At 39.4% G+C, this 60,948-nt stretch overlaps 1 protein-coding gene, 1 long non-coding RNA gene and 4 pseudogenes across 3 annotated transcripts; 4 read left to right on the top strand and 2 right to left on the bottom strand.

The window, feature by feature from the left end:
• Positions 1-4,128: 4,128 nt before the first annotated feature.
• Positions 4,129-5,459, bottom strand: LOC148916983 (uncharacterized). Its single transcript, XM_089053114.1, has 2 exons — positions 5,134-5,459; positions 4,129-5,043 (listed from the first exon to the last, which is right to left on the bottom strand). Exons 1-2 carry the CDS (start codon positions 5,428-5,430, stop codon positions 4,231-4,233), a joined length of 1,110 nt encoding a protein of 369 aa, XP_088909240.1. The 5' UTR covers positions 5,431-5,459; the 3' UTR covers positions 4,129-4,230.
• An 8,626-nt stretch (positions 5,460-14,085) lies between these two features.
• LOC148916982 (uncharacterized) lies at positions 14,086-14,596 on the top strand (annotated as a pseudogene).
• Positions 14,597-19,646: 5,050 nt separating this feature from the next.
• On the top strand, positions 19,647-41,699 carry LOC148916979 (LEAF RUST 10 DISEASE-RESISTANCE LOCUS RECEPTOR-LIKE PROTEIN KINASE-like 2.1; annotated as a pseudogene). Its single transcript, XR_016126986.1, has 7 exons — positions 19,647-20,086; positions 20,122-20,450; positions 20,713-20,745; positions 21,165-21,169; positions 21,307-21,358; positions 21,640-21,829; positions 40,768-41,699. The product of XR_016126986.1 is annotated as an LEAF RUST 10 DISEASE-RESISTANCE LOCUS RECEPTOR-LIKE PROTEIN KINASE-like 2.1 (transcript).
• Positions 34,848-37,398, top strand: LOC148916981 (uncharacterized; annotated as a pseudogene).
• LOC148916980 (uncharacterized) lies at positions 37,826-38,833 on the top strand (annotated as a pseudogene).
• Positions 41,700-46,362: 4,663 nt separating the features above from the next.
• LOC148916978 (uncharacterized) lies at positions 46,363-49,208 on the bottom strand. Its single transcript, XR_016126597.1, has 2 exons — positions 48,528-49,208; positions 46,363-46,610 (listed from the first exon to the last, which is right to left on the bottom strand). It is a non-coding gene; the product is annotated as an uncharacterized LOC148916978 (long non-coding RNA).
• Between the last annotated feature and the right edge of the window lie 11,740 nt (positions 49,209-60,948).

Below are 60,948 nucleotides of genomic sequence, written 5' to 3'. Positions count from 1 at the left end.
GAGTCTCGGGAGGAAGTTGGGAGGCGGACTCTTGAAGAACCAACTGGCTCCTCTCCACCATCGTCGTCTGCTTAACATTACATAAAATATAAATTCAAAAATGCATATAAATTGAAAGTGTAACATAAGAATTAAAAATACATAATACTTACATGAAGGGACTCGGCCAACTCATTCCCAGGGCGAACATAAACGTCACCAAAGACGTCGATCTCTGGGAATTTCAATTAATTGAACAAGAGAAGAAAAATATTAGTATGAACAAAAGAAATTAATAATAATGACGTATTAAAAATTAAATATAAATTATATTATTCTTACCCGACGCCGTGCATCCATCCTATATGAGAAGGGCCTGGAGCCGGAATGGTGAAGAAGAGTCTTCTTCTTCCTATTGCCCTTATTCACTTGGGCTTTATTCTGTTACACAAAAAATAAAACATAATAATTGAACTATAAATAAATTAAATAATAATGAGATATAAAAAATAAAATAAACATTAAACAAATATTATGAAAAGAATACCACATAATCGGGCGCCTGAAAATGAGCGCAGAGCCACGCCCAACTATCCTCCCGCCCCTCAAGCTCCTTCGGGCAACCCTCCTGAAGAGCGACTTCCGGATCATCAAACGCCTGGAAATGGTGGTGCAAGTCGCTCTTCCACTGCTTGTACCTCTCACCGAAGAGTCTGTTGACGTACGCCAAAGTCTCCTCGTTGATGTCCTCTAAGTCGTAGTTCGTCTGCAATAAATTGATTACATACATTAAGTAATAGAAATATATAAAGTTTGAAAGAAAAATAATTAAAAGATAGGAAAAATACCGACAACTGGCCGCGAACTTGCATCTTGATCTCGTCAGGTATGACCTTCCAAGACTTCCATTGCATCGGGCAATGGGTCCGAACGACGTGCCCAATGTCGTGGGCCAAGGAGCTATGCAAATCCGCCGTCGGTGCAGCCCGATGGCGCTCGTCATATCCGATGTCGATACGATCGTTGGTCACCCGGGTGACCTTCGCCGTCTTCACCGCCGACACGGCCCTCGGGTGTTCCTCTTGGCTGCAAAGGAATATGACAATATTGTTACATATACAATCAAATTGAACCATAAAATTCCCAATTAAAAAAATGTTTAAAAAAATGAAAGGGGAAGGGTATTACAGGTGCCCCGAGGCACCAGATAATCGATGGATGTGGTGTCGGTGGTGGAAGCGGGCGGTGTCGCCGCCTAGCGCTAAGAGGCTGCACCACCGAAGAAGATGATGATGCAGCCGCTGGGATCCCCAGGACCAGCTAGCACGTGGTCTGCTCCATCGATCTTTGGAGCGGTGGCGGTGATACGGCCGAGCCGGGCTCGAACTTCGGTGTAGCCGTCACCGCCCTACGACGTCTAATCAAGTCTGACATCTGCACAATTTCATTAATCCAATGTAGCACATACAATGTCAGTAAAGAATTGAACTAACTAATTAAAATCATAGTTTGACCTAGGGTTTGCGATTTCGGAGTATCCGGGACTCCGATCCACAATCCGTCGATTCCTAAACGATCCTATAAATACATGGTACAACATACGTGAGTTTCAGCTCGATCCAACGGTCCGAACATATCAAACCCTAAAATCGCACAATAGGTTCGAACCGTTCGAGACTCAAACGATAACCAAATTCCAATCCGAGCACACCTACGCGCTCGTGACAACGAAATGTTTGCACTGGGACAAAATGCCCTATGGCACAAGATACCCCACGCGCCACCACACGCGCCGGCAGCGTGGGTGCCCTAAGCGATAACAATCACCGGGAAATCCTAAAAATTAAGGGCCAAGGTTCCTACCCTAAGTTGAAAACATCAATTGGAGGTTCTTTTGTTCTCGGACTTACCCCGAAAAACGGACGGAAGTGGCCGGAATTTCAATTTCAAAACCGGCCAAAACCTAGGGTTTCAAATTGACTACCCTATGCACACAATGAATCAAATCCTACACAACCATCAGCTAGAGCATGAAAAATAGCCCAGAAAGCATACCTCAATTGCCGGATTTGGTGCCCCGAGGAGAGAGAACAACGGCAGCGGAGATTCGGCCTAAACGGAGCAATTCACAACGGCAGGGATGGACGGGCACGGCGGAGAAGCTCCTGGGTTCGACGGTGGCGACCGCAGGTCTGATTTGGGGCGGATTAGGGGCTGAGGTCACGGCGGAGAGATTTGGGAGGTTTTAGGGTTAGGTTTCAGAAATTGGGGACGAAGGAGAAGATCGCGATTTTCAGAATACTTATTCGACTTTGCGCGACGAATAACGATATCCGTCGCACAAACTTCATTAAAATAACCTTTGCGCGACGCAAAAATAAACTTTTCGTCGCGCAATATTATAAAAATTTGACCTTTGCGTGACTAAAAACTTGATTTCGTCGCGCAAAGTTGTCCAATTACCAAAATTTTGGGATTTGATTTTGCGCAGGAAAAATCAACGCAAAGAGATTGCGCGAAATGGACGTATGTTCGCCGCAAAAGGATTTTGATAAAAAATTTCACTAAGTCTTTGGAGCGGGGAGGAAAATTTTTGAATGAGATTGCGCGACGAATGGGCGTGTGTTAAATCGCGCGCAAAGCTTTTGATAAAAAAATTTCACTAAGTCTTTGGAGCGGAGAGGGAGGGAAATTTTTCAATGAGATTGCGCGACGAATGTACGTTGTTAAATCGCCGCAAACCGCTTTTGATAAAAAATGTCACTAAGTCTGGAGCGGAGAGGGAGGGAAATTTTTCAATGAGATTGCGCTACGAATGTACGTTTGTTCGTCGCGCAAAGCGGCTTTGATAAAAAATTTCACTAAGTCTTTGGAGCGGAGAGGGAGGGAAATTTTTCAATGAGATTGCGCGACGAATGTACGTGTGTTAAATCGCGCGCAAACGGCTTTTGATAAAAAATTTCACTAATGGATTATTAATGATTTCGCGCGACGAATGAATTTTTTTTGTCGCATATGGTTTGCGCGACGCGTAAGTGTCTCTTCGTCGCGCAAAACCGTACCCTAGTACCCTAAACCCTAAAACCTGTACCCTAAGCCCTAAACCCGAACTCCTGAACTAGTTTCAATGATCCAACCGGCAATCTTCTTTTTTCATAGTTCAAGATCGTATACGTCAAAAATCATAATGAATGAACATTCAGAGATTGAGGAACGGGACAAAACGTTTCGACGGTTGTAAACAAATTGTCCCGATTCAACGGTGATTTTAGCTCCGATCTTGAAAATTTTTTACAGCTGCGGTTCTTGACCCTATATGAATACAGAGATGTAATTCGATCTTCAATTTCAGATATTTACAGTACAAGACATCACATAATCGTATGTTTGACTGAAGGAATGTATAAAGAAATTATTCAGTTTTTATGAATATTGTGTTTTTATGCAATACGCATTCTAGGAAACTAGTTTCAGTAATCTAGCCGTCAAATATGTTTGTTTATACTTCGAGATCTTATACGTCAAAAATGAGAAAAAAAAAACATTCAGAGCTCAAGTAACGGGATAAAACGTTTCGACGGTTATAAACGAAAAGTCATGATTTAACGGTTATTTTGACTCTAATTTTGATGATTTTTTACAGCTATACTGTTTAACCCTATGTGAATACAGTGAACTACTTCGATCGTCAATTTCAACTATATACGTGTGTATAATTCAGAAATATATATATGTATATGTTTGCGCGACGGAGACTATTTTTCATCGCGCTAAAGATACTTGCGCGACGATATTATTTGTCGCGCAAATTATAGAGTATGCGCGACGTGTACGTTATCCGTCGCGCAAACATTGCGCGACAATTATGCCTTCGTCGCGCAAGATTATTTGTATTCACATATTATTAATCTGAAGTATTATACATTACATATAATTACTTGTATGAAAGTATGATTTATTATATTTTCTTTCGATTTCAGAATGGAAGGATTGTTGATAATCTTATGTTCTTTGTATTCATTTTTTCGGTTATATGGTTTTCATTTTTTAAAAGTTTTTTGTGAAAATAAATTTAAACTTTATGATACAAATTAGTTGGCTATATTTATTTACCAATGGTTTATAACTACAATTATTTTAATAATGTTTCACTTGGTATCATATATAATGTTTGGATATAACAAGTACATATATGAAAACATTTGCATTACACAAAATATGTCCACTAACATAATAAAATTACAATAAAAATTAATCATTCATCATCTGAACTATAATAACTTTCGTTATCGTTGCTATCATCACTTTCGGTCTCCCAATCCTCTTCCTCCTCCTCCTCTCCGCCTCCTCTATAACTACATCATCGTCGTTGCTCGGGCCAACTGCAACATCATATCGCGGAAGATCACCGAGGTCAATTGTAATTGACTGAATCGGTATTTCGATTGAAGACACTCCTTGTATTTGAAATGGCTCTTGTATAACATTAGTATCTCGAAGTGTTTCCGCATCATTTTCCATTGAAGATTCTAAACGTTGGTCAGCTACATTGTTGACGTTGTTGTCAGTTGGGTCTAGTTCTGGTATAGCATACACGTTCCTGTGATCCATCTTTTGAACAACGTTCCAACCGCTTCCGGCTTTAGGGTCATCTAGATACACAATTTGTGTTGCCATGTTTGCCAAAATATAAGGGTCGTCATCATACCAAGTTCTGTTCATGTTCACAGATAGTAAGCCATGATCGATTTTAACACTTCCCGGCCTATTTGGGTTGGTGTCAAACCATCGACACTTAAACATGATCACTTGGTATCGATCTTTGTAAAGCAATTGCACGACAGTTGTGAGTTTGCCATAGAAATCAATGTCCGTACTTTCGCCTCCACCTGGGACATGGACACCGCTGTTTTGCGTACACAACTTGTCATCTCGTGCTTCGGCCAAAAATTTGACACCGTTGACATTACAACCCGAGAACAATTCAGCGCGAATCGGGCCAAACGCCAAGTTATATAACTCATCACTGTAAGTTGGGGAATTCGATGATTTCAACTTATTCACCTAATATTATACAAAACCATTCATATGTTAGTCTGACAAAATCTATTAACAAAATTTATATTTCTCAAATAACAAACACTGATAACTTACAGAATCCAAAAACCATTGTGGAAACAATTCACGGTGTTTCTGAGCAACCAAATGTGATGGATGTTCTCGCTTCATCATCTCTTCATGCTCATATAAGTATCCCATGATCTCATCACAATTGTTCAGTACGAACCAATGCGCTACCTCCATGTCATTTCTAGAAAACGACTCTCCGCGTCCAGGATCTCCGAAGGGTCGTGCGCTTTGGGCAAAAACAGAAAGTTTTTCATTTCTCATACCTCCATCATGATTGCGCTGAGGACGATTGAAAACCGTCTCCACATCTTTTAAATACATTCCGCAGAAAGTAAGCGACTCATATTGAACCCAAGCCTCTACGATTGATCCTTCGGGCCATGCGTACACTTTTTTTCAGCTCTCCGAGAAGCCTGCCAAAATAAAACGATATGATTGAAATTAGCAAGCATGTGATAATGATGCATACACAAATGATAATGATTATATACCTTTCTATTGGATACATCCAGCGATAGTTGATGGACCAGCAAGTAATGCCTCTTCTGGCAAGTGAACCATCACGTGCATCATACTTGTGAAGAAAGCTGGAGGAAATATCATCTCAAACTTGCATAGGACTTGGACAATGTCATGGCGCAACTGAAACATGTCCGTTTTTCGCAAAGTTTTCGCCGTCAGTTGGGAAAAAAATCTGGACAACAAAATGATTGGCTTCACTACATCTTCCGGCAATAGGTGTCGAATACCAACAGGAAGTAGGCGTTGCATAAACACATGGCAGTCATGGCTTTTAAGTCCAGTAAATTTACCCGTCAACATTCACACAACGTGCGATATTAGAAGCATACCCATCGGGAAACTTTACTGACGATACAAACTTTAGAAACTCTTTCTTGTCATTCGGTTTCATAGAAAAGAATGCAAGATCCCTTCTAGCTTTATCATTGTCCCTATTCATCCATAAACCCCTTCGTATGCCCATTCTTTCCAAATCAAGACGAGCTTTGATCGTGTCCTTTGTCTTCCCCTCGATATCTAGAATCGTGCCCACCAATGTGTCGAATACATTTTTCTCAACATGCATCACATCTAGATTGTGCCTCAATTTTAGTTTCGACCAATATGGGAGCTCAAAAAACATAGGTTTGTGCGTCCAGTTCATATGTGTAGAAGGTCCGATACGACTAACTGTTTTCCCGAAGGGAGCAAAATCCAACCGGTTAAGCTGGTCCAATATCTCATCACCGGACCATTCTCTGGGTCTAAGGCGACGCTCAGTGTTCCCGTCGAACTCTTTATCTTTTTCCCTCCACTCATGGTCCCATGGCAACCATCTCCGATGACCAAGGTAACAAACTTTTCCAGCATGCCAACCAGAAGTTACATCTTCCTTGCATACAGGACATGCCATATAACCTTTTGTGCTCCACCCAGAAACCATTGCATATGCTGGGAAATCATTCACACCACATAACTGCTGCCCGTAAAGTGAACATCTTCCCAGCTTGATTTATCGTACGCGAACACCGTTTGTCCACAAATCCTTCACTCATCAACCAGCGGCCTTAAGTAAACATCGATTGACCTCCCAGGATCCTCGTTATCAAAACAGTCATCATCATGTATTCTTTTTTCATGCATTTCCAAGGCGGCAAATTATATGGGAATACGAAAATCGGCCAAGTGCTGTGGTGTTGGTTTAGAACCTCATACGGATTGAATCCGTCAGTGGCAAGTCCCAATCTAACATTTCGGGGATCAGCAGCAAACTCGGGAACGTTCGATCGAACTCTTTCCATGCCTCCCCATCTGCAGGATGCCGCATCACATCATCGTCTACCCGTTTTTCCTGATGCCATCTCATGTCTGTGGCGTATGCGTCGACATATACAATCGCTGCAACCTAGGTTTCAGGGGCAAATAACGCATGACTTTTTGTGGGATCTTAGTCGTCCTATTCTGAGATGTCATCTTGAACCTCGACTCATTGCATATAGGACATGTATCCAACGATTCATGCTCTTTGTAGAATAACATGCAATTGTTTTTGCAAGCATGGATTTTTTCATAACCCAATCCAAGACCATTCAACACCTTCTGCGCCTGTTTATGATCTTTCGGCAAACAATTGTCCGTCGGAAGCATTCTCTTGAAAACCCAGAAAAAGTAATCGAAACACAGGTTTGACATACGATACTTTATTTTTCCGTGCATTAGCTCCACAATGGCCGTGAGAACGGAAAAGCTCTCGCACCCCGGGTATAACTCTTGGTTGGCATTTTTTAACAATTTCTCATATTGTTCAAACTCCGCACTGTCTATTGGTGTAGGCACATCATCTTGCTCTTCTTGATTCATGTTGGTCGATGCAAATGGAAAAACATCCTGTATAACATCCATGACTTCATCATTACCATCCACAATAGGTTGAACATTGTCCACTCTTGTGGCATTTGAAGACGAAGCATGCTCTAATTGTTCCCCGTGAAGGTTCCAAATGCTATATGTCTCAATCATTCCATTCCTTACTAAATGAAATCCAACATTTTCAATTGTCTCCCATAACGTGTTGTTGCACCTCCTACAAGGACAACGGATTCTAGTTGCACCCGGGTTGTGTCTACGTGCAAACTCAATAAAATCCTCGATTCCATCCAAGTATTCGTCTGCGCATCTGTTCGGGTTTTGTATCCACCTTCTGTCCATAATTCCTGAAACCAGAATCACAACACAACAATCACAACAACTTCATACGAAGTTATAATGTCACCTTATGCCTCCGGTAAGGGTCCTATCCCATTCGGGAATGCATACTCCTGCCACGTAACCTACGACTACATGAGATTAGATTTCGACGTGGATGAATTTCGCCACATCTCGCTCATTCTTGAGGTGGCCATAGGTATAAATACCTATGTACCACCCGAAGAACGTACCGAGATGACAACGAAATATCCACAATCGAAACCTAATCCTGTAGCCATAGATTACGTGACAACACTATGCATTACCAAACTGTCCAAATAATGGGACAATTCAAGAATTAATTGGACCGCAGTCATGCATTACGCATCCATGCACGAAATCCAACTAATCTCGAACGGGAAACTAAGTGTTACTAAACATAAAAATAAAAGCACGAAGTTAATTTCAATTAACTTCGTACATCACAACAGATTGTACTACGTTACGCACAACATAATATAAATATAACTTCACAAGAACATTTTAAACATATATAAAACAAATAAAATACCTTCTCAATCGTTCTCCACCAATCGCTAATTCGAATATCCCTAACGAAAACAAATTAAAAAACCTTAGTACGAACTTAAATTAATACTTTTAAACTGATGACGAAAAATACTTACCCAATCAATGTATTGAAATCCCAACAGCAGCAGAGAGGTTGAGAGAGAGGCAGAGGCAGAATGCTTTGTTTTTGCATTCTGCCTCTGCAATGGCAGAATTCTAATATGAAGAAGAAGGACTTTGCGCGACGAACATACTTATTCGTCGCGCAAACTTCCCGTCAAAATTATTCGTCGCGCAAACACATTTTTTCGTCGCGCAAACACCTGCCGACATCTAACTTTTTGCGCGACGCTGGTACTTTCCGTCGCGCAAAATTTCGTCGCGCAACATTGTCGCGCAAAAACAAAATTCCGTCGCGCAAAAAAAAAAATCCCACCTAGGTCATTTTTGGCGCCAAAAATAAAATATCTCTTGTTCTCTTACGCGACGAAACGTCTTTCCGTCGCTAAATCGTGGATCGTCCTATTTGCGCGACGGAGTATGTGTTCGTCGCGCATTGTTCCTTCAGCGACAATATTTCTCGTCGCGCAAATGTTTCGCGCTAAAAATTTCCCCGCTTTTTAACTCTGTTTGCGCGAAAAATTTGTTTTGTCGCGCATATACATTTTGCGACGAAAAAGTTTGGTGGCGCAAATTTTCAGTGGATTGAGCGACGAATATATATTTTCGTCGCGCAAGTATTGTTTGCGCGACGAGTTGTTCTTCGTCGCGCAATATTTCGTCGCGCAAATAATGAAACGTAGTAGTGTTTGTAATTAGCGATTGGTGGAGAACGCTTGAGAATGTATTTTATTCGCTTTATATTTTATGAATATAAAATTAATTATACTATGTTAAACTTAGTTTGTTATGTTTATGTTTTTTTTGTGAAATTATATTTATATTATGTTGTTAGATTGTGCGTAACGTAGCACAATGTGTTGTAATGTACGAAGTTAATTGAAACTAAAGTAAAAGGTCAAGAAACTAAAGTCTGTAAACTTGTTAAGTCTTTATATGGACTTAAACAAGCTCCAAAACAATGGCATCAAAAGTTTGATCATACAATGATGTCACACAGATTTAAGATCAATGAATGTGACAAGTGTATTTACATAAAAAACAACAAGAATTCTTGTGTTCTTGTATGTTTATATGTTGATGACATGCTCATAATGGGAATGACTAAGGATGCGATAAATTCTACAAAGAAGATGTTGAATTCAAGTTTTGACATGAAAGACTTAGGTCAAGCTGATGTCATATTGGGAATTCAAATCAAAAGAAATAATGATGGGTATATTCTTACTCAATCCCATTATGCAGAAATTTTTTTAAGAAAGTTTGGTCAATTTAACTGCAAACCTGTTGTGACTCCTTTTGATGTAAATTGCAAGTTAAAAAAGAATAGTGGAGATGCAATTTCCCAATTGGAGTATTCCCAAGTAATTGGGAGCCTAATGTATTTAATGAATTCTACTAGGCCAGACTTAGCTTATTCAGTAAGCAGGCTTAGTAGATACACAAGCAATCCTGGACATGATCATTGGGAGGCACTAATCAAGGTGCTAAGATATTTGAAATACACCCAAGATTATGGATTGCACTACACTAGATATCCACTAGTTCTAGAAGGCTATAGTGATGCAAATTGGATTTCTAACAGTACAGAAACCAAATCAACTAGTGGATATGTATTTACATTAGGTGGAGCTGCAGTATCTTGGAAATCCTCTAAATAGACGTGTATAGCACGCTCTACAATGGAATCAAAGTTTGTAACCTTAGATAAAGCTGCTGAAGAAGCAGAATGGCTGAGAAACTTCCTAGAGGACATTCCAATGTGGCCTAAGCCTGTGACAACAATTTGTATACATTGTGATAGTATGGCAGCACAAGCAAGAGCCAAGAGTGGTGTATACAATGGAAAGTCAAGACATATCAGGCGTAGGCATAATACAATTAGACAATTGCTCTCAAATGGAATTATATCCATTGACCATGTGAAGTCAAAGGAAAATATTGCAGATCCTTTGACAAAAGGCCTACCAAGAGAGCAAATCAAATTTACATCGAGGGGAATGGGATTGAAGCCAATCCAATGAATCAAACCTGACGGAAACCTAACCTAGTTGATTGGAGATCCCATGGTCTAGGTTCAATAGGCAAACTGGTTGGGTAAGATTCAAAATTTGAACACAGAATTTAACTCATTCCTATGATGATTAGTGTGTTGTCTGTTGATGTGAAGGTTATGCTTTGCATTTAATGACACTAATATCTTATTAAGAGGAGTTTAGGCAGAAAACTCTTAATTGGTGTCACCTATATGGGAGTAAATGTGGGGTCGCATTTATGAGAACGGAAAATAAAAGGTTAAGTTCTCTAAAGCTCTCATGAAACCTGGGATATGTTCAGGACCAAAATGAACAAAAACGTATGAACTAACGTTTGTTAAGATGTTATATGTGTGAGACATATTGTCTAGGTTTACTATAACGGTGAACAGTTCAAGATCAACTATATCCATTGCGTCATCAAGTAAATCCGATATGTTTTCACTAGGGTAAGTTCAAGTCCAAAAGACACTTTTCCTGATGTATATAACATCTGTTTCCTCTCAAATGCATTACATACATTTAGCAGTAAAAGTATAACATTTCAAATGTGGGGTCTAGAATTTCGATTCAAATGTGGGGTATTGTTGGAAGTTTGAATGAAATTCAAGAACCTTTGTCCCACATTGGTAGAAAGTAGAAAGAGTGAGGTCCTCATAAGTGTGGCCACACTTAGTAAATGGAAGTAGGCCAAGTGGAAGCAATTTGGGCTTCAAAATCGATTTGGGCTTTAATGATAAAAAAGATGGGCCTTGGGCCTTGGGGCACTTGGGCACTTTCAGATTTAAAATTACTTTTTGGTTTCGAATTAATAATTTTTTATTAATTCGGATTAGTTTGATTAACTATTTTTTAACAGTTGTGACTTTTCTAATAAGGTTTCAGAAGTTTATTTAAATCAAATAAGGCCTCATACATTCAACACAGAAAAAAGCATTCACAAGCATCTCATCTTGTCTGAGAGGAAAACAAACAACGTTCGCCAGATTCTAAGTCCGAGTGCTAGGGCTTAGAATACAGATAGTTGAATCCTGGGAGGCAGTCATCTGTAGAACTTCAAGCACCGAGAAGGGGTGAAATTACTGTCTTTAGGACATTGCATCAAATCTGCAAGCCTCTATCTCGAATTCAAGTCAGTTTCATTTATTGTTATATACTGTATTCTGTATTACAGTTTATTGTAAATTCTATTTATATAATTGTTTTAATTAGTCACTGATTGTTGTTTTTCCAACAGAAACAAAGCAAAAGAAAAGACCAGTCTTAGATAACTCACCCATTGCCACGAATTCCATTGTTTTGCCTATAAAACAAAAACATAATTTCAAAATCATATTGTCATGTTTGTGAAAATGACCTTGAACCAGCAGGTGGTAGATTATCATATTGGTCATCAAGTTTGCAAATATAATTTACTGAAACTCTACAAAATTGAGGAGAATATATGTGAAACAAATCCTTACTTGCTATCCTCAAGTGAATACATTCAACTTCACTTTTGATGTCATTCTTGTTCTATCTACACCTCTTGCCCTCTGCTTCACTTTCGGTACAATTTGGTTCAGACCATTTGAAGCGAAGAATATAGCTGTCACCTCCAACCCAAGTCCCAAATGGAACTGATAAAACATCATACATCCTTGTACAAGACTGTAGGGCAGTGAAGTGCTGAAATAATTGATAAAAACATCATACATCCTTGTACAAGACTGTAAGGCGAGAGGAAAACGAGAGAGGAGAGATAACTAAGTTAACGGCGTCAGTTGGAAAAAAATTAGGAAATAAGCTGGTGTAATCAGGTTTCAGAAATAGTGTGCTGAAATGATCAGGCTACAAATTGTGTTCTAATATAATCACTTGGGGACGTGAAATGACCAAAGTGCCCTCCATACAAAAGCAGATCTATTATGGAGCTATTGGCCATTGATTGCTGACCAAAAACTTCTGACCTCGCTCTCTGCGTTCTCTCTTCCTCTCTCAGCATTTTATCTCTCCACCGTCGCTCCATGACCACCACCACTCTGTTTCTCCCACTCTCGCGAAACCCATCCCTGTGTCAATTTCTCAACAAAAAACTCAATCTTTATCCCCTATCTAGGGGTATCTGGTCTTACAAGTCCAACCCAGAAAAATAAAAGCTTAGCCAAAGCCTTACATGTCCTTTAAGTTTTAATCCTTTATATTTTCTTTCCTGAGAAGAAATAATGGACACAATGGACAAATCATAGTCGATTTGCTGCCTTCTGATAGCATTTACTTCATTGTGGGAATCATTAACAAGAAGCTCGATGTGAATAAGTTCCAAAATGTCCATTCTTGCCGCAATGGGCTATCAGATTCTTGTCTCGGATCGTTGAAACGGGGCATCCAGGTATTTATTTATAACCTTTCTGTTCTGATTACATTTGGACCTTTGCGTTTCTATTTTTATTGAAATCTTTTTGTGAGCTTTTCAATATGTGTGTTTCTTTTGGGATTCTTTCAATTATCTGTTTCTGGGTTGTTGTTCTATTGGTCCTGCTCTCACGTAGATGAGCAATTGCATATGGATTTATAGTGCTGGAGCTAAATAAGATATATTAAGGTATATTTTAAATCTTGGAGTGGTCTTCTTTACTAAAAATAGGATCAGTTTTCTTTGTAAAGATTCCCCCTTGTTTATGTGTATGTATGTGCATACATACAGCTCTTGATATTTATCAGAGGTTTATTTCATAGGTGATTTACTTAGACAGACTCTGCTTTTGAATACTTATGTAATATAGTAGTAGAGTGCTCATTTGTGTGGTGATTGCAGGACTAATTCCCTGTGCAGTGACCATTTGTGTGGTGATTGTAGGACTAGTTCCCTATGCAGCACAAGAGATTGAAACGTTTTCTGAAGATACGAGAAACAAGGTTTTTATGCCAAAGATTGGGGCACAAAGTTCGGATCTTGGCCGAGTTTCAGCTAGATTTTTGGTTGCTATTTCTCCTATTTGGTCAAAGACACTACTTGTGCAGAGACTCTTGCATTTATACGGAAGGGCTTATTTTATTTGGGCTTGATATATTATGCTTGAGGATTAAAAGAAGGAAATTTTTGGATATGCTTCAAAATCCCGCGTTTAGAACATTAATGAATCATCAAAAGGCTTCAGCTTTAGATGTTAATAAGGGATTGAATATGTATTAAGCAGAGTCTAGTGTATGGATCCCTGGTGGTGCTTTCCTCTTAGTCATTTACCTGTCAAATTCTGTGACTCATCTTTGATGTTCCTTGGAAAAAATCTTTCTTCTTTCATTGTTCTTTTGAGTTATTCCCATCTGTAACTTATCCTTGATGGATGCTTCTTCTTGCAGTTAACTTCATAGCTATAATAACATACCACATTTTGCCTGACAGTAGGATTTTCGGGTTGCTTATTGCCTAAGTTTTGTGCAAAAGAGCTATTTTCTTTTTCTTTTTTAATTCAAAAAGGGCTTTAATTTCTTTTCTTGGTTACTCAAAAAGAGTGTTTGTTTCTTCGTCCTTCTCATTCATCTTACTCCTTTTAAATTTTGGAATGCAGTGATCTCAACACCCTGATAGTGAAATGGCGAAATCACAAGGCATCACATTTTCTCCTCCTGCGCAGCAGCAAGGAAGCAAAAATGTTCAGACTGGATGTCCCCAGAATATACTCACCTTAAGCTTGACTAAAGGAAATACAACATATGATGAATTTAAACATGGATTCCCAACTGATGGCTTATCCACTGCATCCAATAAATGGCGGGGAAGCAATAGCCCTGATGGTTATGAGAGCATCCATGGAAAAGGAGCTGAGACTGATGAAGACAAGAAACATTAGTCAGAAAAATTGGCAGGTGATGGTGCAAGTTCAACTGTAGTGGACAAAGAGAAATGTGAAAGTGGGAAAGAAGAGAACATTAGTTCCCAAGGAACAGATTTACTGATGGATGTGAGAAAAAGAAGTATGGAAGAAGGGCAAAAAGCACTTAAGCTTGGTGTTTTACGGGGTTATGGTGCAAAGAAGCTAGGCAGAAGGGAGAGGGCATTGCTTCTCCGAATATTCTCTCTTCAATCATAGTTTGACTACTCTGGACATTATAGATTATATATAATTCATGTTAGGTTACATAGTTTTTTCTTTCGACATGATTGACAATCATATTGAATTCTCAATCTGAATGACATTTTCTTTTTTTATTTGGCCTCAGTCTGAATGGTATTGTTTTGTTTTTATTTATGATGACCATGAGTTTCATAGACCCCATTGGTTGATGGAATCTTGAGAGAGGTTTCCAAACCACAAAAATATTGTACTGCTACTGTTTACCCCACAAAATCATTGTCCCTACTTCCTTTTCATTTGTTGCAATGGCTGTTTAGCATTGATTGGTTTATTTATTTTGCTTTTGTTTTTGCCTCTGGTACTGTATTCATGTCTTTGCTTGCCAGTTCCCTTTTTGGGGTTTTCAAAGGTGTAGCTTTGGTGGTTTTCAATGTCACTGCTAGTGCATCTTCTTCTTATTTCTTGTCAAAGTTGATAGGGAGGCACATCACATTGTCTTCTCTATTAGGCCTGACAAGCTGCAGTTTTTCCCAAACCAGGTAAATTCAAATGTCTCAATATCTCTCATTGATAAGGGTCTCTCTCTCTCACAAACGAGCTACTTAAGTAGCTATCAAACGGTCAACAGCGAACGTTAAATACTGCACCATCATCACCCTCTTCACCAACCCACCTTGCTCACTGCATTTTTTGTACAAGAGCTCCACGGTTCGTGTAAGTTCTCATTGCTTCTTTGATCAATTTGGTTCGAGTTAGCTCAAAAAATTTAAACTGCAATGCTTCTAATTCTACTTTGAAAGATTGGAATGAAATGAGCAAGTTTCTTGGCGGTTGGCCCCCAATTCTGGAACTAATTATCTGGGATTAGTTCACTGCTCAAAACAATAAACATGCAATACAAAAACAATACGGTAGCAATAAACGAGCAATAAAGTGACAATAGACGAGCAATAAACATGCAATACAAAAACAATACGATAGCAATAAATGAGCAATAAAGTGACAATAGACGAGCAATAAAAATACAATAAACAAATTGTGGGCTTTTCTTTTTCTTGTGCAATTTGAAAAGAAAAGGGGAAAGAAACAGAAATTGTCAAGATAAAACTGCAAAAAGAAACAGAAAGTGATTATATCAGACATTTTCCCTTACAAAATTCTATACTGATAATGATAGCCACCCCAAGCTAAGGACGACTCGGCATAAATTAATACAACTTCAGTTAGACTATGACATTATACATATCCTTCGAAATACAATATATAAATTGCTGGCTCAAAGAAGAGTAACAAAATTTTGATTCCAAATCCAGCATTTCAGTACAAATTGATGACTATAATGTCTGCGTCCATCTTGAAGATGAAATTCTTTCCACCATCTTGGAGGCCTGACATAATGCTCTTTGATAGTCACCCACCCTTCTTTAAAAAAGTTCGTCTTTCCTCTGCAGGAAAAAAAGAAAACAGAAAAACCAAGATCAAGATCAATTGTCCTCCAAAAATATAGCTTAATTCTGCAGAAGATACTAGAGATGATTTAAGGCCATTATTACTCGAGGGCTATCCTTCAAGCTTAAGTAATTCATCATGCATCTGATCCATAATGAAGCTAAGGGAACTCCTGGGCATCTTCTTGTTTTAAAAAACAAAAATAGTTTCAATAGGCAAAAATAGTATCAAATTTTGGACAAGCTAGGTAAATACATCTCAGATATTAAAGATTGTAAGAATAAAAGAATCATGTACACATACACCCATACCTTGAATTACCAATGCTGGACTTCCATCCCTTGGATTTGAGGTTTTATCTACAATGACAAAAGTGGCCCCATTTTGGATCTATCCAAATTAACAATGAAGAGTGAAATGCAAAACATGATATGATTCGTCAAACTCTCAAAACTAGGTCAAAACATAATCAGGGTAAATGCCATAAGAAAGGCCATGACTGAAAACGCACTGACCCAATATCCTTTTTCTTTTTTCTTGATGTACCAATAGTACTTTTAGAAGGAAATAAATAAAACATATTCTTCCACTAACATATATAGACATGCCCACTCATTTTTATTTGGCCAAGGAATCCAGGTTCTTACACCCTAAAAATAGCTTAGGTAAAGATCAACCTATTTATTAAATGTCCACAGCCTCAAATTCACTGAGCTTCACATGGATATACAGTGCCTCTTCTATAGATTACTATTTTCCAATGACTTGACAACTTTTGCTCATCTTGGATCTTCTTTAATTACGAGGAAACTAAACCAAAAAAAGGTGAGAAAATATCATGAAAAGAAAGTTATTAGATACTGAGAAACCATTAAAGATTATACTCAAATATAAAATCTCTATAACACGTTTATCCAAAAGTCTCTATGACTCTTGTTTAATTCAATTGCAAGATCAAGCAGATTGTTATTACTCTTCACCACCACAGGAAAAAAAAAAGGAAAGGTAAAATATAAACATTCACAAATTACCTCATCAACTGCATTGTCAAGTAGATCTGCTATGGCTGAAAACAAGAATAAAAAAAGGAATGTACTGTCCTTGTCAAAAAGGAAAAAAGCACAACATACATAAAGTTGAATTCATTAACATATACATAAAGAAGAATGAAGTAAGATTGAATTTACCACAAAATGCCCATTTATGTGAAGTGGCATTTGAATGAAGGAACATTGGGTGGACATGTAGATAGTTTTTGCCATCTGTGATCCAGAAAGAGGAATGTCGTAGAACATACCATGCATAAACAATATTAGATGCAGAAGATTGCAAATATTGCATTGTATATGAAAAACCGAATCATCGAAACAAAAGTCATCACCAGAAAAATCATGAAAACTCGTGAAAGAGCCTCAACAGAATTAGTTGGCCTACTAATCAGACAATATATGCTTTAACCACCAATATTAGTAAAATTCCAGATGCACTACACTCAAGTACAAAATATAACAGTAGATAGTAGAATACTTTGAATTGTGACTTTAGAACCAATGCCATCATTGTAGTTCCCAGCTTTCCAAAATTGCCGACAAAGTGGTGCTGGAGAGCAAGGCGATGTATAAGAAAGGCCAGTATCATCCACTGGTGACTGCCCTTGGTCTAATATACTAGAGCTACTGTGACCAGTACTTAGAGCATTTGAGCTCCTATTTTCTTCAGATACTCGTATTGCACATGGGGTTTTTGACTTTTGATGCTTCACAAGTAGAGCCTTATTGTTCTCATTCTGTTGCAATTTTCTTGCAACGAGACTGGCTCCAACTTAACAGGTTTCACATCAACCTCTCCAAGTTCATCATCGCTGGATAAATCTACAATGTCTGTTAAGGTCATCCTGCACACTAAAACAGAAATTAAACATGCATGCAACCAGGTAAGCATTTTAAATAAACAATGGGCATAACTCCTACAACACCATAACATCAAAAAGCAAGCAGGACATGAAAATTCAAATTCAAAAACCCAAGACATTGACAGATCAACAAAGATTAAATAAAGTCTTTTTCATAAGGTGTTTTACTCAATGGAGAAGCAACAAGTCAAAATTACACCAAACTCAATCATGTAACCTGATCTTCTTTTGGTAAGAAAATGAAAATTTATTAAAGAAAGAAAAAAACGATTACAAAAACAAATGGACAATAGATCCTTCGGAAACAAATTTAAGCTAATAACATCCCAAGAGAAACAAGAAAACAGGCACAAGAAGCCTACAAGGCCAAACATAACCACACCCTTAAATACCACTTTATACAATGTGAATTTGCTATTAAGCAATTCAAGCGAATAAAAGGTTAGGGAATTTTTGTTGAAAAGCAAAAGACTGTTTCATGAAATCAGCTACACAAAGGTCCTACGAAAATAATCAGAGAAATTCATAGGTCTCACCAGTTAGGTTTTCGCAACAGAGGGAGAAAGAGAGTGGTGGTGGTCGATGGAGAGAAAGCGTTGAGAGAGGAAGAGAGAACCGTGAAAGAGAGAGAGAGAGAGAGAGAGAGAGAGAGAGAGAGAAAAGTCAGAATCGTGAGAGAGAGAAGTCAGAAGTGTTAGGGTTGATACATCTGCTTTTATATGGAGGGCACTTTGGTCATTTCACGTCCCTAAGTGATTATATTAGAACACAATTTGTAGCCTGATCATTTCAGCACACTATTTCTAAAACCTGATTACACCAGCTTATTTCCCAAAAAAATATTACAAACTTATTATTGCTGAGGTGGCCTATCCATAATCATTGGATATTTAAATGCTTTGGATTTTACGAAATGCACGAAAATGCACACTTCTTAAATGCAGAGGCGTACATTCCATTATTTGTTGAATACATTAATATAACACGGGAAATATGATTGAATTGTGCCCAATTAATATATTGGGTAGCAGGTTTGTAGATATGATTGAATTAATATATTGGATAGCAGGTTTTGAGAGAATGAAAAGGAAATCAATTGGAATAAATGTTTTTAAGGCACAGATGGAGTGTGAGTTACAAACATATAATAAAACAATAAAATAATATACAGGCACTGACATGCGTGCCTAGGCAATGCATTAGTCACGGATGTATTTGGAATTGATGTACGCGTATTGGGTGCTAGGAATGTGGGACTCATCGCAAAAATTAGGCACGGAGGTTTATAATCAGTTACATAATATCAATAAAGAATTCCTTTTAAAGACACTGATATACATCAGTCTTCATACTACAATAGACACTGTTTTTAGTCGCTAAAAAAGGTAAAAGAGAATGATAGCACTCAGTGTCTTTTAAGCCTTTTCAATAGTGAAACCATTAATAAATAGAAACGATTCTGTGGGTAGGAGACCAAAAAGGAGCAGCGGGTTAAAGTCTTCGCTCGGTATTGGCCAAAAAGTCTTGCCGAAAAATGGACTAAAAAATAAGTGGAGGATATAGTGAAATGGTAAGACGTAGACTGAAAATGGACAAGTTGACTGACTTTCTCACATCAATGATCCAATTGAATTTGAGTGGAAGGTGCTGCTTTATGTGTTCCACAAACTGATAAATATCTGCACGACTTGTAAAGCTGTTTTCTGAGCAACCCTCTCTCTCTCTCTCTCTGTCTTTATCTCTCTGTCTCTATGGGAAGTGGAACAAGGCCGTTTACCTTACGTACATGGGTTATAATTGTAGCCTTTCTTGTTCTTGGTTTATTATCAGCTTCTCTTGGAGATTACGCTGGAATTCCTCTAGCTAATAAAGATAACAAGTGTTCTCCTTCTTCTTGCGGCAACATCCACAACATAAGCTACCGTTTTCGACTAAACCGCGATTCCAAGTACTGTGGCAACTCGAGGTTCACGTTGTACTGCGAAAACAACGTTACGGTATTGCACCCTACTTTCTGGAAAATTCTTGGTGGTGGCCATCAACTACGATGACCAGATGATCGGAGAGGTAGATCCTGGCCTTCAAAAGAACAATTGCTCCTCCATTCCTGATTACCCTTTTGCCGATTTTAGATTCAGTCATCAGTACCGCGGCTTCTATATCATATTGCTATGTCAAGTCAGCCTGTAACTCATATCAAGTGTGCAAATCCAGTGAGTTCATCTCTCTACGTGGTGACTGCTCCATGCATTAATAATATGAGTAGGACTGGTTACGTTAAGATTGGCAGTACAACGAAGTCAGATTTGGAGGACGGATGCAGTATAGAGTGGATGACTATGAGTGGATCCTTGAACGAGGGAAATTACCGAAACTTTTCTTATCAATACATACACAACGCCCTGATATACGGCTTTGAGCTTCAATATGGGTTATATGTCTTTGTTAAATGTCGCCGACCGCCATTGACCATTGTTGATTTTTTCTGTTATGGGTGCATCGTCTCGGGTAAGTCTTGTTATATATATTATACATATGTATATATCAGTTCCCTTTTATTGAAGAATCTTCAAATAATTTTATTTGAGAGACACCTTTTAATATTCACTACAAATTTTTGTTTCAACTATCTGAACGCTATTTTTTTCATCTTATTTTTATAGATCATCCTTACAAAAAATTAAACAAATTAAACATCATTTTAGTTGTTATTCCGCAAAGTTATGAGAAGTACTCGTTCACTGTGGTAATTTGTTCTTTGTTATTGTAGGTTTCTTTGCATTTCCGTGGAAGGTGATTTACGGTAAATGATCTTTCTCAAAGTGTTTGTTTTTGTTTGGCTCCAGTGAGTGAGGGAGCTATTGTTTTTATTTTCCTTGGCCCCCAAGGAGGGAGAAATTTTTATATGTTCCAGGTGCATCACGTGGCTGGCCCTCCCCTTCCTTCCTCAATATTGTTTTCATATTTTAAAAAAGGGGTCAAAATTCTTATGACCATTATTTTTATTTAAAAAAAGGATATGTTATTTTAATTTAATTTAAATTACGGGGCGGGAGATTCTAAATCGGGTGTAGAGTGGAGAGCACTTCCGCTCTAGCAAACTTGCCTAAATCCATGCCTACTATTATCATTAATTTAAAATTGAAAACCTGATTTTTTATTTTATATATTTTTTTAATACCTGACTAATTTTGATGTTAACTTTTGTTGTATCTTTTGCAGATTGTGTGACTCTACTCGAAAAAAGTAACAGCTTCTGTTTCGTTAATTATTTAACACTACTCTTTATTTTACTTCATTCTTGATTCAAACATATAGCCAAGTCTTTCATTGATTTTGTTGACTTTTGTCATATTTCTTGCAGATCTTATATGGCTACTACTATTCCCCATTATCATCAGAAAGCATGCATATTTGTTAGTGTGGATTTAAGGGAAATAATTTTGGCACTTCAAACTCATTTCTCTTACAAATGAGGCATGCACGAAGTAATTTAAGAGTGATTATAGAGTGCCAAAATTATCACATTAAATTGATTTCAAAAACTGAAAATAATGAATTGCACACTAAGTTATGTAGTAAGTTTCTGTTCTCTCATGATTCTTTTGATTAGTGTAAGTTTCTGTTCTCTCATGATTCTTTTGATTAGAGTAAGTCTCTGTTCTCTCATGATTCTTTTGATGATGCTCTTGTGAAGTTCCACATATCATGATAAAATTTATATTTGGCGCTCCATTTGTGATTGCCCTATTGATCTATAAATGGCGAAAAAGACATTTGTCAATGTATAGCACAATCGAAGATTTCCTGCACAGTGATAACAACTTTGTGTCAGTAAGATACTCTTACTCAGATATCAAAAAGATATCTAACAAATTCAAGAATAAGTTAGCACTACTACAAAAAGTGAAAAAGACGACTAGAAAAAAAACAACGGTTTAACGGAAAACCGTCGTTGTGTTTGAAAACACAACGGTTTTATAAAATCGCCGTGTAAGATTAACTTGAACACCTAAAAAATGTAGATTCCAAAGGTTGTTTTTAAAAAACGACACACCCAATTAAAAAAGCCACGTCTTATTGAAAAAGGTTTTCCTAAGAGTAAACTATGAGCCAACAAACAACGGCAGAAGGTATGAATCCACCGACGTAAAAAGTAACGACGAATGTGTAAAGAAACAGCCGCCGTTTTTATTCCGTAATAAACACGACCAAGTTTTCGTATCCGGCGACGTATAATCACAAAAGAATCCACGGCTATATTACAAAATACCACCGTATTAAATAAATGTACTACGACGGCAAAGATAAATTTAATTATCGACTTATTTCTTGTAGTGTACTACGACGGTATCTTTAACTAACCACGTTGGTTTGTTCAATTAACGTCGTATAATAAAATTTACCATGTTGTGAAGTTAAAATTAACGTCGCATTTCTTCACTTTATACGTCTACCCTTATATCTAAACCGTTGTTTTAATAAAATTATTTTTTACTATTCATTTATTGGATTTTGGTATCCTACAATGGTAGAACAACTTAATGACAAGAATTGAGAATAACCATGACAGTTCATATAGAAAACCACTGACAGAATCAGATTTCTTTGAGATCCGAAGGGATATGTTGTAAAGTTAAAATTACCGTCGTATTTATTCACTGTATACATCCTACCTTATATCTAAACTGTCGTCTTAATAGTATTTTTTAAAACTATTTATTTCTTGGATTTTGTTATTCTACGTCTGTAGATCAACTTAATGACAAGAATTGAGAAGAACCACGACGGTTTATATAGAAAACCGCCGACAGAATCAGATTTTTCTGAGATCTCAAGAGTTACGAAATCTTACCAGATGGAACTCTGTTCCTCATCATAATCGGACCACAGAAAGACAATATTTTAGATGTTGATGATGTATGTGTCTTTGTGTCTTTGTGTCTTTGAGATACACAAAGGCACATACACATCAACCTCCAAAAATTTTCCTCTAAAATTTGATGGCGACAGCCTCATATTTACATTCAGAGAGACAATTTTTTGGAAGTTGATGATGTGTGTGCATTTGTGTATCTACACAAACACACACACACACATCAACATCCAAACAATTGCCTCCTAAAAGTTGACGACGGCAGCCACAGATTTGCATTCAGAGAGACAATTTTTTGAACGTTGGTGATGTGTGTATGTTTGTGAATCAGATAACATACACACACACCAACATCCAAACAATTGCCTCCTAAGAGGTAAGACAGAGCGAAGGGCAAGAAGAAGTTGGAACCCTAATTGAAAACTGAAACTAAAAGAACTCGTGGAAAAAAAATCAATTTATAAAAAAATATTCATATCCACGTCGGTTATATTAAACCTAACGTCGTTTAACAAAAGGAATCAACATTGGTTCTTGAAACACGGATGACGTATTAAACATATGACGTTAAGACAAACAACGTCGGTCATTAAACTAAAGGCAACGAGGTTAAGACAAACCACGTTAGTTTCATATAACAAAACGACGTGGTAACTTGTAATATCACTTCTTCAAAAGTATAGTTTTGACGTGTAGCGCCCAACTAACCATGTCGTTTTCGGAATACAAAAAGTCAAAAGGCTTTTTAACTAACCACGTCGGTTGATGTTATTTTAATATCGTGGTAAATACATATTAGGGCGGTTTTTATAATTACCGTCGTTGTATTTATCTTTGGGACACTATATAAACTTTTTGGTCACTTGACCTAAACTTTTACGTTCTCTCTAAAATTTTCAGTCTTCTCTTAGTTTCCCTCTCATTTCCAAAAAGTGACGTTTCTGATTCTCAGTTTCCCTCTCAACTTCTACGTTCTTCCTCGCCTTCGTCTCAAAAATTTGATTCCAGAGAAAACTTTCTTTGCAAGCCAAAGGTATGAAAACTTTCTCACTCCTTTTTTGTTTTCTTCACTTTCCCTATCATTTGAAGTTTTTTTTATTTAAAGAACGAGTCCCACTAATGTTTGAAACAAGACACAGGCTTGAAAATGCCAAATCTTTCACTGTTTGCACTCACAGGTCATGTAAGGATGACGAGTTTTTCTCGAATTTGACGTTTTTGTTGACACACCACGACGGTAATTAAATTCGTGCTATTTTAATAGCATGGCTGTTCATAATAACCGACGTGGTATGTTAATAAATACGACGTTTGAAAGAGAAAACCGTCATTTGATTTGAAACGAACGTGGGCGGTTTTTTATTTTTTTTATTTTTATTAACTTATAATACGATGACGGTTTTATTTAATTACCGTCGTTTTAAGTTAATGACCACATCATATTAGCACATCCACATTTCTATAGATTAGCATGACGGTTCTGTTTGTTTGACGTCGTCTGAACTTCCATTTTGCGTCTGTATTTTACCTAACTATCGTTGTTTTTCTTGCAGTTTGTATTTCTTTGTAAACATGGTTTCGAAATCTCAAAGTAAGGAGGCTCAGGCATCAAAAGGTCAAGGCAAGGACATTGCAGTTTCAAAGGCACAATCTGTTCCAAGCAATCCCGCAAAGAAGATGAAATCTTCCAAGAAAGACCCAAGCTCTGCGACATTTGATGAAGTGACGAAATCTACTAGCGGTATCAACACAATGAGCCGTGTTGTGAAAAGGAAAATCCAGAAGATTAAGCCTGTGGTTGAGTGCAATAAAAGTGGCAGACCACATGGCAAGACTGCTATTGAGATGCAGAGTTACATTGGTGTTTTGGCACGCACCAAAGTCCCTCTTGTGGACAAGAAATGGACTCAATTGCCCAAGGACCTGAAAGAGCAAATTTGGGAAGCTGTTCAAATGGCTTATGTTGTTGGGGAAGGGGGCAAGAAGATGGTGCTATCGTCTGCCCCCAAAAAATGGAAGGATTTTAAGTCTACCTTAACTAAGCAGTTTATCCTTCCATTCGCAAATGAGAAGGAGAAGTTAAAAGAGCCCCCTCAACTTTATAACTTCATAGAGAAATCTCAATAGGATGCCTTTGTAGCTACAAGGTTATCCCCAGATCTTGAGGCTGTGCATTCTGAGTAGTCACAGAGAAGGGAGAAATGCAAGTACAACCATAGGTTGTCTCGAAAAGGGTACGTTGGTTTGGAGGATCAATTGGAAGAAACCATGCCCGGTGAAGAAATCGATTGATCTCTGCTATGGAAGAAGGCAAAAGAAGATAAACAGGGAAACATCCCTGATCCAAAAGTTGTAGAGAAGGCAAAATTAATCGTAAGTTTCACTGACTCTGTTCTAAACTTGTAAAACAGATCTTTTATTTTTCATTCAGACGTCAATCTTTTTATTAACCGTCGTTAGACATGAAACCCCATGACAGTTTTTATTCACCGCCTTTTAAAAAAGATATAACGTCAGTATTTTTATAAAACGGACGTCATGTACGGAATTACAAGGACGGTTTTGTGCTTCTGTGTTAGGTTTTTTAAATTAAATTTTGAACTTTTTTCATATTCACACACTGTTTGTGCCTAATAAATCACGGTCATAAACTGACTAACGGGACTTCCTCTCCGCCCAAGCACCTACTCATGAACTGAAGCGGCCACGTTTCGTTAGGCATTCGCCTTCTGAAAAAAAAGCCGCAAAGGTAGAATCTTCTCGGCCTCGCCACCGCGGTATTGTAGGCCGAAGTCGAAGGCCGTAAAAGACACGGCCGAAGATACTTTGGTTAAATCACCACGTGGCCTCAGGGTCCCACGCCCCATTTAATGAAGTAATGCCTCTGACTATCGCAGCAAACCCACTAGTCGCAAGAAGCATTTAATGCACGAGGGAAGAAGGGAAGTGACTGAAGTCAAGATTTGGTGATGGAAATCAGAGTGGTTAGGCGCAAACATTCTCACAAGTGTTCTTACAACTTGAGGTCAGATCACCAACCACGACCAAGGTATTAAATGCGTTCCCACGGCCAAGGGCGAACCCACGATCGGGCGGTGGCGAGATTCTTGGGATTTATGGGGTCACACTACCATGCTTCATGATCCTAAATGCTGATTTGACTACCTGCTTGCCCCGATCAGGCTCCACCACGCAGTCTTTTCACCTCGATTGTCCTACCAGGCAGCCCGCGTCGTCTGGCATGTCCGCGGCGACCTCCTCGGTGGCTAGCACCACTGCGATCGCTGCCTAGGCATCCATCATTTCGCCACCTCGGCGTGGCCACCCCTAAACCGCCACCTCGGCGGCCACCTCCTCGGCCAACTCTTGCCACCGCCTTTGCCTGCATACGAGAAAGGACCAGATTATCGAATGGATAAAGAGGGGAGGCGTGGCCTAAAAAAAAAAGGGTAAAAAGAAATCAAGGATAAGTACTTACAGTCACGAGAGGGGCTTCACTCACGTTCACAGGAGGGACTTCTTCCTCGTCCTCGCCCTCCGAAAGAGCAAGGAGGAACCTTTTTCTCAGCTCTAACACCGCCGTCTCAACCGCAACACTTTCTGGCCTCAGCGCTGCGGCCTCGGTGAGGCCTCTCGATCCCTCTTGTAACCCGGGGCTACGTGTACAGAGAGAGAAGCAAAAGAGGTAAGAAGCAAAATAAACAAGTACAAAGGTGGCTTAGAGGCCGACCAAAAACATAAAGAATAGGGGCTTACCAGCGGCGTGATCGGTCGAGCCAGGGCGGATGGCACGGTCCTCTGCGCCAAAGTTTTTCGCTCCCCACCACACCGGCGCTCTGGAGGTTGGGGCGCGGTTGAAGTCACGATCGCTGCTCTGGCCAAAGGAAGGGCCACCACCGAGGTCTTCTTCCCTTGCTAGCCTTGAAAGAAGGGGGTCCCAATCTGCATTCTTCAAAGCCCCCTCACGGCCTCTTCAACAGCCGAATGAATCTGGCCGAGATGCACTCCTCGTGCACTCTTCCATCCTCGTCATCGCATTCGGTGCAACCAAGGCGTTAGAGTGAGGAAGGTCATCCTCCAAGACGAGGCCGGTTGGTTGACAGCGGGAAGCGGTGCCTTACGATCGAGGCGGTGCGGCGCCACAAAGTTCGACAAATAAACCTCGGCCCGACCTTGGACAGGCCGTAGTGAAGGCGCGTCGACCAAGAAGGAGCCCTAGATCTCCCTTATATCGTTCTCCGTTTCGCCGTCGGGAATCATGGAAGGTCGTGCGCCAGGAACAAAGGGTGCGATCGAGCAAGGCACACCTGTAATCGCAACTGGTCCTCTCGACCAAGCCATAGAAAAATTTGTAGCAGAAAGTTGAGGTTTTATGTTTCGGGCTCGGGCTAATCGTTAAAGCGGCTTGGTGTCAACAATATTGACCGCCCCCTCGGCTCTGGGAAGTAAGCTTGCAGCCGGAAGGCCCATAGTGGACCACCGTGCTTGGCTTCATCCCATCCGTGACGACGTCGCGGCGTCTGATAGATATGACCAAGGAGGAATGGGCGGCGCCACCTTCCGCCTGCGCGAGATAATCGGCGGATGGGCGAACTCCAAGGTGACTTTGTTCGCAGGTGCAAAACACGAACTTGCATAGACGATCAGAAGAACGCGGTATGCTCGACCTCGCCCAAGGGAGCGATGGAATCATCATCGTGTCCTCTACGCCGAGTTCTTTGTAGAAGCTGGAGTAGTTGAGTATGTTCTTCGCCTCACTACCAGCAAGCTTGGCGACCGTAGGCCATGTGGCCTTAAAACTCGTTCACCTCGGGGTGACGAGCGGCGTTACTTCCACGCCAAGAGGAGAGGCCGAATAAGGCGGCCATGTCTAGAACGGTCGGCGTCGTTATGCCAAACCGGAGGTTCATAGTATTTGTGGCCGACGACCAGAAGCATAGGGCTGCGGCCAAGAGTGATCGGTCCATGACGAGCGGCCAATCGAACAGCTTGATCAAGTGGTAGATGCCTTAATCCTTCCATTGCTCGCCGAAGAAGTGCTCCATCCTCGGCAACCATTTTTCCCAGTCCGGGGTCAAGGTTGGCCATTGGGGTTGCAGCCTGGCGACATTCCAATCTTGAAAGTCCCCCCGTCAAAGGCCGAAAGGAACACCAGATTGTTCTTCAAATGAGCCACCAGCCTCTCGGCATCCCGCCATCTGAGAGGGCCGAGGACGCGAGGAATCGGTGGCAGCGCCGTCATCATCGATCCAGGCGTGACGATGTTGGGCGGACCGAGCCTCGATTTCTAGGCAAATGTCTTCAAACTCAGTTTGGAAGACTTGGGGCCAAGCTTCAACAGATGTAGAGGTGCTTTGGAGGACATTGAAACAGATTGAAGTAGGGTATGTAAAGGAAAAAGTCGAAGAAAGGGTGATGAACACGAAGCACCCAGGGAGCCGAGCTCTCATAAAAGGGACGAAGAGTTCGTGAGTTTTAGAAATGCGAAAAGCGATGAAGTCGTTGGTTACTAACAAAGGGATAACTTGGCAGAAAGAGGTGGAGTGCTGAAATGTGAAGTTCAAAAGGGTTGAAGAATTGAGAGAAGAGTTTGGCAGAGTTTGGGCGTCTGAAAATTCTGCAAGCGTAAGGAAGGAATGAAGAAGGATAGGCTTTTATATTGGCGCTCGAATTCAAAACGAAAGGGCATGGTCCTCTCGAGAGACGTAACGGTCGACAGCGTGCTCAAGGAGTGCGATGGCGTGTCGAGCCCATAGGCCGTCACTTCATTTGACGAGGCGAAGCGATGGCTCGCGCAAGTCCAGGCAATGATGGCTGCAAGGCGTGCTTGCACATTTAATGCGCCGATGATCTACGCATTTAAAGCGCAAATGTCAATCACTTGGGAGGAATGAAAATGGTCCGTCCCTTGGAATCCATTTGGCCTCTGCCTAGGCCGCGACCGAAGAATCCAAGGATGTGGGGGCAATGTTTGTGCCTAATAAATCATGGTCATAAACCGACTAACGGGACTTCCTCTCGGCCCTACCGCCTACTCATGAACTGAAGCGGCCACGTTTCGTTAGGCATTCGCCTTCCTAAAAACAAAAGAAAAGCTGCAAAGGCGAGAATCCTCTCGGCCTCGCGACCCTGTATTATGCGCCGAAGGCCGTAAAAGACACGGCCAAGGCCATAAAAGACACAGCCGAAGATACTTTAGTTAAATCACCACATGGCCTCAGGGTCCCACGCCCCATTTAATGAAGTAATGCCTCTGACTATCGCAGCAAACCCACTAGTCACAAGAAGCATTTAATGCATGAGGGAAGAAGGGAAGTGACTGAAGTCAGGATTTGGTAATGGAAATCAGAGTGGTTAGGCACAAACATTCTCACAAGTGTTCTTACAACTTGAGGTCAGATCACCAACCACCAGACCAGGGTATTAAATGCGTTCCCACAGCCAAGGGGGTAGAACCCACGATCAGGGCGATGGCCGAGATTTGTCGGGATTTATGGGGGTCACACCACCATGCTTCACGATCCCAAATGCTGATTTGACTACCCACTTGCCCCGATTAGGCTCCACTACGCGGGTCTTTTCAGCCTCGATTGTCCCTCCAGGACTCCCCCTATAGATACTTAACTCAAGACTACATTCAAAAGGTTCAAACACCAAACCAAAAGCCTCCCACAGAGCAAATTATATTTTCCTGTAATGCACTTTCAATACCTTTATTTGCTTTCCTAGGAGTAGTGGTAGATTGTAAGGAAAATCCATTCATCAATATATCATACGACCCTTGATTTTCAAGGTGCCGGAGCACTATCTCTGTTATCATCTCATTCACCCCATATATCATACGACCGTCGCTCTCCGAGCAACGCGCCGGAGCATCGCCTAAAACCCGCCACCAACACCACCACTAAACGGCCTTGTAGCTCAGGCCGTGAACCTGACGGCTGAGATCAATTCCTCTCTCGGCCACAATCGTTTGATTAGGAGTCGAACTCAAAACAGGCGCATCATTTAACCATCTTCTACCCAAACCTCATCACCATCTCGACGCACGGTAGACCGTGCTGGCACACTCGCGTACAACCGCACTGCATGCAAGAGAAGGACGCGTCACGTGTCAACGCACATTCCCTTGGCCTGGAGCACCAGGCCGTGAGATTTGCGCAGCCAACACACACACACACACTCTCTCTCTCCCTCTATATTTCTTTGCAATTGGTTTGTACACTATTTCTAGATTAATGAATATTTTGGTTAAGTGTTTTTATCTCTGATGTCAAATAAACTACGGTTGTTTCATTGACTGACGTTTTAATCGACGGTAGTTTTGGGACGACGTATTAAATAATTTTCTGCGTCTGTTTTTTAAATAAACCGTCGTCATAACAACTTTACCACGTTGGTTAATATTTTTATTAATTAATTTATTTAACAATTTTACTATCTGTTCACTCGCTAATATTCTCTCTCTCTCACTTTTAGGATGATTTGAAAAAACAAGTCTCCAAGGGCACTCTGACTGTCTCTAGGAGCAACGATGTTTTGACCTTGGCTTTGGGAACCCGTGAGCATGGTGGGAGGGTCAGAGGTGTTGGAGCTGGGGTTTCCCCAACTCAATTCTTCAATTTGTCGAGACAGCAGAGAGTAAAATTTGCTGACAAATTGAAGGAAAGTGTTATGGAAGCAGTGAGAGCGAAAACCAAAAAGATTGAGGCCAGGGCAAAGGAAAGTGTTATGGAGGTAGTCAAAGCAGAGAAGGAAATTTTCTTTAAACAATTCAGTTAACTAATTCCCAACTTTGATCCCAACTTGCTCCGTAAAATTCCAACTACACCAATTACTCCAATTCCTCAAAAGCAAAGCCCAAAAAATCCAATGTCTGACAAAGCAAGCTACTCTAATGTGAGAGCCCTTGAATTGGATGAAGACAGTCCCTAAAATGATGCTAATGATGATGCTGCTGAAAACTGTCAAGATGAAATAATAAAATCTCTGACATTTGATTTTTTTTTTGAATTTTAAATAGATGTGAGGTTTTATTTTTCAACCCGTCGTCTAGTTTAACCTAGACGACCTTTCTATTGTGTAGCGACATTTTAACATTTACACAATGACTGATATGTATTTACTGTCGTCTATAACCTTTACCCTGTCAGTATGTTCTAGAAACCGTCATTGATATTATATACCACATCGGTTTTATTGATTTGTTGTAGTTGTTTATTTTACTTCATGTACAAACCATCTTTTATTTCTTTATTTATTTCTTGTTACAGGATCTCTCAAAGCTTGACATGCCAGCTCCTCTGTTAGCCCTATGCCAATATGTCTAGACCAAGTTGAAGCCTACTAACAAGACAATTAGAATTCACATGCCAGAGGAAATATTTGGCACTGATCATGATACCTGGCTCTTGAGTGAAGACATATTACAGTTTGCTTCCATGGTTGAGATTGGATCCACAGTGATCTCAGTATACATGAGGTAATTCTAGAAATCCAATTTTGTTTTTTTTACATTTCCTTTCTTTTAAATTAAAATCTCATTTAATTGAATTTCATATATTTAATTAGGTACCTATTTGACTATTTAAAAATGGCAAATATGGTAAACCTTGTTGGCCTCATAGACCCTGGACAAGTAAGCTCTCAATCTGGAACATTATCTCATCGTTCAAAACATCTCTCAGAACGCCTGAAAAAGGCGAATAGGGAACAATTTTACTTGGTGCCTTATAATCCAGGGTTAGTCCCCTTTTATACTTGGTCCCTTGTAATATATATATATTTTTGTAGTATATTTAATATATATATATATGGATCATTTTGTGTAGGGTATAATTATGAGACCAGCTAAGGAGACTGTCTATTACATGGATTCATTGCCAAACCGCTCTGTTGACGAGGACATGAGAAATATAGTGAATACGTAAGTTTATTAATGAAAACCTAAGATTTTTTATTTATGCATTTGAATGATTCGACGACATTTTCAAATACCGATGTTGTAGTAAAAACACAACGACGGTATATTATAACCGATGTTTGAAATCATTTACAACATCAGTATTTTCTTGAAGCCGTCTTCTTCATTTAAATACCACGTCGTTTGTGTTTTTCATTTTAGGACGTTTTAATTTTTTCTGTTCAACTTTCATTTAAAAACAACTTTGGTTATAAGTTGGTTTTCTTTGTCACCGACGTTAGAATGATACACAATGACAGTTCTTATTTTCCGACGTTTGAAATAAAATACGACGTCATTTGTTTTACAAAACCGTCGTCTTCACTTATTTATCACAACGGTTAATGGTTTTGATGCTGATTTTTAGTTTTATCATTAACACTTTTTGTTTTCTTGGAACAGTTCAATCAAAATGTATAACTCCCACACAGGCAAACAATCATCACGTAAATCACCCATATGGAAAAATCTACAAGGCACTCCTAGATAACCAACAAATGTAGAGTCTGGCTATTACGTGATGCGTTTCACGAGATATATAATTCATGATCCAGGCCTTGCATTTGAGAATAAGGTAAAATTTAAGATATTATTTCTTTATTTTAATACCACGACGTGTTCTTTCATAATTGTCGTTTTATTACTTGTAACATGTCGGTTTTTGTTCTTTATTTGTAGTTTGACAAGAAAAATGATCTAGTTGTGTATACTCAAGAACATATTGACGAAGTCAAACTGGAATGGGCAGAATTAGTGAACAAGTAATTTCAGAACAATAAGTGATATAATTTATTTTAAAAACGTTTAGGTTTATTTTAATTTTTTTGATAATGTATATAAACATATTTTTGGTAATTAATTGAACATTCATCAAAAAAATCAAATGAAATATATTTTTTGTTTCTAGTTTTTTTTTTTGTATAAAATATTTATGTCGTTGAATGAAATAAAATTAAAATAAATCATAAAAATTTAAATTAATTTCCAAAAACCGATTTCCCATTCATACATATAAACAACCGCCGTCTTATTTGAGCGGGAAAGAAAACATCGATGACATTTATCAAAAATGTCATTTAAGGTTGATATACATGTCGGTTAATTTATAAAGCTGAAATCTACGAATTTTTTTGTAGAGATATACAACGTCTGTTACAAGTTAAAATATGACGTTGTATTTATAAACAATGTCGTCATCAACAAAATAATCGACGATGTAAATTATACCCACGTCGGTTATTCAAAAAAGGTTGACGTTGTAACTCATAACCACATCGGTGAGTAAATTGCGACGTCTAATGTCCTATACGACGATGTCATGTGTTATTTAACGTCGTTGTAAACTGATACAACGTTGGTTATGTACATTTGTCATTTAATTTTTGTATGACTTTTATATTTTATTCATAATAATTTCAAAACAAATTCCATAAAATAAACGGACAACTACTATGCACTCATTGAAAGATTTTATTTCCCCTTAATCTTTAAAAAATTTAATGTTCAAAATATTTTTATTTGTATTTAATTACTAATATTCATAATATATTTAAAAAATCCGAAAAATAAACCGACAAATTCTATGCGCTCATTGAGACAATATCTACCCCCTACATGCCTGAAAACTTTAATTTTAGATTTCAAAATTAGAAGTGATAATAAAAGTAAAAAAGATTTAGAGACAAAGCAAAATAGTCATTATACTTTTCATAACATAACCCTAAGCTTTATGTGATCCATTGGTGGTCATAAAATTAAAAATTCTTTAATATAGATTTTAGCCTACTAATATAGAAGCCATTGTTGTAAGGAGTCTGTAGCAATTTTCGGTTCATTTTTCTCATACTTGTGTATTTTTTTTAATAATTATTGTAAAATTTAGGGTTTAGGGTTTAGGGTTTAGGTTTTATTGAAACGACACCGGTTTGCTTTCGCTTTTTTTGGTCAATAAGCGTGTTCGAATCCCAGGAAACGCATACCAAAGCTAATTATTTAATATTTTAGACGTTGGTTTTTGTATGGGTGACGTCAAAACACTTTATCACGTCGTAAATGTAACATAACGATTGTTGTAAATCTGAAATTAAACGACTACTGGGTTGTATTTACCGTCGTCTTTAATAAACATGGTCCTTTGAAACTTTTGACTGGGATCTAAATTTTCTAGAATTTTCATTTAACCCTAAAGTATTTCCTTCTCTCTCTTCAACGTAAATTTGTCTTAAAGTTTTCTCTGTCTTAAAGTTTTCGCTCTCAAAGCATTGGATATATTCTCTAAGCTCTAAAGCATTTGATATTTTCTCTCAGCTCTCTCTCAATATCCATGTAAATATATTCTCTCAGCTCTCTCTCAATATTCTCTTACTTGTTTGTATATATTCTCTCAGCACTCTCTCAATATTCTCTTAGTTTGTATATTCTCTTAGATCTCTCTAAATATTCTTTTATGTTTTGGGAGCTATGGGTTCTTGATTGGGAGCTATATATGGGTTCTTTTATGTTTTGATGTTTGCATTCTGTTATAAGGGTTCTTTGAAATGGAATGGGGATGGAAGAATTAGGCTTTGGTTTTTTGTAAACCACAACGACGGTTGGTTTCCACCAACTGTCGTTGAAATTTTTATTATACGTTGGCTTTTTAAAAGGCATACGAGTTAGGTGTGGAAGGATTTTTGAATTTTGCTGTAGAAAATCTTGTAAATACAAGTCATATTCGTTGTCCATGTGTTAAATGTGGGAATATTCGATTGTTTGGAGTTGGAATTATAAGAGACCACTTATACTTTAATGGAATTGACCAAAGCTATAAGATTTGGACATGGCACGAAAAACCTTGGGAATGGACTACTAATGCTAGTAGAAATGTGGAAGAAGATGAGCAATGTGGGTTCAATTTTGTTTCTGAAGAAGTAGGGATGGATGACAATGATTTAGGTGATATTGGATTTGATCCTTATGAGTTTGCCAATGTGATTGGGGATGGAGATCAACCCTTGTACGTGGTAGCAGTAAGTACACGATGTTGTCGGCTTTGGTGAAATTATATAATTTGAAAGCAAAACATGTGATGAGTGATGTTTGTTTTACAGAATTATTGATACTTCAAGGAGATTTGCTTCCATAAGGAAAGACACTACCTTCCTTTATGTACGAGGCAAAAAAGACATTGTCTGCTTTAGGGATGAGTTATGAGAAAATCCACGCATTTCCTAATGACAGCATCTTGTATAGGAAGGATTATGAAGATTCAACTAATTGTCCTACTTATGGTGTCTCAAGGTAGAAGGAAGGCAAAGATTCAATCTTGAAAGTGGGTGTGCCAGCGAAGGTGGTGTGATATTTTCCTCCAATTCCAAGGTTTAAAATGATGTTTCATTCATATAAGACAGCTAAGAGTTTGACTTGGCATGCTACTAGAAAATCAGTTGATGGTCAAATGTCTCATCCAGCGGATTCTCCATCTTGGAAACTGTCACACCCCAAATTTTTTTTTTTTGGGGGGGAGGGGGGGGATGTGAGGTAAAAGAAAAAAAACTAAAATTAAAAATTAAAATATCAAGAAACATGAAAATTGAACATAAACTTCTATTTAACTCAAAGTAATTTACATTGTACTATTACAAGCAAAGTAACAAGAAAGTAACAAACTTTCAACAAAACACTCAAACCTATCCATAACCCGTTCTTCTTATTTCCTCAGCAAAAACTAAACTTTAGATTCAAAGCCTGCAATAGATTCAATAAGGGGTGAGCATTACATGCTCAGTAGGGGTCCTATGTCTTATGTGAGATTTATAATGTACATTTTATGCAATGCATGAATGAACTTCATTTCTACCCAACCCGTTAATCTATATAATAGAGCAAGCAAATCTGCATGTCCCATACCATGCATTTTACCACTGTGATTCCGAATGCCCCATTATATAAACTAACACCCATTTCAATCATCCCGTAATTCCCCTTTTGCTAGTCATCTTGTCTAGACCATTGATCTCCAAGCCCAAATCACCCAATCGACAATTATACCACCGATTTCCTAATCTAATGTGCACACGGGCTCGCTTGAGCTTGGTCCCTACAATGGTTAGACTCAACTACACAAAAGATTCTTCCCATTATCCTCTTTTCCATAATTTTTTTATCAACCCAAAAATTCCAACCACCACTGAAAACATATGAATATGTCAAAATTAATCAAATTATAATGATAATTGACAACACGTATACATCCAATATCAAGGATAACAATCAAACAATATAACCAAATAATATAGAATTTACAATAATAATCAAATAATATTACCAAGCATAATCTAGTATTTACAATATTTAATTAAATCAATGTATGCAAAACTTCCCCAAGAAAAACCCCTACCTCAAATCCAAAGCTATTGTAAAACTCCCAGTTGTAAGTTCAAATACTTTGAGCTCCTTCAAAACCTCACCACACTTAGTTCTCTTATTTTCTTTTGTCCACGATATTTTTAGGAAACTACTATAACTTGAAGAACTTATGATCCAATAACTATTAGATAGAGCTATTTGTAGTAGGTTAGAGTCGGTAAAGAAAATATGGATGAAGCTTAAAATTGTGCCACACAACTAACCTAAGGATTTCTAGATTACATCCTAGGATTTATAGACTACATGGGTGGCTTGAAGATAAAACTGCCACCCTATTTAGTCTTAGGTGTTGGCTTCTGGAGAGTGCTTAGTAAGCACTTTCCAATTACATTTATATATACAAGACTACTTATTATTCTTACACCTCATGCTAATATTCACCACCTCATGCTTATTGTGGTTTTTGAGGACTCTAAAAAGCAACACGTCAAACTTAGGAGAAACGTTAGTAAGCAATAAAAAGCTTTTCTAAAAGCTTGTGTATAAATATTAAATAAGATTGAAGTGAATTGGCATAGTTAAAACCATATAATAGATTTGATAGGTTATAGCAAAAGTTTTCACGTGGCTTGCCATGCAACTTATATATATATATATATATATAGTATTAAAAATATTAATTTTAAATATTTAATTTCCATGAAATATTAGTATACATATTAAAAAAATATGGGGTTTCACAAAAACTTGTTGATGATAAATGACCCGAGTTTGGTAAAGAGCAGAGAAACTTGAAATTGGCTCTCTCATCTAATGGATTCAATCCCCACAGTACTTTAAGTAGTAGCTATAGTTGTTGGCCAGTTATCTTAGTTACATATAATCTCCCACCATGGCTATGCATGAAACGAAAGTTCATGATGTTGACCTTATTGATTTCCGGTCCTAAATAGCCTGGAAATGATATAAACATCTACTTAGAGCCTTTGATTGATGATTTAAAATCTATGTGAGATGGAATTAGAGGAGTGTATGATGTACATATAGGATAATACTTTACACTCAGAGGTGTATTATTGTGGATAGTTAATGATTTTCCTGCCTATGGGAACTTATCTGGTTGTGTCGTTAAAGGATATAAATCTTGTCCAATATATGGCAATGATACACCTAGTCACAGGTTGAAAAATGGCCACAAAATTTGTTACATTAGGCATAGAAAAAGGGTTACCAATCAATCATCCATATCGGAGACAGCGTGCAGCTTTTAATGGGAAACCTGAATATGGCACGCCTCTCGAGCCATTAAACGGAGAAGAAGTGTTGCACATTGTTGAAGATATTAATTACATATGGGGCTCGAAAAATGAGGGAAGTGTTAGTGAGAATGATGGTGATGGAGTTTGTTGGGAGAAGAAATCAAAATTATTTGATCTCGAGTATTGAAAATACCTTCATGTAAGGCATGTCTTAGATGTTATGCATATTGAGAAGAATGTTTGCGATAGTATCATTGATACATTGCTGGAAATCCCTGGAAAAAATAAAGATGAGAGTGCTGCTTGGTTAGATTTATTGAACATGGGGGTCAAAACTGATTTGCAACCCAAGTATGGACAAAGACGTACTCGCTTGCCTACAGGGCCTTGGAATTTGTCAAGAGCAGAGAATAGGGTGGTTTGCAATTCTTTCTATGATATGAAGGTCCCTGAAGGTTATTGTTCAAATATAAAAAATCTTGTATCTTTAAAAGATTCAAGAATTCTTGGACTTAAATCTCATGATTGTCATACCTTGATGCAACAATTGCTCTTTGTGGCAATTCGTTCTGTTTTGGAGAAGCCTGCAAGGTATGCAATAACTCGATTGTGCTTCTTCTTCAATGCTATATGTGCAAAGACAGTAGATGTTTCCAAGCTAGATAAGTTGGAAGAAGATGTAATAGTTACTTTGTATTTACTTGAGTAGTACTTTCCCCCTTCATTCTTTGATATCATGGTTCATCTAGTAGTACATCTTGTCAGAGAAGTTCGTCTTTGTGGCCCAGTATATTTTAAATGGATGTATCCGTTTGAAAGGTATATAAAAGTGCTAAAAGGGTATGTTTGGAACCGTACTCGTCCAAAAGGTTGCATTGCTGAGCGGTATGTAGCTGAAGAGGCTATAGAGTTTTGCACTGAGCATTTATCTGATGTTAATACAATTAGAGTGCCTTCAAGCCAAATGACGGGAGTTTCGAAGCCATTATCAGGTTGCACAGTAAGCTTAGTTGATCGAAACTTGTTAAACCAAACACATTTATATGCCTTGGAGAATAAGGAGGAAGTCCTACCTTATATCGAGTACGTATGACTTTTATTTTTCACATGGAGCCATTTTAAATATTATTATTCCTTATGTTAATCTTATATACAAGGAACCACAATGATTGATTTTTTCGTGTCAATGTAGGGAACATATGATCCACATCAACACCACTTATCCAAAATTTAGAAAGAGAACAAAATGGCTGCAAGATAAGCACAATAGCACTTTCACTCAATGGCTCCACTTTAAGGTATATATATGTTATTGAATGACATGCATATTCAACTTTTAATTTTCTTCCATTCTATATTTTAGATTGAATTAAGATATATATGATTAATTTGCAGGTTCAAAGTGAACTTAATGGGGAAGAGCATAATGGCGTATCAAAACATTTGAGGTGGCTAGCAACTGGTCCAAGCATGGCAGTGCCATCATATAGAAGCTATCTTATTAATGGTATTAAATTTAACACCAAGGCACAAGATGATGTGTGAACTATCTAAAATAGTGGAGTTTATTTACTTGCACATACTATGCAAGTTGCTAGTGCCAAGGATGAAAACCCTATTGTCTCCAATATGGGTTTTTATGGTGTTATTCAAGAAATTTGGGACCTTGACTACCAAAAGTTTAGAATCCCAGTCTTGAGGTGTGATTGGATAGATAACACTTCGAGCCTTGTAGTTGACGAACTTGGATTTACCCATGTAGATCTGAGTAAAATTGGACATAGGAATGACCAATTTGTTATGGCTTCTTAAGTCAAACAAGTATTTTATGTTGACGACCCAATGCATCGTGGTTGGTCGGTAATATTATCAATGCCTAATAGAGAATATAATGATGTTATTGGTGATGATGTGCTAGGTGATACTAGAATTGAGTGTGACCCATTTACTAGAGGAATACCAAATGTTGACACATTTGATGACCTAGTGAGTGAGTTTGGGAATGAAAATATTAGAGATGGGTGTGAAGATATATGGATTGATTGATTGTTGTAATGTATGACATTAGTTATTCAGTTAATTTTATGACATTAATTAATAATTATGTACAACATTTTAATTCTAATCACATTTTCATTATGCAGGCTTTGGGCATGACAAATCAAAAATTAAAAAAGTTGGGTTAAAACTGTAAAGTTCGACGGTCCGGTAAAAAAATTGGAAACACAGACGTCTAAGATAAAAACAACATCGGGTTTTAAAAAGGCAAAAGACCGTAAAACAAACACTAGACATTTGAAAAAGAAATCAAGATGGTTTGCTTAAAATAAACCATCGTCTAAAGAGAGAAATAAAGGCTGTTAAATTCCATTAACTGTCGTGACAGATGTTCTGCACGTCAGCTAGTCTAAACCAACTGACGTCTCCGCGCATACATACATCAAGGCGCGGGTTAAACAAGCGACTTTTAAAAGGACAACCACATCATTATGTAATCAAAACCGACGTGGTAAGAAATTACAATGTCAAGCAGCTGGATCTCTAGATGTAGTAAAATAAATAACCACGTCCTTTATTAAAATACAACGGTCGTTGAATAAATAATCTACATCGGTTGTTTTCCTATCCACGCCTTCAATACTATTTATAACATCATCCTTTGACAAAAACCGACGTGGGGGACAATTTTGTACATCGATATTGAGTAATATTATGTCATTTTAAACATTTTAGACGTCAGTTATTTAGAAAAAGTGACATCTAACTCTGTCAAAGGGCCTTCTTTGTACAATTTAAACGACAAGTCTCGCAAGAAACGGACGTGGAAAAAAGTTAACACGTCGGTTTTAATTATAGTTCGAGATGTGGATAACTACTTAAGTGTCGGTGATGTCTGGTGCAAGATGTGGTTATGTCATGTTACTGCAGTTATTGAAAGACAAATGACATGTAATACTCTTTAAACGTCTGTGGGTTTGTGTGAACGTTGTCATTTATGTTTTAGACGTCGGTTGGTTTTTTTGTTTAACGTAGTATAAATTAACCACGACGGTTGCTAGCTTATCCAAGTCTTTTTTCCTTCATTTAACGTGGATAATTACCTGTACGTCGGTTCTTCTTTTGATCTTGACATGTAACACTCTTTAGACGTCTCGGTTTTCATAAAACTGTCGTCTAATGTTGTCGGAGATTTCATTTTAGGCTAATTATATAGTAATTACACGTCGGTTAGTAATAAATCTGGACGTTGAATGCCTTAACGACGTCGGGTATTAACCGTCGTCGTTTTTTTGTACAATAGATGGCGGTTGATTTCACGATAGTTGGAAAACCTTCTACACGACGGTAGTTTCCCGTCGTCTATTTCGATTTTTGTAGTAGTGTAGGTTAAGGAGGCTTTGGCATGGTATTTAAAGGAAAATTACGAAGTGGCTGTTTTGGAGCAATTAAGATGTTGGGCAAGTCCAAATCTAATGGGGAAGATTTCATTAGTGAGGTAGCTACCATTGGAAGGATTCACCATCTTAATGTGGTGCAACTTGTTGGTTATTGTGTTGAGGGTTCGAAGCGCACTTTAGTATATGAGTTCATGTAAAATGGATCTCTTGATAAATACATTTATTCCAAAGAAGGGAGTAACTTGCTAAGTTACAAGAAAATGTATGATATTTCGCTTGGAGTAGGGATTGAATATCTATACCAAGGTTGTGACATGCAAATTTTACATTTTGATATCAAGCCTCATAACATCCTTCTGGACCAAAATTTCTTTTCAAAGATTTCTGATTTTGGGCCTGCGAAATTATATCCGACGGATAATAGTATTGTCTCGTTAATGGCAGCAAGGGGGACAATGGGTTACATGGCTCCTGAGTTGTTCTAGGGTCTACAAAAATATTGGTGGCGTCTCATACAAAGCTGATGTCTATAGCTTTGGAATGCTGTTGATGGAAATGGGAAGCAAACGGAATAATGTAAATGCAAGTGTAGAGCATTCAAGCCAAATTTACTTCCCCTCATGGGTGTACGATCAGTATAAGGCGGGAAAGGAGTTGGAGAAGGAGGATATAACAGAGGAAGAAATGAAAATTGTAAAAAAGATGGATATAACAGCCTTGTGGTGTATTCAAATGAAGTCAAGTGATAGTCCGGCAATGAACGAAGTTATAAAGATGCTCGAAGGAGATGTTGAAAGCCTACAAATGCCTCCCAAGCCTTTTCTATGCCCTCAAATGATGCCTGTAGATATTCATGATAATTTGAACCAAACATTTTCTAACATGGAGGTGACATGTATTCTGTCACCTAGGTGATGATGAGGTAGCAACTTTTGTAATTTATTCAAACACTCCAGCACTTGTGTAGCGTCTCTCTACTTGTTTTCCGGGTTCTGATGTTGGCTTTTTGGGTGGGTGTCTAGAGTAGGGTTCGGCTCCTAGATTACTTTCTTGGGTGCCTAAATTAGTTTGGGTACTCTGTCTTGTTTCAGTTTCTGCATTTTAGCATGTTCTTACGGTTTCTCATTTATGGATAAATAAAAAAACTCTTGCTGTGTTCATGTATCAATAAAAAAAACCTTTGAAATCCCAAACTTGCCCGAGTAATCTCACAGTTTCAACCCCATACTTACGAGAATCAGGAGTCTTTGTCTCCAGTTTCGTGAGGTTTCCTGGAGGTGGATTCCCAGGAGGGTAAACATTGTAGCTGATGGGTGGGCAGCTCGAGGAAAAAGGAGGATGTCTAAAGAGGTCTGGATTGATAGACCACCATCCTCCTTGGTTTTTGTCTTAAACAATGATGGCCTCCCATGTCCTCCTCGAAATTAATGTGTGGGGGGATAAGGGTGCGACGTGAATGGCATGCAGTGCAACGTCTGTTTGGCCTTTCTCCTTGTAGTTCTGGTTCTTTGTGTTTTTAGCTTTACTGTTTGGGTTGCAAGTGTTTGTGCTCATGTGGTTTTCCTTTCCGGAAGCTATGTTTTGTTGTACGGTTTGTTCTCTTCTTAATGAAAGCTCACTTTGATTAAAAAAAAAAAATTCTAACTGTATATGTTGTTTGACAATTACTGTAGAAAATTCTAAATATACATATACATTTTACTCTAAGTCAGCAATTGCTTCAAACTCTAGGGGGTCGTTTGGTACGGGGGACTGTCATGAACTGGATTAAGTATTGGTACTGTCTTGGATTGGCTTGGCCTGGCATAAACTGGATAACACTTGTACAGCGTTTGGTGTATGTTTGATTGGACTAGGACTATATTTTTTTTTTTTAAAGTAAGATTTTTTTTATATTTTTTTTTACTTTTCTTCTCTCTCCATCTCTCACTACAAAAAAAATCCTTTTTTCGAAGGCAGAAAGATGTCGGAAATACCAATTTTCCGTCACAAATGCGTTTTTTTGAGGTCAACTGGCCATCGGAATGCGTTGGAAAAGCGATCATCGGAAAAGGTGAATTTCCGACAAGCCGTCGGAAAAGGTGAATTTCCGACAAGCTATCGGAAAAAATTGTATTTCCGACAGGTAATGTGTGTCGTAAATAATGTGACATTGTCGGAAACTAATTTTGCAAACGAGGACAATTTAGTATTTCCAATTTTCAAACGTTGTCGAAAATACTTTGAAGTTCGTCGGAAATGTTTCTCAAACGACAATCATCGGAAAAGGTCTATTTCCGACGAGCCGTCACAAAAAATTCCGACAAGTAATAGCCGTCGCAAATATCGTCAGAAAAAAAAAATCAAAATGCAGACATTTTAGTATTTGTGATTTGCAATTTTGCCGGAAATGTTTCTTAAACCATGAACATTTGTTTTTTCTGACAATGCTTTTGGACAAACAAATGTTGTCGGAAACATTATATTCAAGTTCAACCAAAAAATGTATTTATGACAATGTCAATTCACTGTGAAAAACCTTGTTAAATGCTATATAAAAGCAAAACAATTGAAAACACTAAATATCTTCATAAATAAATAAAATTTCATTGTGCAATACATATATGTGACAATGACAAGGCTGCCTACACACAATAGCTCATTTATTTGGCTGCCTCATATTACGGTGATGGATAGGCACTGCAGAAACAAACATAACTAATTTGGCTGTTTAGTCATCTTCAAACCGGAACATCCAAAATCCAAGAGTCTAACTGCAAAATAAACCAACTCATTATGATTCACTTGCTAGTAACACCATATAAGAAACCATCACATAATATAAGATAAAAGACAAAATGAAATTAAGCAAAGAAGAAGAAAACACTAAGCAATTCGAAATTAAGGTACTGGTATAGAACACCGATCATCAATAATAGAGATTATTCTATGTCATTTAACATAACTCTTCATAATTAAGAAGTTAACAATACAATGATCTTGCTCAATACCAAGTAGCACCAAACAAACAGCTCATAGCCCAATACAAATCTTGCAATTAATATTTATGTAATGACTCCAACAGTAATACAAATCTTTGGATTGTGCTCCAACAATACTAAGAATTATTCCAAAAAGTAAATAAATGAATCATATTACTCTATAGCAGCCTGCATTTAGAAATTAACCTAATGGAGAAGTTGGATGAATGAACCTTAGCCTGTCAATTGCTCTATGTGAATATAACTTTCTGGTATTTTTCACAATGTTGTTGAAACTGACATAGATCAGCAGCCATGTCAACCATATTCTGCTTGATTTCCCATACAGAACTAATACTAATACAATGTAGCTGTTGTGAGTAGCAATTAGATTGAACAAAAAACCAGTAAAGAGCACCACATCACTGTAAGCCACTGCCTAAAGTTAAATACAAATAAACAGAGTGACAAATAGAAGTTAAATACAAGTAAACAGAGTGACAAATAGAGGAATAACCTTTGAATTTCTTTGGTTTGCCATTTTACAAGTCATCCAAAGAAACCTTTAGAAATATATAGTGAAAGTTGTGTTATGCAAGGCATCTTGTAGTAGGAGTCCAATTTTGATCAAATGAATGGTTGATTTAGATTCTTAAAGTACTAGTATTCCAATTGTTGTGATCAAATGAATGGTTGATAATGAAATCTTTTTGACAATTATTGTAATTCCACAATATACTAGTCCAACTCTTAAGCATTAGTTCTCCCTTATATGCCTTCGGTCAAATAGATGACATATGTGTAATAAAAAAATATAATTGTAATGCAAGGGACTTGTAACTCAAGTGATTAAGGGTATTTACCCTTGCACCAAAGGTTCTAACTAAGTCCCCTCCCCCAATATTTGCTTGTATCAACAAATAAATAAATGAAATATGAGCTAAGGTGATTTTATTGGATAAGAAAATAACAAGTTAAAATTTCATGGCATCAATTACTTAGTTATGTCATTTTAACTGAGTAATTGATGAGTTTATTAAGTAATTGATGGTTGTGTTATAGTAGTTAAATATGGGAACATGTAATATATGTGATCGACTTGTTTAATGATTCAAAACATTTATGCTACATGTAATATATGTGACAATTACTCATTTGTGTCAATAATATTTAAATATTTATTTTTTTAATGATATTTTATTATTGTATTAATACAACATGCTCGGAGACAACATTCATACTCTTGGTGATATTTTTTATTTGCTTTCCGAAAAAAAAAAAAAATTTACTCCCGACCATGACCTTTTGTCGGAAATAGACAACTACTTCCGACAAAGAGTAGCTCGTCGGAAATATACTGAGTGCAATTCCGACAATACCAAAATGCCCTCGAAACTAGTTGATTATTACCGAGGAGAATTACTTTCCATCGGAAATAACTGACTATTTCCAAGGGCAAAATCAACCCCTCAGAAATAACCGTGGCATTTCCGACGACAATGACTTTTGTTGGTGATACAACGAGCGCCAAAGCTTCTTGCCAAAAAAAAGTGTACTTCCGACATACTTTGAGACTTTTTCCAAGGGTACTATCACTGTCGGAAATAAAATGCATCCTAGTGACATGCTTCCGACGGTCCACGTTTTTTAGTCGGAAAAAGCACATTTTTCAACGACATTTGGGCCCCCTCGGAAAAAGTTTGTTGTAAATTACTGTTTTTTTTTTGTAGTGTCTTTCTTCCTCTTTGCATCTCGTTTTTTCATTTTTGGACGACCCTTTCTACATCTCTTTCTTCTTCCCCTCTACATCTCTTTTATCTTCTTCTTCTCCATTTTCTCTCCTCTTCTTTTGTCTACTTTTCTTTTCTTTTCTTCTATTTTCAAAAATTTTCTCCCATCTTCTCTGTTTTTTTCTAAAATTTTCTTTCCTCTTCTCCTCCATTTTCCTCCTTCTTCTCTATTTTTTTCAAAAGATTTCTCTCATCTCTTCTTCTCCATTTTCTCTCCTCTTCTCTATTTTATTTTTAGAAAATTTTCTGTTCTCTCCTCTTCCTTTTCTATTCTGTCATCTCCTTCTTAGGTGGCTGTGGTTGGTGGCTGTGTGGTGGTCGTGGCGGGTGGTCGTATTTGGTGGTTGGGGATGGTGGTTGTGGCTGCTGCTTGGTGGGTCGTTGGTTGTGGGGCGATTGGGTGTGGTTGCTAGTTGATTGGGTCGTCGGGACTGTTAGTCCCTCCTCTCCAGATGGGTTTAGCTAAGAACACCTAAGGAGGTGTTTTTGGTGGGCCCAGTATTAGTTAATCCCACTTAAAATTAGAACATGGTGAAACAAACATGGGATAAAACTTTAGCCAAGCCAGTCCAAGCTTGCAAGGTGTAACAAACATGCCCTAGTCGTCTTCCATGGATGCTTGCATGTGTTGTTGTTGTAAGACCTGCAGAGACAAAGGCCTTATTTGGTGGGCTGGATTGGACTAGTTAGGATTGGGCTTTAAGTGTTGGACTGGTTTGGCTTGGATTGGGTTGGACTTTAATAAGTTGTTTGACATATTAAGTTGGATTATGCTGCACTGAACTAAAGTCTAGTCCATTGTTTGGTACAAGTATGGACTGGACAGCATTGGACTTCAAAAAAAATTTATTTTTAAAATTTATTTTTAATAATAACACCAAAATTCTTTTAAGTACATTCAAATGATCAACAAATACTTATGTTATGTTGCTCAATTTGCCATCCACTCATTAAACATCTCAGTAGCCAAATTATCCCTCCATGTAGACCATTCGTCTGATGCGGCAATGGTATCAATAGTGGCATGATCTACATTGTTCTCAATCTTCCTCTTTCTCTTTCGATCCATGTCTACCCTGCCATTAACAATATTGGCAAGAACAAAATCATAATCTGTGACTTTCTTTTTTATACTCAAACATAGGGAGATTAGGTAAGCATGTTCTTACTAGGCAATATAAGTTCAAGGTAAGAGGAACAGGCCTAATAGAAATAAGTTCATCAGCGCCAACAGTTTCAGACATATGCTTGTCTAGAAAAATATTGCATTAATCACACAGATATCAGCTGAACTAAAGCAACCTTAAAAGCAGATAAGAAGTCTAGATCATGTTAGATTAGAGAAGGTAGTTACAAGTTTAACAAAAGAAAACGATCAAATTCAGAAGGTGACTAAAACAAGAAAGATTGAGTAAGAGAAAATTAAAACATAAGAAATATGAGTGGGACAGTCATATGACTCGTAAGGTAGGAGAAATAAAAACCAGCACAGAGACAGAGAGAGAGAGAGAGAGAGAGAGAGAGAAATCTAGTTTACAGTTTACGGCATTGACAAGGCATTGCCCTCTCTTGGCATGGCCTTATCATACAAAAACCAAACACACAAACACTTTGTATCTGCAGCACATGCATGAATTCCAGCCACAAGCACTATTGTTTTTTTTTACAGATTTTCAATTTTTCTTTTAAAGACAGTACAATTGGAAATAAGCACTATTGCTCATCAAATGTCTTAACAAAGACTAGATTTGTCATTGCCTGACATGAGCAGCCTGTGTTCATACACTTATTTCAGTAATGCAACATTAACAAAGATGAGATCAACTTAGAAAGCCAATGCTCTAGTTAACTGAATGTCACCATAGTTTTCCAAGCAGTGAAAGTTTTTGGCATGCAGGCAGGATCAATAAAGGGTTATAGTCAAAGATTTGTCTAGAAAACTAATACAGATGTCTATAAGAATAAGCCTACAATTACTATGTTCATACCAAGGTGCAATATTTGCATTCAGATTCTTCCAATCCAGGTAAACAAGACAAGTTCAGAATTCCATTAAGCTTCACACACAGGCTAGTAGGTTAGCACATATAAGGCTAAACACGTCTCATAAATCAAGCTAACAAATCAATTTGAGCATAAGGCTAAACACACAATAACCTAACCTGAATGTTACATTGAAGCATGTAATAAAGAGCAAATAATAAAAGAAATGCCATTCTGTTCTTTATAGCTTTACTAACAGGAACTTCAAATAAAACCTGCTAATCCTATCTTTCTTTACTCCTTTTTTAACTAAGCTTTCTCTGGTTGAAAGGGTTTATGAACTGGACAAAGAACTATATGCCTTTGAAAAACTACATAAAACAGCAGATCAAGCAACTGACATAAAAACTTTTCAAAATTAAAATATTTTAAACTGATAGCAATAAGGACCAGCACTTGAAACTGATGTTCATAATCTCCAATTAATCACCCAAAAAAATAGCTAACATACCATCTTTGCTGGCACATTCAAAATGCAAGTATGAACCCAAAATTCAGACTTGTTGGTCCAACACTAAACGCTAGAAGATTTGTGGACACAAACAAACAATCATAAATTCTACACCAGATATTTCTCAAAACCCACCCTGCAAAACCCCAACCATCCACAATATCTCATTCTTCTTCCAACAAACAAAAGAATTAACAAAAACAAGAAAACCACAAAACAGCAAACTCTTCTGCATATATCTTCCACCAAAACAGCAAACTCACACACTCCCCTAAAAACCCTAATCCCCCAAAACCCATTTCACAAAAACAAGAAAACTCCAAGTCCAGGCTCCCCTACCCATCAGTCAAAGTTTCAAACTACACCCTATTAGCCAGTAATTAAAACACTCTGAAAATATATCAGGCCATGATAGTGTATGCCAACCCTACTAAATCTGGAATTTTGAAGAGAAAACATACACAGCATATCCAACTAATAGTATTAGTCATTAGATTACCAGATAGCTCTTTCACTCAGGATCCAACACTTCTGGGTATGAAATAGCCGATAGCCGAGGAGAAAAGCCAAGGAGGAGGAAGAGGAGGAGAAGGAGGAGGAAGAAGCGCAGACAATCGAAAGATCAGAGGCGGAGGCAGGGGAGTAGAAGAACGAAGGAGGGAGGAAGCGTAGGCCGTAGACAATCGAAGGAGAAAGGAGAGTGTTCAATTAGTATCAAGCTTAATACTTTAGGTTGAAAACAGAAGCTGAAACCTTTAGGAGAAATACACCTCAGAGAAAGAATGATAGAAGAAAACAGAGGATTTGAATGTTTCAGTATATATCTCTATCAGAAAACGCAGAGGTATTACAAGACTATATTCCTATCTCAGTCAAAAAACAGACCCTAGTTTTTAGGGAGGAAGGACTCGTCTCCAGCCATTCAGACCATAGGAGGCTACGATCTTTCCACTTGGAGAAAGATCGGATGACCCAGTACAAACTAAATAGGACAAAAATAACAGCTGTGCTGGTTTCTAAAAACAGAAATAAAGCTGTTACATATTTAAACTAACGTCTATTTAAAAAAAAACTAATTCTTCATCTCTTCAATTCCAATATGCAGGATTGTCATCTGCAGGTTGATTTAAGCTGAGTATGCAGCTTAATTCTCAATAGCCTTTCCTAAGCTGCTTACTGGCTTAACTCTAAGTTTCGACCTTAGATGCTTGAATTTGTCTTTGGGTAGTGCTTTAGTAAAAATATCTGCGAGCTATTCTTCACTTCTGCAGAATTGCATGTTGATCACACCTTCTTGCAAAGCTTCTCTTATAAAATGATACCTTCTGTTTATGTGTCTAGTTCTTTGATGAAAAACTGGATTCTTGGACATCGAAATTGCTGAAATATTGTCATAGAACAAGGGTGTTGCCTCAGATTGCATTTCACCAAAATCATCAAGAACAAATCTTAACCAAATGGCATGTGTTGTTGCCTCAGATGCTGAGACATACTTAGCTTCTGCTGTTGATAGTGCCACTGTGTTTAGTTTCACAGAGGCCCAAGAGAATGCTCCACTTCCAAAACTAAATCCATAGCCAGAAGTGCTCCTGCTATCATCCTCACTGCCTGCCTAGTCTGCATCACAGAATCCAACGTATTCAATGTCATAGCTAAGAGTCCCTTGCACATATCTTAGAACCCTTCTTGCAACTCCCATATGCCTTTTTGTAGGACTATTCATAAACCTTTATAGCTAGCAGCATACATTAGATCAGGTCTAGTTGCAGTTAAATATAGTAGGCTTCCTACTATTTTCCTGTAGAGCCCTTTATCAGCTAACTCACTCCCATCCACTTTTTTTAGTTTCTCACCAGTAGGCAAAGGAATTGAGACAGGTTTGCAGTCTTCAAGCCCAAACTTCACAAGCAAGGATTTGGCATACTTGCTTTGATGAATGAAAACTCCTTGATCAGTTTGTAGTATTCCCATGCCCAAGAAGTGATGAAGGAGTCCAAGAGCTGACATTTCATATCTTTGCATCATCTCCCTTTTAAACTCAGCAAGCATCCTCTCACTATTTCCAGTATAAACAATGTCATCAACATAGATTGAGACAATGATCAAACCTCCTTCATTATTAGATCTAGTGTACAAAGTCGCTTCACTAATTCTTCTTTTGAACTTGCACATAGATAAATATGCATTAATCTCACTGTACCAGGCTCTAGGAGCCTGCTTAAGTCCATACAAGGCTTTTCTCAACTTGTAAACCTTGTGACTTGCATTTTTCAGTTCAAAAGCTTCAGGTTGTTCTACATATACTTCCTCATCGAGCATACCATTTAGGAATGCTGACTTGACATCCAGCTGAAATAGTTTCCAACCCTTTTGTACTGCAAGTGCAATAAGAGTTCGAATTGTATCTAACCTTGCCACTGGTGCGGAGGTTTCGTTGTAGTCAATCCCAGGTTTTTGTGAATACCCTTTTGCTACAAGCCTAGCTTTGTGTTTCTGAACAGTTCCATCCAAGTTAAGCTTAATTTTAAACACCCATTTCACACCTATAACAGGTTTATCAGCTGGTCTCTCAACCAATTCCCAAGTATTATTCTTCTCTATCATCTCCAACTCTACATTCATGGCTTCTTGCCAAGCTAAATCACCAGCTGCTTCTTGATAATTCTCTGGTTCTATGATCCAAATGTGACACCTTGCATATATATCTTCCAGAGTTTTTAATTTGACTGGAGTGGAACTAGGTGTGGAGTTTGGACTGCCATTACCACTAACATTCTCAACTAAATCACCAACTGTGGAGTTTAGATGAGAACTTCCACCATCATCAAACTGAGTTCCATAAGATTGTATTTCATTATTTTCATCTTCAATTTCATCCCCTTCAAGATTGAAAGGTATTGGAATAGATTCCTCTTGATCACTCTTCCAATTCCATGACTTGTCCTCACTGAAAATTACACTCCTTGATAGTACAATCTTCTTAGATTGCAAATCATACACCCTATAACCCTTTTCACAGCTTCCATATCCCATAAAAACTCTCTTTCTAGCCTTGTCATCAAATTTCTGCCTCAAGGGTGATGGAACATGAGTGTAATAGATGCAACCGAAAACTTTCAGATGCTTGATTCCTGGTTTTCTACCTGTGAATGCTTCAAATGGTGTTTTTCTTGACACAGATGTTGTAAAACATCTGTTTTGAAGATATACAACTGTACTTACAGCTTCTGCCAAAAAAACCACTGGAATTCCTTTCTCTGTCATCATGGATCTTGCCATCTCACAGATTGTTCTATTTCTCCTCTCAGCAACTCCATTTTGCTGAGGAGAGTAGGCAATGGTTAGTTGCCTCTCCATTCCTATGCTTGCACAGAAATCTTGGAATTCATGTGAGGTACATTCACCTCCTCTATCACTCCTTAGCTTTTTCAAACTAAATCCACTTTGCAATTCAACAAAAGCTTTGAATTTCTTGAACACATTAAAGCTATCATATTTATTTCTAAGGAAGTATACCCAACACATTCTTGAAAAGTCATCAATGAATGTGATGAAGTACCTATTTCCACCAGTTGACTCATTTTGCATTGGTCCACACAAGTCTGTGTGCACTAATTCCAGTGGACAGCTTGCTCTCCATGCTTCCTCTTTATCAAATTTCTCTCTGTGATGTTTTCCTAAAACACAACGTTCACACACATCCTTCATTTCGGTTAACACAGGTAGTCCAGTCACCATTTCCACCTGTTGCATCTTTTTCATGCTAACAAAATTCAAATGTCCAAGTCTTCTATGCCAGATCCAAGAGTCTTCAATCACTTATGTTTTTCTTGCTGCAGGTGTCATAGATTCTAGTGAAAGAGGGAAACATCGATTTCCTCCCATGACCACTTTTGCTACAACATTGTTGAGGCTGCCATCATCAAAGATAACTGCAATGTTACCCCCAAATAGGACATAGTAACCATGCTCCATCATTTGGCCTACACTCAATAGATTCTCATCCAAGCCCGGAACAAGCAACACTTCATGTATATACCTTCTCCCATGCTGAGTTTCAACCACTAGAGTGCCCTTTCCAGTTGCTTGTACAAGATCTCCAGTGCCCATTTTAACTTTACAAGCCACGATTCTGTCAATATTTATTAACACAGACTCTTGAGAGGTCATGTGGTTGCTGCAGGCGCTGTCCACAATGTAACACCCCGACCCCAAATTTGTCCCATGTTTAATTTATTTAAGTGGAATTAAGAATTTACCCGTAGGATAAGGGTATTTTGGTCATTTTCTTACCCGGAAGGAATTTGGGAATTCCGGTTGTACCGTTGCATAGAGCACGGTGAGATGAGTCCGTAGACACGTAGTGGGCTCGAATCGGAGTTGTAACGAGAGAGATATGGTCAAATGAAGCTCAGTGGCATAATCGTAAATATTTGGAAAATGGATTTTTGGTTAAAAGACGGAAATGCCCCCGTCTGTCTCTCTCTCTCTCTCCGCGCGCGTCCCTCTCTCCCTCCGCTGGTTCGCGACGGCAATGGAGGCCGGCCACGTTTTGGCGGCCGTGCTCGTCCGACCACCAAAGTCGACGGGCGGTACCAAAATGGCCACGCCGTCCTCTTCCTACCCCAGGGTCTCGCCACCGCCGTGTTTTGCGGAAAACAAGGAGAAAGCGCCGGTTTTCACGAAACCGCGGCCGTTCTCCGTCGTCCGGCCGCCATTTTTGGCAATCAAGGTATGGAAATTCATCCCTTCTGCATGATCTAGCTGATGGTTGGGTAGGATTTCATAAATTTTGAGGCTAAGTAGCTCGATCTACGAATTGAGATTCGGCCGGTTTTGCGATCGCGATTCCGGCCACTTCCGGTCAGTTTTTGGGGTATGTTCAAGAACAAAAGTGACTCCAAATTAGGTGTATTACCTAGGGTAGGAGTCTTGGCTCACGATTTGGAGGATTTCCGGCGATGCGATATCGCTTTAGACACCCACGCTCTGCCGGCGCGTGTGGCGGCGCGTGGGCACCGTAGTTGAGGGGCATTTTTGTCCCATTGCAATCCTCTCGATGTCACGAGCGCGTAGGTATGCTCGGATCTCATTTTGGATACCGTTAGAGTTCCGAACGGATATCGCATATCGCGTATTTTCCGGGTTCGCTAGGTTTGGACCGTTGGATGGTCCTGAAATTATAATATGTTGATCTGGGTATTTCCAGGATCATGTAGGATTCGACGGATCGTAAAATGGAGTCCCGGATACTCCAGAAATGCTAACCCTAGGGTTAGGGTTTTAGTAACCGTCCGATCGTGCGATCGTGAGTGATCCGACCGTCCGATCTGGACCAAACTTGCAGGACGTGTGTCCTAGACCTTGTAGAACCTATAGGAACTTTCGGATCGAAATTTGGAGGTCGTGGGCCCCGCGGGCCCGTTTGACCAAGTTTGGGTAGTTTGACCCTGGGTTGACCGCTAGACTTTCCTTGTAGTTCTACCATCCCAGGAGGGCTAGAATGACCTTAGTGGCAGGTCTCGAGCGTTGTTGAGTGAAACGGAGACCGTGAGCTTAAGATATAAATTAGTGAATTTAAATGGGGGAGTTTATGGAATGCTTTATTTGTTGAGACTTATATAAGATTAGAAATTATATTTTCTATAATTAATTGTGTGGATGTATAAAGGTAAATAAAGCGTTTGAATGTTAGCTTACAGTGCTATACGCACTACCCCACGTACCCCATATTGTGATCATGTTGAGGGCTGGTGAGAATGTAGCCAAGCCCGGTGTGAGGTCGCACGCGTCTTTGGATTAGCCGGCGTGTTGATAGACCCCATACGTGGCGGGTGCGTCGGCGTATGGGGATATGTGATTGTGTGATGGTGGTGAGAATGTAGCGAGGCGGTGGTGAGAATGTAGCGAGCCCGGTGTGAGTCGCCGCGCGTCTTTGGATTAGCCGGCGTGTTGGCGGACCCCATACGTGGCGGTGCGTCTGGCGTATGAGGAGATGTGATTATGTGATGGCTGGTGAGAATGTAGCGAGCGGTGGTGAGAATGTAGCGAGCCTAGTGTGAGTCGCACGCGCGTCTTTGGATTAGCGGCGTGTTGGCGGACCCTATCGTGGCGGCGTCCCGACGTATGAGGAGATGTGATTATGTGATGGTGGTGAGAATGTAGCGGGCTGGTGAGAATGTAGCGAGCCCGGTGTGAGTCGCCGCGTCTTTGGATTAGCCGGCGTGTTGACCCCATACGTGGCGGTGCGTCCCGGCGTATGAGGAGATGTGATTATGTGATGGCTGGTGAGAATGTAGCGAGGCGGGCTGGTGAGAATGTAGCCAGCCGGTGTGAGTCGCCGCGCGTCTTTGGATTAGCCGTGTTGGCGGACCATACGTGGCGGGTGCGTCCGGCGTATGAGGGGATATGTGATTGTGTGATGGCTGTTGAGAATGTAGCCGGCTGGTGAGAATGTAGCGAGCCCGGTGTGGTCGCACGCGCGTCTTTGGATTAGCCGGCGTGTTGGACCCCATCGTGGCGGGTGCGTCCGGCGTATGAGGATATGTGATTATGTGATGGTGGTGAGAATGTAGCGAGGCCAGGCTGGTGAGAATGTAGCGAGCCCGGTGTGAGGTCGCACGCGTCTTTGGATTAGCGGCGTGTTGGCGGGCCCATCTGAGGCGGGTCGTCCGTCGTATGAGGGTGATACTGTGATTGTGTTTGATAGGTTGTGATGGATAAATATTTGAATGTATGTAATTGTGTGGTGTAATGGTTTATTTGATATTAGGAGCCAGGATCGATACTGGAAGAGCTACGTGTGGCTTGATCCCTTAGCAGGGTACGTAGGCAGCCTGAAGTTACTAGGTGCAGCCACAGATTAGACCCCACTTAGGTGGTCTTATTGAGATTGGTTTGGACCTCGTTGATGGTCCCGAAACTTGGTTGAATTGAGACTCGTCCTGTGGACTGAGCAAGTGAAGGTGTGCATAAATAGATTTTGAATTTGGTATATGCATGTTTGATGCATTAAGTTATTTTAAAAGCATTGTGGGCAGTTCTGCTAGAATCATTTGAAGGCCGGAGGCCATTTATGTAAATTGCATGAGATTTTATTGTGCATGCTGCCAGTTGGGTTATAAATGTGTTTTATGCAGGTGGAAATCTTGGGGAAATGTTCAATTCTGAGGGGAGACTATGCGAAATTTTGGCGGAAGTCTCGTGCCCTAATCCTCTCAGTAGCGAGGACATAGATTTAAGGAGTGAACCCGGCATGGGGTGATGCGGGGTCTCCGCAGGTTAAATCTCGAGTTCCGGAAATTCGGGGGGTCTGTCGACAGTATCGAGCTTTGGTTCAATTTCTTGTGGAACCCGCACCATGTGTGTGCATCCTTAAGTTGTGGGATTATGATGGGTTCCGTCACGGGGCGTCATCGTTCTGACACGGAGGACTGTTGGATATGGATGGATTTAGGATATTGATGAGTACACTGAAGGGTGTCACGTTCCTAGAAACGTGTCTATCCAAATTGTCATATCTCAATATCCTATGTATAAGGAAAATGGAAGGGCTGAAAGTATTGAATCCGCTGAGACGAGATGAAATCGTCAGAGAAAGGTGATAGACAAGTTACAAGGGAGTGAAGGGTTGTGAGTCCGACCAAGGAGGGTCGTGACATATTAAAGTGAGAAGTAGTAGTGTTGGGTGGAGTATCATCTCACTCGCGTGGGCTTGAATGTCGCAATTGACAGGAGTGGAACCTCAAGGTTCTTTTTCCTTGCTCTCTCACGCAGAGAATTTGAATTCCAAAATTTCTTGGAAGTCCGGTCATTGGGAGTTTGACCAGCGACTTGGATTATTCTGTCTACCCCTCTGGAAAGGGAACCAATAGGGGAAAGAGAAAGAAGAAGGGTACAAAGGCCGTTGAGGCAGAAGTAGAGCTAGAGCTTTACCACAGACAGAGGTTGTTGAGTTCTTATGGGCAGGAGGGCATGGAGTTGATAAACTCGTTTCTAGAGATCCTCCATTGCCTGAACATGTTGCTAATTCTCGATTGTGTGCAGTGAGCACGTTTGAGCAGAAATCTTTCATCGGAATCAGAAATGGGTCTTGGTAGAGAGAGGAAGATGATGATTACAATTCGGTAAAAATGACCCTTTCTGACATCCCTTTCAAAGAATCGTGTTGGCAATATTGCTTATCGATTCTAAAGAAAAAAGGAAGATATTAACAAGTCAAAGAGTTTGGATTCTTTTCATGGGAGAGATGGAAGAGAATCAAATCACAAATGGAAGCGTTTAGCTTTCAGAGGAAGATTAAGCATTACAGCAGCTATTAAAGGATGTTCCTAGTGGAAGAAAGAGACTTCTCTTCCTCTGCTTGTTTGGATAGAGCTAATGGCTTGGCTGTCAACCTGGTTGTGGAGGATGAAGCATGGGAACCCGAGTAGTAGATGCGGGCCCAGTACCCACACCTTTTGGAATGACAGGTATGAAATTTCGGGGACGAAATTTTTATAAGGGGGGTAGTATGTAACACCCCGACCCCAAATTTGTCCCATGTTTAATTTATTTAAGTGGAATTAAGAATTTACCCGTGGGATAAGGGTATTTTGGTCATTTTCTTACCCGGAAGGAATTTGGGAATTCCGGTTGTACCGTTGCGTAGAGCACGGTGAGATGAGTCCGTAGACACGTAGTGGGCTCGAATCGGAGTTGTAACGAGAGAGATATGGTCAAATGAAGCTCAGTGGCATAATCGTAAATATTTGGAAAATGGATTTTTGGTTAAAAGACGGAAATGCCCCCGTCTGTCTCTCTCTCTCTCTCATGCGTCCCTCTCTCCCTCCACTGGTTCGCGACAATGGAGGCCGGCCACGTTTGGCGGCCGTGCTCTCGTCCGACCACCAAAGTCGACGGGCGGTACCAAAATGACCGGCCGTCCTCTTCCTACCCCAGGGTCTCGCCGCCCGTGTTTCGCGGAAAACGAGGAGAAAGCGCCGGTTTGGCGAAACTTCGCGGCCGTTCTCCGTCGTCCGGCCGCCATTTTTGGCAATCAAGGTATGGAAATTCATCCCTTCGCATGATCTAGCTGATGGTTGGGTAGGATTTCATAAATTTTGAGGCTAAGTAGCTCGATCTACGAATTGAGATTCGGCGGTTTTGTGATCGCGATTCCGGCCACTTCCGGTCAGTTTTTGGGGTATGTCCAAGAACAAAAGCGACTCCAAATTAGGTGTATTACCTAGAGTAGGAGTCTTGGCTCACGATTTGGAGGATTTCCGGCGATACGATATCGCTTTAGACACCCACGCGCTGCCGGCGTGTGGCGGCGCGTGGGCACCGTAGTTGAGGGGCATTTTTGTCCCATTGCAATCCTCTCGATGTCACGAGCGCGTAGGTATGCTCGGATCTCATTTTGGATACCGTTAGAGTTCCGAATGGATATCGCATATCGCGTATTTTCCGGGTTCGCTAGGTTTGGACCGTTGGATGGTCCTGAAATTATAATATGTTGATCTGGGTATTTCCAGGATCATGTAGGATTCGACGGATCGTAAGATGGAGTCCCGGATACTCCAGAAATGCTAACCCTAGGTTAGGGTTTTAGTAACCGTCCGATCGTGCGATCGTGAGTGATCCGACCGTCCGATCTGGACCAAACTTGCAGGACGTGTGTCCTAGACCTTGTAGAACCTATAGGAACTTTCGGATCGAAATTTGGAGGTCGTGGGCCCCGCGGGCCCGTTTGACCAAGTTTGGGTAGTTTGACCCTGGGTTGACCGCTAGACTTTCCTTGTAGTTCTACCATCCCAGGAGGGCTAGAATGACCTTAGTGGCAGGTCTCGAGCGTTGTTGAGTGAAACGGAGACCGTGAGCTTAAGATATAAATTAGTGAATTTAAATGGGGGAGTTTATGGAATGCTTTATTTGTTGAGACTTATATAAGATTAGAAATTATATTTTCTATAATTAATTGTGTGGATGCATAAAGGTAAATAAAGCGTTTGAATGTTAGCTTACAGTGCTATACGCACTACCCCACGTACCCCATATTGTGATCATGTTGAGGGTGGTGAGAATGTAGCCAGCCCAGGTGAGGTCGCACGCGTCTTTGGATTAGCCGGCGTGTTGATGACCCCATACGTGGCGGGTGCGTCCCGACGTATGAGGGGATATGTGATTGTGTGATGGCTGGTGAGAATGTAGCGTGCCGGTGGTGAGAATGTAGCCAGCCCGGTGTAGGTCGCACGCCTTTGGATTAGCCGGCGTGTTGCACCCCATACGTGGCGGTGCGTCCGGCGTATGAGGGGAGATGTGATTATGTGATGGCTGGTGAGAATGTAGCGAGCGGGCTGGTGAGAATGTAGCCAGCCCGGTGTGAGGTCGCACGCGCTTTGGATTAGCCGGCGTGTTGGCAGACCCCATACGTGGCGGGTGCGTCCGACGTATGAGGATATGTGATTATGTGATGGCTGGTGAGAATGTAGCCAGGCGGGCTGGTGAGAATGTAGCCCCGGTGAGGTCGCACGCGCTTTGGATTAGCCGGCGTGTTGCCCCATACGAGGCCGGGTGCGTCCCGTCGTATGAGGGGTGATACTGTGATTGTGTTTGATAGGTTGTGATGGATAAATATTTGAATGTATGTAATTGTGTGGTGTAATGGTTTATTTGATATTAGGAGCCAGGATCGATACGGAAGAGCTACGTGTGGCTTGATCCCTTAGCAGGGTACGTAGGCAGCCTGAAGTTACTAGGTGCAGCCACAGATTAGACCCCACTTAGGTGGTCTTATTGAGATTGGTTTGGACCTCGTTGATGGTCCCGAAACTTGGTTGAATTGAGACTCGTCCTGTGGACTGAGCAAGTGAAGGTGTGCATAAATAGATTTTGAATTTGGTATATGCATGTTTGATGCATTAAGTTATTTTAAAAGCATTGTGGGCAGTTCTGCTAGAATCATTTGAAGGCCGGAGGCCATTTATGTAAATTGCATGAGATTTTATTGTGCATGCTGCCAGTTGGGTTATAAATGTGTTTTATGCAGGTGGAAATCTTGGGGAAATGTTCAATTTACATGGGAGACTGAAATTTGGCAGGAAGTCTCGTGCCCCTAATCCTCTCAGTAAACGAGGACATAAATTTAAGGAGTGAACCGGCATGGGGTGATGCCGGGGTCTCCGCAGGTTAAATCTCGGGTTCCGGAAATTGGGACGGGTCTGTCAGCACAAACCATACACTTTTATCTTGCAAACTTGCAGAGTGACAAGCATAGGTTACTTCTTCTTCCTTTGCATAGTTGGCTACTTGTTTGTGACTATGACCTTCACAGTCCTTTGCAGTATGACCAAACCTATTGCATTTTCCAAATCTAGGTTTGCCTTTGTGCCTGCACATACCAAAATGATACTTCTGACATACTTGGCACTGTGGTTTCACACTTCCTTGACTGCTACTACCTTGCTTGTTCTGTGAATTGAAGCTATTGTTCCAATTTCCTCCAGCACTATTATTCCAGCTTGAGCCATTATTGTTGTTCAAGCTTCCATTTTGAGACCAATTTAATCCCTTTTTGTCTTGTCCCTGCCACTTTGGATTTGGTCTACTTTGTGAGCCCTTATGAGTACCATGAACTTGGTTATTTCCAAAACCTTGAGGCTACTGAAAGCTTTCTCAGTTCCTATCAATTTATCCCTTTCATCATAAACCTTGACAGATGCAATAACTTCTTCAACTCTAAGAACATCAAGATCTCAAGTTTCTTCAATGATAGACATAATGGACTTATATTTTCTACCTAGGCTCATTAAGAGTTTTTGCACAATTCTTGTTTCAGACACATCTTCACCAAGTGATTTCAAATTATTCACAGTTCCAAAACACTTAGACAAATAGCTATCTAGGCTTCACCATATGTCATTCTTATATACTCAAAATCTGCGCTAATTGCTTGAAGTTTTACAGCTCTTACCTTTTTATCTCCTCTATACTCTCCTCTCAGAGTATCCCAAGCTCCTTTTGCAGTCTTCTCATTTCTATGCGAGGAAAGAGCTCATCTGTTAGCGCTCCTTGAATAAGACTCAATGCGTTGGCATTTTTGATCTAATCTTCTCTGGAGATAGTAGGTGCTTCCATTGGAACTTGCTCAACCTCACTTACTTCACCTCCAAAGCCTTCTTCCTCCTCAAGAATCGGTTGTGATTGTACTCCAACCTCTACTGCATCCCATAGATCATATGCTATGAGAATAGTTTCCATTTTGACTGCCCAAAAATCATAGTTTGCACCATCAAACTATGGAGTTCGTAAATCTCCACCTGAAGAACCTGATCCCACCATTTTTATGTGAGTCACAGTGAACCACACAATAAAAGAGCAACCTTTATCCCTTTTAGGAATTTCAGGAAAGACCTCTCTCTCACAGCTCACGCCCTTCTCCGGAATCAAACCAGGAGCTTTGATACCATGTTCAATTAGTATTAAGCTTAATACTTTAGGTTGAAAACGGAAGCTGAAACCTTTAGGAGAAATACACCTCATGTAACAACCCGGTCCTTAATTAATATTTAATTATTAATTTATTCTAGTAAAAGACCATTATACCTCTAGAATATTTTATTAGTTTAAAAGTTGAATTTTCACCGGGAAGGAATTTTGGGATTTCAGTTATACCGTTGCGTAGAGCGCAGCGAGATGAGTCCGTAGACATGTAGTGGACTCAAATCGGAGTTGTAACGAAGGAGTTACGATCAAAAGAAGTTCAGTGTCATAACCGTAAATATTTTGAAGTTCAGATTTTATAAACCTGCAGTGCATTTCGGGAGCAGCCGACTGGAGGTGTTTTCTTTCAACTCCGACCCCAATTCAAGGAAGACCAGTTTCGTTAGAACTACCACACTTCCCTCTTCCAGACCCACCTTTGCTGCCCGATTCGCCTC

Source organism: Prunus mume, linkage group LG5 (genome assembly GCF_029339155.1).
Source record: "Prunus mume cultivar Tortuosa linkage group LG5, ASM2933915v1, whole genome shotgun sequence".
Lineage (NCBI taxonomy): Eukaryota > Viridiplantae > Streptophyta > Magnoliopsida > Rosales > Rosaceae > Prunus > Prunus mume.
Note: the sequence above shows the minus strand (reverse complement) of the source record. Positions and strands in the feature narration are given on the sequence as shown.

What these genes read in the sequence shown, in the direction of transcription:
- LOC148916983 (XM_089053114.1), bottom strand. Translation starts at nt 5,430, where the DNA reads ATGTATTTAAAAGATGTGGAGACGGTTTTCAATCGTCCTCAGCGCAAT. An exon ending in CACAATGGTTTTTGGATTCT is followed by an intron (nt 5,044 to 5,133) that starts GTAAGTTATCAG and finishes GTATAATATTAG; the next exon opens with GTGAATAAGTTGAAATCATC.